We start from the raw sequence: 72089 nt of genomic DNA on the forward strand, positions 1-72089 counted from the left end.
TTGCAATGTTAAATCAGTATTCATTAGTCCTCAACTGTCAATATGTTTTTCAAGGGTTTTTGATTGTGATTTTCTCATTAATATTAATATAGGGGGTGTTCATGTGCTCACTTTAGTTCAGTTTTAAGCAAAAATCAGACGAAATTAAAATCACTTGGTTCACTCATGATTGAGACTTGATTGTTTTTTGAGAAATTGATTTAGTTTGGTTCAAGTTGGTTAAAATTTAAATTAAGTTTTAATTCATTTATTTAAATTTTTTTTTCTTATAACTTACGCTTAGTATGGGTGCGTCATTTTTTCTTATAGAATGCATTTTTACAGCCACTTGTTAGTTTACAGAATTTTTTTTATTTTTTTCTAAATATTTTAAACTCATAACAAAATAATCATATATATGCTTCTTTAGATCATTAATTATTAAAAATTAATAAAACTGTAAGCATCTTTTGAATTATATAATTTTAATTCACTTACACTCGATCAAACTATGTTTATAATGAATTTATCATGAAATTTGAGCGTTAGTTTTTGCAAAAAAAAAATGTTTCTTTAATTTGCAGAAAAATACCAATAGCAATAACTTTTCATTGTCAAATATATATAATACCATTTTTTCTAATTGTAAACAATATTTAACTAATTATAGACAGGTGCCCTTAAAAATATCATAAAAATTATAGATAATATTTAACTAATTAGAACATATTTTTAACCATCAATTTTTAGATAACTAAATTTAGAAAAAAATTAGATAAATTTATAAGAATATATAAAATAAATATAATAATACTTGATTTGGTTTAATTTAAAATCTAAGAAATAAAATTTAAATCAAATCAAATCAATCATTTTTTTTAAAAAATTAAACCTTATTTATAGTTAATTTGATCAGTTTATGTCGATCTAATTCGGTTTGATTAGGTGCTATCAGTTGGCATCGATTTTGAACACAGTAAATTGCACAATTTACTCTCAGGCTTCGTCCCGTGTTGGTGAGGGTAATTCTGTAATTTGGTCCAAAGGCAGACTGTCGGAGGGTACAATCAGAGATGGACACGTGTCCGCCCGCGGAATATGGATTCCTCGATTGGGTTTTTAATCTGTGAGAACGAAGGTGGACGCAAAGTCGGCCAGGTTCAGAGTCCATGGGATCCCCAAAATCCTCATGATCACCATTGCCTTCTCTCTCTCTCTCTCTCTATCTCTCTCTAAGCCTCACCCTGCATTCACCACTTGGACTTGGACTCCAATTCGTCGACTTTGCATCTTCTTCTTCTGCACAGCCCCTTCTCCAGTTTCAGGGAAATAGAGACGTGGGGCGGAGCGAATGGAAATGGAAGAAAGTGTGTGCGATACCAAGAGCACCGTCTCAAAAGGGAAGAAGGATCATCTTTACCACGTTCTCCATAAAGTCCCTTGCGGTGATAGCCCTTATGTCAGAGCCAAGCATGCTCAGGTTCTCTCCCTTTCCCGCACTTTCTTCCTCTGATCTTCCCCTCCTAATCTTCCTTCACTCCATTCCCTTCTCCTCCTCCTCCTCGTTGGCTGATTAATTCGGTTTGTCTGTTGCACTGTACATCCATGGATGAATCAGTGACCCGTGTTCTAAAATTTAAGTTCACCATATCACTAAGCCATAGTTAATCCTGCCACCATAAATCAACTTCTTCGTTTACGTGACAATTTTGTTGAATATTATTGACTTTTTTTTCTTTTCTTTCTTTTTTTTACCTTCGAAATTGCTGAAAATTTAGCTGAAACTGGTTCCCGTTTTCTTTTACTTCTGCTTTCCTTTTTTCGAAAGCAAACAGAAAATAAAAAATCAATAACGGTTAATCGATTCTTCCATCCGATCTTTTGCCCCCTCAACATATATATTTTATGAGTTAAAAAGAGCGAAAATTTAGTTGAACTTTGTTGCATTACTTTTACTATCTGCTTTGCTGTAATTAGGAAAACAAGAGGTAAATTATCGAGTGGTTCTTGAATTCTTCCATCGATCTATATATGCAGGTAGAGGCCTATCAATCAAATTAGGTAATTAATGTCGTTGAATGAGTTCACTAGATTTTGTTTCCGTGCATTAAGAACTTCCAGAGAGATATATTATTTAATTTGACAAATAGTAATAATTGGCATGAACAAAAACATGACGAGGGATGCGCAGTTAGTGGATAAGGACCCGGAAGGAGCAATAATATTGTTTTGGAAGGCAGTAAATGCGAGGGACAGGGTGGACAGCGCATTGAAGGACATGGCTGTGGTGATGAAGCAACTGAATAGAGCAGAAGAAGCCATCGAAGCCATCAAGTCTTTTAGAAGCCTTTGTTCCAAACAATCCCAAGAATCACTTGATAACGTACTCATCGATCTCTACAAGGTAAGATGCTACTACATTTTAAATTTCATTCTCTTCTCTCCTATTCTATCAATTTTTTCTTCCTAATTTCCAGTGACTACCAACAAGTTGAAGAAAAGTTCTTAAAACGCATTTGATGTCCAAAAACATTGGTTGATTCAATTAGTTATGAGTATAAATAACAGTGATTTTTTTTAAAAAAAATAATTCTTAAATAAAAAGCAGTCCATGCATAGTCGGTGGAGGTAATGGGTAGACGAAAACTCGTTAATATACATTAAATGCATCTGTGGACTTCACAATTTGAAGGCAGGAGGTTTGGAAGGAAATATGCAATCTAAATTTTCACCAACAAGGAGAATGTATTGATTGAATTACAATCGTTGCTTCCGAAGCATATACCGATAAGATTTTAAGAGGCTCCTTATTACGATCGAATAATTGATATATTACATGCACTTATAACTTATATTGGCTCCCTGAAAGGCTGGCGTCGTATAAAATTATATTTGGATGGCTCATATTTTAGCGAGGTAGAGTAATTGAGAATTTCTGCGGAAGTTCATGAAGTATATACACTTACACAGTTCACACACAAAAATATCTGATTGCAAAATTGTTGTTTAATGGTAGAAATGTGGAAAAGTTGACGAGCAAATAGAGCTACTGAAGAGGAAGCTGAAAATGATATACCAAGGCGAGGCCTTCAATGGTAAACCCACAAAGACAGCACGATCTCATGGCAAGAAGTTCCAAGTTTCCATCAAGCAAGAAACTTCTAGATTACTGGTATTCATTCTTCAATTCCTGCCTTATATTCTTCGTCATTTAAAGCATGATTCATTGCAATTTTTAGTTCCCTCGAGCACTTGACAATTTTATTTTTTAAAATGGTTATCAACTTTCCATATCCAATCAGGTTATCGCTGTTTAATAATCTGAGTCCGAACTCACAACAAATTATAGGTCATAGGCCTTAAACAGTGTGGTTTATTTTAAATTTGTGCAATCATAGGTTCATAGTCTAATTCATGATTAGAAACGTATTAATCATGATAAAGTCGTTCTTATAGAGGACCCGTTTCTTATGAGACTGAATGGCTCCTTTTTTGGTAATTTTGCAAAAATTGACCAAAGGATATGGTATTAAACAGGGAAATTTGGGTTGGGCCTACATGCAGAAAAGGAACTACATGATGGCCGAGGTTGTATACAGAAAAGCCCAGATGATTGATCCAGATTGCAACAAGGCTTGTAACTTGGGCCTATGTCTCATGCGGCAGGCTCGATACGGACAGGCTCAAATGATTCTGGACGAAGTAATTGCAGGCAAAGTTCCAGGGTCAGAAGATAGCAAGTCGAGGAAACGGGCCAAAGATCTGCTAGTAGAATTGAGGACCAATCTACCGGGCCCACAGTTGTCAGATATATTTGGGCTGGATGATGATTTTATCAAAGGACTGGAGAGGCTGATGAGTGAATGGGGCCTAATTAGATCCAAGAGGCTCCCAATTTTTGAGGAGATTTCTTCGTTTAGAGATCAGCTTGCGTGCTGATCCCCCCATACTGATACCCTGTGTATAATATATGTAGTATCGTAGGCGCTTTCTGATTATTTTTCCTTTAGATTTGTTCGGAACTATTTTCCTTTCCTTTCCCCATCTCAATGGGTCAAAGCAATGTGCAATAAACCTATTGTTGTAAAATTCAACAGATAAATTATATGAAACCGGCCATAAATAATGTTCTCTCAATGTAGTCAATCTAACTACTTTGTGACATGATTTATCTTTTCAATTAACTTCTGTATTTTTTATTTAAAAACTTCAACAAAGGTGACATGTACACTAGCCATGATTGGATAGGGTGTTTCAAATCTTAATCACCTGTACTACATAAAAAATATGTTGTTCTTAATCGGTACCAGCTAGTAAGAAACAAACATTAATGGATGGGATCCGTGATCAATTAAAATAATGTAGAATGTTTGCCCCTAGCACACTTTCCACTAGACACTAGGATTGCAGCGATTAGGGTTGTATAAAGGATTGACTTGACAAGACATCAACTTAATCCAAAATTTAATTTTTTTTATAAAAAGAATTGAATTAGACAACCTGTAGTCTAGTTTGGTCCTTTATAACTCAAAGCTGAACATGACTAAATTGGTATAGTAAGATTAGGAGATTGGTCTTAGTCATATCCAGTGTCTCACTTTAATTTTTTTTTTTCATTTTCATTTACGAGAGGCAACAATTTATTTCAACATGATAAAATTATTGATAGTCATATAAAATTTATCACAACAACAACAATTATAAATCCACAATAATTTCCAACAGCAACAACAAGTATTTCAATTACAACATAAAAGGATTCAAATTAAGCAACCTTACACAACATTAACATGTCTAAAGTCCATTACACCAAGTTAACAATAAATTTCACTAATAAAAGGAGAAGATCAGATTGGTCAATGCTGAAATTTTGCTCAATATTCAGACTTTACAAATATAAAATATAAAAAATTACTAATTATTATTATAAATTAACTTATTGTAATAATAATTAATAAATTAACTATAATTATATTAAATAAGTTTATAGGATTGGACTAGTCCAAATGCTCAGTCTCATGTCCAATCTAATTCAAAGAAAAAGTTTGGTCTTTTTGGTCTTGAAAGACCTGGTTTTATCCAGATCAAACTAGACTGGATTATCTCGAGTTGGATTGAACCAAATAAGGCCAAAGAATTTTTGCACAACCCTAGCAATGATTAATGTAACACGTAAGTTAGCTTGATGCTATCACAGCTTGAAGGATAGTCACAGTGCAAGATACTCCTTGCGTTTTAATTTATAAGAAAAACTATCACTTTTAGTTTGCTTTTTTAATATAAGCAAAATCACATTTTCTAATAGGCATTTGTTGAAAACTTTCTATATTACCCTGCATAATTTTATCATTCATAGTTATAAGAAACAATTAATGAAGGCTTGATCAACATAATTAATAAATGATATTCTAGTTTAATTCTTTTATTTTCAAACATAATATAGTTAATTGATTTTTTTAAATTGTGTGATATAGTTTTTTTCTTTTATAAATAAAAATGAAGTGAGTACAAGAAGATTAAACTGGTAACGGTTGGACATGTGACTTGCTCAAACAATAAGGATTAGTTGTGTAACTGATGAATTGATGGTGGATGGTGTGAAAATGGCATGAATTATTTAGAAAATTTATTATGCAAAAAAATTAAATATAAAAATTCATTTATTGATCGCTAAGTAAGGATGGAAATAGGCCAAGTTTTTAACAAAGGCCTACAGTCTGGCTTACTTCAAACCCAACATATCCTATTTACTAAATACAATCAGGTTAGGTTTAGTGTAATGCCCTCAATGACATTACCATACAATCATCCACACAATCTACTAAACAATTTAGAATTATTTATTTTGAAAATTTGGGATCCCAAGTAAAATTTTTAAAACCATTTCACAAATTACTCAAATTAGAAAACACTACACAGTGGAAACAATATGTAAAAGTACATCAAAGAATAAGAAAACATGTGCATTTTCAACCTAATTGAGTCAAAACAGGGGCCATGTGCCGTGGCTCATGCCATATACGCCGTAGCATGTGGCACGGAGATCTCAATGTTACTCTTTGTGCCATACGCCGCGGCATATTGCCCTTCATTGTCACATGCACTGTGGTGTACGTATTGGAATCCGCTGTCAAATTTTTAGATTCTGATACAAATTTTAGAAGTGCGTTGTTTTTGCATCTGATGTCAAATTGGGGTGATTCAAGTTTTCACATGAAGCTTGTTTTAAAATCTAACTAATGAAACTGATTTCATTTCAATTCGATATCTTATTTAAAAATTAAACATCTAAGTGCATTTTGACCATTTTAAGTCAAAATTTATCGCTTGAGCATTACCAATCAAAACCATAAGTCATTAGCTACTTTTTGAGCCTTAACTACGTCCAAATGGATAATATACACCTAATTGATTAATTATTATATATATATATATATATATATATAATATAACATATACACACAATTGGCCTGTAAACTACCCCCAACACACTTTTTAGGCAAAAATCACGTTTCTTTTATCTCGTTCATTCACATGGTCAATTCCACACACCTATCATCTATCTACTAGCCCATACTATTCTTCTATCATATACACATATATACATAGTTCAATGGGCTAGAATTTCAAAATCACACATACATTCACAATCACATATTTATGCAAAAGTATTATTTTGTATGGAAACTTATATACATAACTACTACTATTTACTCAAATTCACTACACCATCTTACAATGGGCTTAGTAGGATTCTTTATCCTTGGCCCAACTCCTTTCCCTTCGCACCACTAATATCAGAATTTGAAAAATGTAAATAATCACAAGTGATATTAAAATTTCAATAACTAGTATAATTCATTTAATGTTTATTAGCACAAATAACAATGCCAAAGTAGTTAAATCAAAGTGTAGCATATATATATTTATCATAACATGGCTTTACTCATAACCTTTTCTCATATAAATTATTTTCACGTACTAGTATGATCATCTATTCATCAAACCTCTAAACTTCCTAACATGAAACCATAGGCTCTACTAGATTAATCACTCATAACCCAACATACTTTTAGTAGTAGAAACACCCAACTAAAGGCAATCTTTCTCATCCACAGATTATGATTTCTGTCCTCTCACACACTTGTGATAGAGGTGTCGTTGACACCTAACAGCACTTTAATGGGAATTAGAGAGTTGCTAGACTACCTGAATGTCCCATGATAATAGTGTCAATATAACGTTGTATCAGATTACCCATGGTATCAGCCCATAATATGCTGCACCTGATGTCCCATAATGCTAGCCTGACTATATGGAATTTGTTCACTCACCTCTCCATACACACACATCCACACATACCTTGGGTGAACTCCCACCCCCTATGATCATGTTTTTCACACACATTTCAATGCTCTCTTTCCATAATTTCCATAACCATATAGATCAATCCAAACCAGAAGTCATTAAACTTTCATTTTACAAATCAACTTCATGCTAAAATTGTTTACAATATAAATTCATGCATAAAAACTCTCAGAACAATAATGCATTTATATGAGTTAACAAACATAACAAACTATATGGTTATCTCAATTCTTCTTTTCAATAGAAAGGATTACTCATGTTGCACAACCTTATTCGATTTTGCTTTTGTTACTTACGCGTCACATGCTAGAATCTACATAAAATTGGCAACTAAAGTTAATTTCATCATTGATAAAAAGTGCCAATTATTACAATTAAACATCTAATCACTACTATTCCCTTTATTCATGCCTTATTTCCATTCTTTGCTCCTAATTACCATTCAATTTAGGCACTAATACACCCATTATCAATTTTTTTCCCATTACTCTCCCTCTAAATTATGTCAAATTGTGCTTATATCTTCAAAATTTTATTGTTCTGACTCAAATCAGTCACAAAGTATTGGTTTAATTCCAAAGGACCTTTTGATTATTATAGGGTAAGAAATCATCTCCTTAAAACTTTTGAATTTAATTTTTTAATAGTTTAAACTAAGAAAATATGGTAGAATTAGAGATTAAGGCATTAAGAGACTTATTTGATAAGTAATATGTTAGAAGTTATCCTTTCCCTCAAAAATCATTACCCTAGTAGAGCCTCCGTCTCTTCTCCATGCCTGACCCTCTCCTCTTTACTTGTCCTTCTATTTTTACAAGCTGTACACGTTTTCACTTATCAAAGTTTTGCACCATGTGCCGTGGCGTATGGCATAATGAGAAAAATCTTCACTATACTCACACGCTCTACTTCGGGCTGCTGTTCTTCCTCTCACATCTACTCATATAACATCCCAACAAGTCAATTCAACACTTCACTATCCAAAATTCTAATTTCATATTAAATCGCTAATCCATTCTGTAATCAACCATTAATATAGGATTAAAAATTCAAAATGTTACATTTAGGCTCTTAATTAGATCTATGTAGTTAAATAGGATAGGCCTATTTATTCAAGAAACCTACGAGCCCAACAGGCTGACCTATTTACACACAAACAAATATTATGTAATATAACACAAACATCGGTTTCACCATTTGAGTTCTTTTTTTTTTTTTCATTTTTAGTTATGTTTTCAATCGTATTGGACTTCTCATATTGTTATATTACATTGTAATTTGTAAGTCTTTTCACTTATTATATATTATAATTGACAAATCAAGTTACATATTGTATACTATAATAGTCCTAAAATATACTTGAGGAGTTTAAAATAAAAATGTGAACCTAATTAAAATGACTTACTTTTAAGTAGGTTTTTAGGCTGTGCTAGGCTTTAGATAGGTTCAGGTTTGAATTGTGAAAAAAAACCTTATACAGACTTTAGGCTTCTAATTTACTATATAAGTTCAAGCTTATTTAATCAAAATCTAACTCAACTTAACCTATTTCCACCCATACCGCTAAGTAGTTGAATGGATTGATAGGGGTTATTTGAGTTTAGTGAATAATCTTAATTAAATTTTTGATAGAAGGTGTGCCCTTTGATAGCTATCTTCCGAATCAGTTTAGGTTAAAAATTAAGAATAATATTGAATCTCACGCAAAAAAAAAAAAAATAAAAAGAAAAATAAAAATAAAAAAGAAAGTCATTTATTGGGCCAGCATATTTCTACGTATGCTTCTACGTGGACCGTGGTGCCACCTTAACTATATGATGATTGGCATCAAAGCTTTCCCGTGTGGCGCGCATGGGAATTTGTATGTTGAATTGAGGAGATATTTTGGGGCCGGAATGGAGCGGATATAAATAAGAGTTTTGAAAAGAATACGACCCTGTCCTGATGGTCATTACTATTCCTCATCCCTTCCGAGTTTTGCACTTTTTTTTTTTTTAGAAGTACCGACATCCAGTATTAATAAGTAATTAAGTATGACATTTTTCTGTCTAAATTATTTTTCAGGCAAATAAAAATTTCCCTCCTTTAATAATGGTTTAAGACGAAAAATGTTCACCTAGTAGTAGAGGATGTTCAGTCCTATTAGAGGGGAAAAAACAAAATGTACAGTGCACGTGAATTTTGCAAGCTACAGCATCTTTGTGCAGAAAAGGAAAGAAACGTTTATGATCTCAGCTTCAGGCCTTCAACCCTGCATCATTTCCAATGGCGGCAAAGCAGCCATTGATAATATCCGATAAGAATCAGATGAGGAAATGGTCGAGCACGATGAAATCCCAAGGCAAAACAATAGGCTTGGTGCCCACCATGGGCTTCCTTCACGAAGGCCACATTTCTCTCGTCAGGGAAGTTCACCGTCACGCCGACGTGGTCGCCGTCTCAATCTACGTAAACCCAGGTCAGTTTTCCCCATCCGAAGACCTATCTACTTATCCATCTGATTTTGATGGCGATGTGCGAAAGCTGATGGCTGTTCCTGGTGGTGTTGATGTTGTATTCCACCCCCATAATCTCTACAACTATGGGGGAACTGACACCAACAAGAAATCTGCAAGTGTGATTAATAATGTTGCGGTTTTGTCTTGCATTGAGCAAAAGGGTATAGGGCACGAGACTTGGGTCAGGGTTGAGAATTTGGAAAAGGGTCTTTGTGGAAAGAGCAGGCCTATTTTTTTCAGAGGAGTTGCTACAGTCGTCACCAAGTTGTTTAATATAGTGGAGCCTGATGTTGCTGTGTTTGGAAAAAAAGATTATCAGCAGTGGCGAATAATTCAGAGAATGGTAAGAATGTTGGGAATCATTAGTGGCCTTTTTACTTTTTGGAAAGTGGAAGAAAATAAAGGATAACTTTTAACTCTTATCATGTCCTTACCCTGTAGCTTTATTTATGCCGTTTACCTACTATGCTTTGAATCTAGAACCTAAAGGTCGATGACATTATATTATTTTGTTTGGAATAAACACTTGAAATGAACTATTTCAGTATAAATCTTGCATTCAAAATTTCTACCTGGCACTGTAAGGTCTGTGCTTGCAGATGCTACGGTTGCATCCCTACCTGTGGAGCCTATGTGGTCTCATGCCAGCATTCAATCTCTGCCCCTTCTCTCCCGAAACAAATAGTGCTTACAACAATTGCTCCTTGTATTCTAATACAATTAGCCAATGGAAGTGACAAATAGGTACCAGATTTTCATTCGAGGGGCACTTGATAGTACTCTTTGACTCATTCACTTCCGTATCTCCCATGCTGTTCAAATGAGTGGGAAGACAGATTTTTATAGTTATACTTGTTTATGCATGTGAAGTTTTTATCTGGTTGGAGCTACTTCATTGTTTATTTGGAAATATGGAGTCATGGACTTGGCAAAGAAGCAAAGAACTGGGATCATGTCTGATAAGAGTGAAATTATCGCATTCTTTGGCAATTATCCTTTAGTGTTACAGTGGTCATTATGCTCGATTCATTTTCCTACTGAATTGGTTATATTATATTGGTTGCAAAGGCTTTTTATGCTGTTTTCTTGCTAAAGATGGATAGAGTGGATGATTTGCTGTAGGTTAGGGATCTTGATTTTTCCATAGAAGTGATAGGTTCTGCAATAATACGTGACAGTGATGGCCTGGCCATGAGTTCCCGCAATGTGCGTCTTTCACCTGAAGAGAGGGAGAAGGTATCTTTCATTAAATATATATTTTTTAATTTCTTGAGATAAATAACCTGATATTGCAAATTAAGCTTCTACCACAGGGGAAAAAATGATCAAAAACTTCTGGCTCATTATTCATTACTAATCTCTCCATATCTTGGAGTCAGCTGCAGTAATTTTTTTTTTTTTGTCCATCTATCTTCAATTCGCACTTAAAATTTGTGTCCCGTCCTTCAATCTTTCCCAGGCACTATCTATAAACAAATCATTACTAGGAGCTAAATCAGCTGCAGCAAATGGCCAAATGGATTGTAATAAGCTGAGAAACTTGGTCATCCAAGCCATAACTGAAGCTGGAGGAAGGATTGACTATGCCGAGGTAAGATGTTAAAGTCTGTTTAACCTTTCTCTATTTATTTTGGAATGGTCGAAATTATAAGTGCAGTTACTAATTTAAGCATTTATGTATTCCTCTGGAGCATATAGTTCTGTGGCAGGCTGGTAATTTATCTAGACTGTGTCCTTACTTCTTTCTCTCGAAATCTATTGAGATCTTACGATAGATGATTAAATATTATCAATTACGAAAATGGATGCCTTAATGGTAACTTCTATATTGATCTGGCTTACATGAGTTTCTCTCTCTCTCTCTTTTGGTGTGTTTTGGTGATGTCCACTACCCTTTGGGTGATTGTGTCATTAAACTTGTACATATATTTCCGTTGCACTGCAGGTGCTGCTAGATATTTTGTAAAATTATAATTTACTCAATCCTAAACTGTGATTTCCAAATTATTTTTAGAAACAAGAGGTCTGTGCAAACAATACCAGATGATGATTACTAAAGACCTGTTGCCTGTATAATTGGCGAGGAAACATTACTGTCCCTCTTACTGTTTTTAGATTTAAATACTGATGTGATAATCATAATAATCACCTACATGCATTTTATAAAAAAACTGAGGTTGGATGTTAGTACCATAGATCATTTTCTGCCACTAACCAATGGTCTCATCATAATTTAACAAGAACTGCAAGGATTTAGACTATTCAAAATGCCAGTGGTTTGTCACATTTTAACTATTCTGGTTGGACCGCAAAATATAATCTTCTGCCAAAGGTGCATTGACACACTTGGAATGCCAAATTGATATTGCCGGTGATGGAAGCGCTCCACAGGCATTGGTATATATGCAAATCGCCACTGCAAATGGAGCCAGAGCAATTTATAATTTGATCTGTGATCATTGAAAGCTTTTTACCTCAATGCCAATTATATGTTTCTGCGTGCAGATTGTAGATCAACAGAGTTTGGAGGCCGTGGAATCGATTGAGGCTCCTGTTGTCTTCTGCGTTGCTGCATGGTTTGGGAAAGTCAGGCTTATAGACAATATGGAAATCGACTTGTAATTCGCTTGTTCAAACCCCAGCGTTTTCTGCTTTTCGTCCGTCCTTGGATTTTAGAATTATGACATGCAGATGTACATTTTGTAAGGAGTCGATAATGTCATGAACTCATGGTGAATTATAAAAAACTAAAAAACATTCACATGTTTCGTGAACCCCTGAGAAATACTACTTGCCTCTCTTCTAGTTCCAGTTACATTTGCAGGTAACGCAGGTTGTGTGGTCACCTTTGGATGCATTATATATAAAAGACTTAAATCATTATTAATTTTTGGCTAAATTATATATTACTCCTTTGAACTTTAAACCATGTACACATAATCTTCTTAACCTTTAAAATTTTACAATGAAGCCCCTTTGATTTATATATTTATAGATATAATTCTATTTGATTAATTTTATGCATTAATTGTCTATACATAATTTAAAGTTTGGAAGGTTATCTGTAGATTAATTAAAGTTTAGAGGCTTAAATGCATACGAAATTAAAATTTAAAAGAATGATTAGGGGTTACTTGTAAAAACTTGGAAGCTCAAGAATATTTATTATTAAGTTTTAAAAGTTAAGAGAGTTATTTATATATGATTCAAAGTTTAGGAGAGTTGTGTGTAATTTAGCTTTAATTTTTTAATAAAGTCATTTTCTATAATTCATTTGAAAATATTGTTGTTGTCCTTGTTGCTATTTGTAAATCCTCACACACAATTTTCAAATCTTCATTAAATTTTTGAAACATTTGTTCGAGCTATTAATATTTAAAAAAATAATTTATAATTTTTTGTTGAATATTTATAAATAATAATATTTAAAATTAAATATTAAAATAATATTTAATAAATTTTATTTTAACAAAACCTTAAGGTGCTTGGTGTTCATATAAAAAGAGTTTACACACAAACTAACACTGAAGAATATTTCACATTAATAGAAAATGACAAAGTTAATGGATTATTAGTGAAGGGAGATTTTTGCCCAGAAAAATGATTTAGGAAAAAAGTATTTAACTTATTTGTAGAAGGTATTCCTCCATTTCTTTTTGTAGGAAAAACTGCCATTTTTTCTTATTTTTTTATATAATTAAAATTACCTATTTCAATAAGCATTTATTATATATTTTCTATATCATCCTTTATAATTTACATTAACAAAAAATAATTAATGTATACTTATGTTGATTAATAGAGCATTTTAATCTAATTTTTTTATTTTTAAATATAATTATTATGATTAACTAATTTTTTTAAATTGTGATATAATTTTTTTTATATATAAAAACAGGAGTATTCAGTATTCCTTTCGAAAGGATCAAAAGAAAATACTGGAAGAAAGATGCACTTTAACACTTATATTTACGAGTTCACGTGGATTGAGAAAAGTGTTGGACATTCTTTATTATTGAATTGAATAGAAGAACAACGATGGTTGTGGGATCGTAACCATAGATGTAACAATTTTTAAATTGCCATTTTGTTCATAGTAAGATGTTGTGGACCTTGTTAGTATATATCGGAAACAAGAATAACCCAGGCAATTGGTAATAGGTTAAGGACATATTGAAATGTTGTATACGTTAATTTTTAATAGATTTCAGCTTCAATTTATAAATAAAAAAGAAGAAGGGGGGGTGTTTTTGATTTGCAGTTTAGGAAGTTGAAAGTGTCATGCATTTTTTCTTGAATTAATACTCGATAACTTAGCTTTAACTCGTTCTTTCGTTCTTCTAGCTTTGCCTCCCAGAGGAGGGGGGGGGGGGGGGGGGGAAGGAATTCAAACCGCCTGCATTTAGTAGTTTGAAAATAAAAGCGCACTTATTTTTCCTCCAATGCGCCATTACGCCTACACTACATGAAGGCAAAGTCGGTGAAGCAAATAGGAAAAAGAGATCCTTAATAAAGAAGACGAAGGGAGAGAAGGGAGGATATTGCACACTATACAAGCAATGTCTTGCAAAGAGATCAACATATCATACGAGTTAAAGGAAAGTATTAAAAAAAATTAAAGTTAAAAATAAGGGGGGAAAACATTGATTATGTAGGGAAAAACCAATCTGCGAGTGACAACCTTATGAAAAAAAAATAAGACTCATTTACCACACTTGAAGCCACCGCATATAGAAAAAACGATAACGAGAATCAGTAGAACTATGATGGCAAGAACTATTAATTTTATCTTCATATTCTGGAACCACATCTTTCTCCTAATCTTGGTTCCCTGCTGCCTAAAATCTTGAGCCTGCAAAACAACAAATCAAGATCAAACCATGCGACAGCATGATTAATATGAATCGCACATAATTTCTTTTAAGGCCAAAAACAAAAAAACGCAACCAGACGAAGGCATCCACATCACTGAAGTATACTTCAAGACGAATATCACCAATTAGAAGCTGACTTTAGACAACTCTTAAATCCAAGCGTTAGACACCACCTTACCAAACTCAACACAATGAAAATATTAAATAAAGAGGCTAGGCTTATTAGTGATTTGCCATCACAGCCTAGGCCTCGTAAACACAGTCCATGTCGCGGACTCTTCGTGTTATCGTAAATATTGTATGCCCTCCAAAGTTGGTGTGGGTTGTGGCATTTTATACTGGACCATCCCAACTTGACCAACAAGCTCTTAAACGCATCCAAGTGTTACTCATCAGTTGCAAAGCAGCCCTACGCTACCGCGGACGCTACATTCTTTGAAACTCGGCCGGTCAGCCCTACTTCCACATATTGCCCATTCAGGGGGAGAGTACAAGAATGGGAATTTGACGCTGAAAATAATGACATATTAACCACTATCCCAGTCATTATACAATCACCAAGTTCTGAACCTGTTATTACAACTCCAGAAGAACTTGCCAGACCTGAAACTAATAATCAAGCCAAACCTAGAACTGAGGATAACGTGGATGATGTGAAAAAAGGGAACTTCAGATGGCAGACATATTCAAGGAGGAAGAATGTGCAAGAGGCAGCTCCCATGATGCATGCCTTCGATCCCAGTCCAAGTCCCAACATCAGTAAGACAAAAGTGATAGATGCCATCCCAACTTGATCAACAAGCTCTTAAACGCATCTAAGTGTTACTCATCAGTTGCAAAGCAGCCTTACACTACCATAGGCGCTACATTCTTTGAAACTCAGCTTCAGCCCCACTTCCCCATATTGCCCATTTGGGAGAGAGTACAAGAATGGGAATTTAACGCTGAAAATAATGACATCTCAACCACTATCCCAGTCATTATACAATCACCAAGTTCAGAACCTCTTATCACAGCTCCAGAAGAACTTGCCAGACCTGAAACTAATAATCAAACTAAAACTAAACATTAGGATAACGTGGATAATGTGAAAAAAGGGGACTTCAGATGGCAGACCTATTCAAGGAGGAAGAATGTGCAAGAGCCAGCTCCCATGATGCATGCCTTTGATCCTGGTCCAAGTGCCAACATCAATAAGGAGGGCACAATAGTGATAGGTGCTCTCATTACCTTAAGAAAAGGGGCAAGATCCTGCCACACTTCGCCCAATAGTAGCATGCCTACATTGTGGGATAAGACTTCTTGTTGTTGTATTGTCGACATACAAGTCCTTTGTTGCAAACCTTAGCAATGAGAAGATTCCCCAGAATATTGGTTGTCTATAGCCCAACCAGAATAGGGAATGACAATTCAGGATAAGCTAAATGCCCTAGACCATAACGGAATATGGGCGGTTTGTGATCTACTAGGATGAAAGAAACTTGAGGGCTGCAAGTGAGTTTTCACAATAAATTGGCAAAAAGCAAGGCTAGTCTCAGAAAAGGTTTAGACAAATCTAAAGAATTGACAATCAAAAGACTCCTTGCCCGTCACCAAGTTCAATACTATCAAGGTCTCGTTCTCCCTTGTTTCCAACATTGATTGGCTACTTCATCAGTTTGATTTGAAGAATGCATTTTTAAGTGGGGACTTAGAAGCATTGGCAAAGCCACATTACAGTGAGGGTTTGCATTGGGAAAAAATTACAAGTAGGGCATGTAAAATTTGCAACTTTACACCCCCTACTCTTTATATTTTGCACTCTTTGGGCTAAATAAAAAATATTTAATCTTAAAAGCTTATTAAATATGTAATATTTTAATGATTGAAATAAGATATGAACATATTTACATAAAAGATCATATCAACCAATTCAATATAATTTTCCAAAAAGAAAAATGATTATTAATCTACTCATGTTATTACAGTTTTAATCATAGTATGGTTATTATTTTTAGGAAGAACCGCATTCAGGACACCCAGATGAGAAAAAATGGTAGAGAGGGCCCATAACAATAAAAAGCTCAGCATGCACAACTGAATCGATGCACTTTGTCTTGTGCATCACTGAGCCTTCTATTGTTCTATGCCCTCACTACCATTTTTTCTCATATAGGGACCCTGAATGTGATTCTCCCTTATTTTTAATCATTAAATTATTATTTTAAAAATTATCAATTTTAAATTAAATTATCTTGCACCCTCTGGCTTAGGATCTTGGCTCCACCACTACTTAGAAGAGGCAAGTAACCATGCAGTTTAGAACCAATAAAGTGTGAAAGCTGAAGAAATCACTTTATGGTCTCAAGTGATTGCCTAGTGCATGGTTTGACAGAATTTTATAGGTCATTAGAGGGTATGGATATTTGTCACGATCAAGTTAGATCTCACCCCATTCACCAAGATCTCCACATCTAGGTCAAGAGCTATTCTAATTGTCTATGTTGATGACATAGTAATCAGTGGTAATGACAAAGAGAAAACTAAACAACTGAAGTCCTTACTCTTAAGAGAATTTGAAATTAATGTTCATGGTGAACTGTGGCCTTTTCTAAGAGGGGAGGTTGCAACGTTCAAAAAGGGAATTGTAGTTTCACAAAAAAAAAAAAAAGAAAAATTACACAATTGATTTATTGAAGTAGAGATGGATGCCAGGTTGCAATCTAACAGATCCTACCATGAAAACCAAATATAAAGGCAGTTTGGTGAAGAAGAGAATGTGTGTTGATTGTTGAAGAAACCCACTGAAGTTTGTATACAGAGTATTGAGATATATGAAGATCCCTGAAATGATATTTGTTATATTTTTTTCAAAAAGAGTGATGACAGTGATAAAACTGCACACACATATATGTAAGGTAATCTTGTCGACTGGATGAGCAAGATCCAATCTCTAGTAGCAAGAAATAGTGTTGAAGCAAAGTACAGAGCATTGTCCGTGGGGTTTTTTGAGGGATTGTGATTAAAAGGACTCCTCGACAAATTAAAGAAGCACAATTCTATGAAACTAAATTTGACAGCATGGCTACTATCAGCATTGTTAACAACCCAGTCCATCATATGACAGGACAAACCATGTGGAGCTGGATAGGAAATTCACAAACGAAAAACTTGAATTAGGGTTCACCAATTTCAGCTACATGTATACTCAGAGCCAAGTTACAGATATTTTAACTGAAGCCCTAATGTGGGTGAAGTTTGAAGGCTAATTAAGAAGCAAGATGGGAATGCTAAACATCCATTCACCAACTTTATGGTGAGTGTCACAGACTAGGCTTCATATTACATAATTCTGTTATTGTCTCAGATTATATTAGTTAATATTTTTCCTGGTTTAGTGGATTAGAATTATCAAATAAGACTTGCTATATAAGCCTATATATTCTGTAACCTAGATTTCTACTTGGAATAACATAACCAAGGGAAACTTCGATGCGCTGCTCACTGGTTTTCTGGATCATATACATCTTCAATTATATTAAAAATGTTGAGACAACCATCATTGAACTAATAAGCGTATAAGCACAATGAAAAATCTTGCACAATTTCATTGTTCTACAGTTCAACATATTTTGGTTTTATTTAATCTCATTATTAATATTTACAATAATTATAAATCTTTTACAATTGAGAACTAACAACACCAAATAGAAATTTAATAATAAATGTATATAAGAAATCCATTTCTTTTTAGATTATCCTCTAAGAATTTGACAAAATTGCTGAGTTACTCAATAAGTAATGATAACAAACCTGAGAACGAAGGTTTTCAGTTTTGTCTACCAAAAGTTCAATCTTCTCTCCACGGTCAAGAACCTGAACATACATAATTATAAATGTTACATCCAACCATAATTTTTTTATCTGGTAAAAAAAAAAAACCATAATTTTTTTGAGTAAAACATCCAACCATGAATTCAATTGAAGGGATTTTATTACATGACTTTCAGCTTGCTACCCATCCATCAAAAGACAAATGTAACTTTTGACCGTAGTTACCCTTGAAGTTGTAAAGACGATAGGCCCTTTTACCTTCTCAATATTTTCCATCATAACTCCCTTGACTTCAGAAACCTGAGCTTTCACTTTGGCAAGCTTGTTGATCTCCTCCGGATGATCAATGCAGTACTGCATCTGCTCCTTCAACTTGGATCTGAATCCATAAACAACAAATATTAATAACCAAGGATTTCATGAAAGAAATACGTGCGTGCATGCACACACACACACATCTTATGGGAATACCCGAACTCTTTGTTGAGGCTACGAGCAGCCACTGTTGCAGCTTTTCCTCCAGCATATTTCTTGGAGAATTCCTCCTTGATACGTTCAAGGAAAGCAAATGGAATCTGTCTACCAACAGATTCAATGGCAACCACACAGTAAGCTACATCATGCAGTGCTACAGATTGAATTAGTTCCCACTAATGATGAGTGTAATTTCAGAAGAAAAAGTAAATCAATACCTGAAGAACAAAAAGCACCACAATTTTAATATACATGAAATTATTAACAAGCAAAGCAGAATTGCTTGATTCAGATTTTCACTGAGATAATTGGATTGAGAGTATGTTGCAAAACCAAAAGCTAATAAAGGAAATTAAATTAGCTCTCAATCATTCTTTGATAATTAATAAAGTGAATTGACACAAGTGCACAACAATGTATAGCAGATTCCTCATATATGAAAAGCGAAATATATAATGTCGATCCAAAAGTCTCAGTGTTGTACACCTTAATTACAAATAAGACTTACTAGACATTTTATTTTCATTTGAGAATATTTGACAGGAAATCAAAGCCTGGTAGAAGCTAAGCATTCAACTCAAAAAATCTTCAACAGCCAAGTTTAGAGCTCAAATGCAGAAAAATCTTCAACAGCCAGAGGAAAACGTTTCCCAATTTCCTGTTTGATAATCAAGTTGCTTTATCCAAAACCTCCCAATTCAAAATGGAAGTTTCCCATAGAACAACTAGGAGTGGTATGATCACATAGAAGGCCGAGAAAGTTCACATCCATTGAAGATGACAAAAAGTTGAAGGCATATTAATTTTTCTGGCCAGCAATGTGAATCTTTTGGCACCCCACTGCACAGAACGTAGTCACATGGAACATTGTATCACAAAAGTTGGTCAGCTTTGTGAAATGAATTAAGCTGATAAAGAATTAAGAAAAAAAAAATCTACCAAGGAGGGAAAGCCCCCCATAAAATCAGGTTGCATTCTTCCAATTTGATTTTTAAAATTTTGGAAGATGATTATTAGTATTATATTGCATTGTTCTTTAATGTGCAGCTATGTGTTAAATGAGGAGTTTCTTTAAAATACTGCAACATGTGTATGCGTCCATAAATTTGGTTAGCATATCTGTGATTTGTATCACATCTTGTACGTCTCTTGATTTAGAGTAATGCCAAATGATCAGGTAAAATGGTTATATAAGGAAGAAATTGATGATTTAATCAAATTGTACTATGATACAGAAAATTATCAAATGGATCTCATTACCTTTATTTGGATAACAATAGAACCCTCTATTCTAATAAGCTTTAAACAAGCATAAACCAGAAAAAACAGCACAAATGGGGACTGAAAATTACTATTGCTGAATAACAAATTTGGATTACAAGCAAAATAAGGAATTGAAACTTACAAAGTGCAGACAGAAACAGCATAAAATACACACACCAAACAACAACACAAAATATAAGTCACTCACTCACGAACACACACTAAGTAGAAGATAAATGATGAAGAAAGATGATCTTCTCCACCCCCAATCTAACATTCGAGAGGCTAGAACTCTTCTCACTTGACCACAATTTTTGCAAAATACTCCACACCTCTCTCTAGGCAAATGGGAAGATTTAGAGATCCCAAAAGGTGACTCTAATGCAGCCCAAACCCCCTAGACTTTTAACACAACACTAGGCAGACTCTAACACATCACTAGGCCATCAATTGCTTTTCCTTATAACCAGGATCCAAAGGCCAAACATCTGAACCAACAACAATGTTATCTTCTAACCTAATTGCCTTCCTTGATTTCCTCTTATTTCACGAACTCTATCAGATCATGAATTGCAGTATCCTCAAAGTTGTTTGAACTCTTAGAAAAGTTATCAATATTAAGATATTCATGCAGAATATCTCACACATCTCTAGGGTAAAACATTTTAAACAATCAGAAGTAATGATTTAATGCCACATATAAATTATAATGATCAGAAGTATAATAATTCGCACACTAAGATTCAGTTATAAAATTATACCTAAGGAGCATCAACTTTTAACTTGGGCTCCACTTTTTAACAAAGCATCATATAAAATCTTACCTCTTCAATACAAGAGAAGATTGAAACAAACATGGAAACTGAAGTTAAGTAACATAAGCATATGATTATGCCAAACTAATAAAAACCTTAATGAATCCACTTTATACCTTTACACTTTCAGGCCACTGAGATTTTCACCTTGAGAAATTTGTGGTTGATGCGCATGTGCAAATATATAGGTTGAATTACCTCCTCGATTTCATTTCTAGTTCCTAAGCTAATTAACGAACCAACTACAGCAGATTCAATGGCAGAAAATTAAAGATAGAACCATAAAGAAAAATTGATTTAATTGTTTTTATAAAAAAAATATTAAGTTAATAACAATTCCATCCACCAAAAATAACGACTCAATGTTCAGTTGAATTTATTACCCCTGCTCCTTCTCCTTTTTCACATTCTAGCAGTAAAAACAACCAAGTGCATACAACTCCAGCCAACATCAACAATGGGAGACCGATGATCATTAAGAAACTCGATGACATCAAGTGGATCATCGAAATGTCTAAACCCAATTAAAATCAGCACCGGTATCACGCGTGGAACTAATTACATTTCCACCAAGAAATGAACAGAAGAACAAAGAACAACGAATTTTCATAAAGGCCTTAAAGGGAAAAGGACGGGAAATAAAGAAAAGCAAAAAAATAAAAAAAGAGTTGCAGATCAGCATAAGAAGAAAAGAAGACAACGTGAGAATTACTGAATCCATTGTCGACAAGGTAGTTGAATGTGTGCCCGTCGCAGTTGTAGGTGAATTTGTTGCTGGAGGAGGGGAGTTTCTGGAGACATTGAGATGCAATGCCGGTGAAGTTGCCGGAGAACTCAGTGTACTCGGCGAGGATCACGGTGCCGCGCGCCGCGAAGCTGTAGATCAACGATTGCTGTCCCATTGGAACACAATAGTAACCCAAACACTATGAGATTTCTTGAGGAAAGAAGGGAATGAATAAGAGGAATGCTTGCTTGTTTTAGAGAGAGAAAGTGAGAAGGAAGGACAGAACAAAGGGTGGGAAGAAGGTTGTTTTCGCCTTCACGTACAAAGAAAAGCGAGAATTTTGTTTGGTATGATGCCCTTTTAATTTAAGTCTATAAAATTAACGGAAAATTCAATGCCGTGCCGTACTGCTTGCCTTTATATTTAAAAAAAAAAATTAATTCCCTGACTTCATTATATTGATTTTTGGAAAGTCGCATTCAAGGACGAAAAAAATCTTCAAAGTGGTAACGGGGTATGAATCCTGACTCCTTGCTCATTAATTTAAAAACAAAAAAAATTTAAAGGGCTTCTAAGCCACACCAGACTCCTTGCTCATTATTTAAAAAAAAAAAAATACAGGGCTTCCAAGCCACACTTGCTTTTTAGTTATATGGTGGAAAATTTCATATATGTTATTAATTTAATTTTTAAATTGTTTACTTGTTAAATCTTTAATTGAACTTTTTATTTCCTTAATGTTTTCTCGTCAATTTATTAAAGTGAACTTATTTACAAAGTTTATAATGCAGGTGTCGTTATAATATGGTGTTTGCTTGTTAATTAAAAGCTTGAGTAAACTTATCATTTTAATAAAATTCACATGTCAATTTATCAAGGAAAATGTGAAGAAGGTTTAATAATTCAATGTGCACAAGTACAATTCACTAGCTAATATTTTGATATTAAATTATCAATGTTCACTTATTAGCAAGCCAATTGGTACAATGATTTACTTCTTTAAAAATATGATTAATAAAAACTTGTCAGTCACACACAAAAAGACTTTTGATTCTATTCATTCTAGCCATATTTGCTTTGTATGAGATGAATTGATTTATTAGAGCTGCAGTAAACTTTGACATGGGAGTAACTTGCTTTTCAACAAAGGTTAAACCCATTCTAGAACTCACAAAAATTTAGTAGCAATGTTTGCATAGTAACCCAGAAGGCCAGTAATTTTGTGAAACCCCTTAGCTAATTTCCTTGAGGGTGTTGAATGATACCTTTGTAAAGTAACAACAAAATAATAGATTTATTTGAATCTACAAGGTCTCCCATCTTGAATTGGGTGGTTCCACTTAGATTATATACTTCCTCAGCTTTTTAATATAAAATAAACTATCATGTTTTTCTTTGTTTTTATTTATAAACAAAACTACAAATTTTAAAGAACATTTATTACATTTTCTCCAAATTATCCCTCATAAAGTCAATATTTATTTGTACAATATAAATTTTTGTTTCATTAATTATAGGGATAATTTAGTCTAAATTTTTTAATTTGAGACACAATTATTATACTTAACTAATTTAAATTATGTGAATTAATTATTTTCTTTTATATTTAAAAACAAAAAAAATATCTCTCTTCCTGGTAATTAATATGTTCATGTGACCTTTTAAGTTGAAGTCATTTATTATGTTTTGAGCGCTTTTGAAAGCAATGTCATAATCACGTCCTTCTTAATCCATGTACAAGCTTCTACACCCATCTTTTCATATGTTCTAGCAAAGTCAAACAAGTAGTCTTTGCCAAAGAGTTGCTTCTTGATTTTGAGCTCCTTGTTTTATTCTTTACATTCCATAAAATCCAACTCTACAAGAAGAGCAAATAAAATATTAATCCAAACCCGTTTTTCTTTATGGCAATTCCTAAGAATATGGATTGAGGTATGAAAGGAAATTGCAATTGGAGGGGGCAAAATCTGTGACAAATGGCGGCACCGTCAACTTTAGTGAATTTAGTAAGGTGCTTGCGACTTCCCCCAAAAAAATATTTAATCTTTTTAAATGTTGGGCATTTGATTTTCAGATTTTTTTTAATCATATTTCAAAATTAACATCTCTCTTATAATCTTCAATGACTTTGTGAGCAAATTTGGTTGAAAATTTGCCATCAATTGATCTAATGCCTCCATCAAAGCATATCTTCATCACCATTAGGGTCAAGACACTTAACCTGAGAAGTTTGGCATCTTGATGCATCTTATAGAATTCTAGAATAAGATGCTGTTCCTTCTCACTCGGCCAAGCAGCCAACACATGGGTGAAACTTATGTCAATAGAACAAGCTGTTAAAATGTTTTGCATGGGATAATCTTTCCTCTCACGAATTCTGGAGGCATCATGTATTGGGACTTTTAGTCGTACATGGGTTTCATCTATTGCTCCACCACAATATTGTTAAAAATCATTTTCTTAAATCAAGAATTAATTTACTAATTTTATTTGAAATGAAAATAAAATTCACCTTAAAATATGGGAAAATGTTATTTTTATTAAGTATTTCAAGAGCAACTTCTTCACTAGTAGGTTGTCTCAAATGTTCATTATTTATTTCAATCATAGCTCCTAAGACATTATGAAAATGACAATTAATAGTTTTACCAAATCTTCAAAAGATTAAGTTAATTGCACGATTTTTCACCCTCTATAGCCAATCAAATATAAAAACTTGACAACTTCAATATCTTTATTCATTTGTTGTTGAGCCAAGCCGGTCTTCCTCCATGACTCCTCGCACAATTCACTATGGCTTCGTTTGGTATGATGGAAGAGTTTTTAATGGAATTGGAATCAGAATTGAAATCAAAATCAGAATCGAAATAAAATTGAGTTTTAAACATGTGTTTGGTATGAAGATGGAATTCTAATATAATATTAATTTGTATATGTACTTAAAATAAGAAAAGACCAAATTACCTTTTTTTCAAAATTAAAAAGACCTACCTTGTTGTAAATGGACAAAAAAGATGAGGATAGTGGGGTTCACAAATTGAATTCAAGGGAATTGAAGCAATTCCATGATCAATATAATGGAATTAGATTCTAACATTTTTTGTAGAATTAGAATTTTTAAGAATTATAATTCTTGCATATCAATCATGCTTAAATTAGAATTCCATCTTTGATTTCATTTCCACCTTGCCAATTCAATGCTACCAAACATGACCTATGAGATTAATAATCCTAGCTCAAACAAATGGTGATAGCTCGCTTTTGACTCTGCCATTTCATTGATTAACTTTTCCTCCTTCCCTCCTTTTTCAAATTCAAAAGCACTCTTTTTTATTCCCTCAATTTCACTTCAGTTGCTTCCCTCCTTTTTTTGAATTTAAAAGCACTCCTTATAATACTCTTGGATCCCTATTCAATTACTCATTCACAAATCAAAATGGTCCTTGGTTGCTTCTGCAACTCATTCTCCTTTTGTTGTAATGTGAATAATTAGAGTTACACTTTTGCAGTTGGTTCAGTTTGTCACTCCTTACTACACACTTCTGTTCCTATTAAATATTTCATTTTGTTACTTTCAAGTTCATTCACTATCTTTTTTCTAGGTCATGGATCACTTTCTATCTATCAAAATATGGTTGCACAACTCTATCCCACACTTTGTATTGATTTCCTTTCTTTATAGTTTGTTGCTGTGTTATATCTCTACCCCATAAATATATACTCCTTGTGTTTTTGTCTAATGATGGTGGGTATTTTAGTTTCGTCATTTACCAACTTTTGAACTCCAACTTTTTAGTTCACTTTCTTTTGTCTATCGCATTGATTTCTTCTCGACTCTCTTTAATGGCTATCCTAAATACCAAGCTCAAGGCATATGAGTAACTATTATTTTGATTGCATCAAAATTATGATCTTCAAGCAATCAACCTAATGCACATGCACTCTTCTTAAAAGAAATTATAGTAAGAACTAGGTTTTCACATATCAAACATCTTCACAAGAAATTATGAACTCTAATAAGCTTGGTTATCATCTATTTACACCATTACGTTTAGCTTGACCCCACCTTTCTCAGGTGACCTCCATCTCCATTATCTGAGGAGCTAAGATCACAGTAGAAAAAGGTGGATAAAGACAATGTCTCATGGAGAACTTTAGCAGAAGATACTAGTACATCTTCAACTTAAGCAACAACCATGGCAAGGCACGAGCCTCTTTCTATCTCAAAAAAAAAAAAACACACACACACACACAGAGGAAGGGAGGGAGGATATGGTGAAAAGGTGAGGGAAAAAAAGGAAGTTATTACAATCAAATCTAATGTTTTTAAAGATAGAAGATTGTAAAATATGAACAAATCTTTTTGCTTCTACATTCAATAACTACTTGCTGTTAGAGATAGAAGTTAATACGCTTTAGGTTCCACTCTATATTTCTTTGCAACCAATTCACATTTACTATCCTCTAACACTTTTAACTGACAAGATCAAGTTTAAACCTATACTCATGTAACCCTCTAAATTTTTAAATCAATTTTTTTGACAATTATAAAATTTCACAACTTACTTGCCCATTACATATATATCATGGTAGAAAAAAAAAATCTACCATAGTAATGAAAAGTAAACCTTGCTTTTCAGAACACTATCATGGTAGAAAAAGATCTACCATGGTAAAAGATTTAGATCACATTTGCTTACTAGAATAGAATGGAGTGAATAGAAAAAATAAAGATACAAATAAAATAATCAAAGGGAATATATGAGTACATTCATAAGGAAGAAAGGGGATTCAGTTCATAGGGTTAGGAATTATAATTCATCAAATTTTTAGAGGATGTGATAATTCTCACATTTATAGTATATATTAATAAGTTTTATCATGTTTACCATGGGAGAAGAGTAATTTAGTTCATTTTTTGTTTTTATTTTTCAATCAATTCCATTTCATTGCATTCTAGTAAGCAAACATGATGTTAGACTTGCTAAAACAAAGAATTACTATGGTAATTTAGAGGAAAACTAAGTATAATAAGATAAATTAAGTATCTAAAAACTTAAAACATGTGTACCTAATGGGATCCTATTGAAAAAAGTGATAAATTAGCAATAGAACATTTTAAAAATGAATCATAAGTAAAGTATGATTCCCAAGAGGTTAATTTCTTCAAAACTAAGTTATAAAAGGGTCAAACGAGGCCATTTTGAAAATTAATTTTTTGAAATAGAGATTTCTAAAAAAATTAGGCTATGCACTATGGCATGCATGTCATGCACTACGGAACATGACACAGTTGATGCATTCCCTTCTCTATTATATTTGTCGTGGCTCATAAGGAATGTGCTGTGGCCTGTACTAGCACATTGCAGAGATTGCAAAAAAATTAAAAATTCCAATGCCTATAACTTTTAGCACACAACTCTAATTCAAATAATTCAAGAGTCTACATAAAACTTGCTTAAAAATCTAACTAATGGCTTTGGTTTTGTACAAAAATTCCTCTAAATGAGGATTTTATCTACTAAATCCCATTTTGGGCAAAAATATTCCAAACAGCCAAATACTTTATTAATCAAATAATTAAAGCCATAACCACCATGTTGGACCCTTGACCATCTTAAATATACTTCAAACAACAATTTTACAATTACAACTTGACACATGCATATGAAATTCTCAATTGGGTTACAACTACCCAACATAGTTACATACATGAAATGTGTAATACCATACCAAGTTGTAATACCAAGTTGTAACATCTCACTACACTAAACACATTTAACAAATAAAGCTCAGTGTAATCAAGGGATTGTCTTTGAAGAGTGATTACCAAGTTTCTAATTCAAAAATAAGGGATCCCAAGTTTTTTAAATAGAAACAAGTTAACATCAATAAAATCTTTCATATCAAAGTAAAAATAAGTTTCAAAAGTATGGGATACCTCAGAGAAGTGAAAGAAGTCAAAAATAGTTAAAAATAAATTATATGCTAAAATACAGAGCAATGCGCCGTGGCGGGTACACTCTGCACCGTGACGTGTTGCTCTCTATGCCACGCACCATGACTCAGGTGCCATGCACCGCGGCATGTTGCACGAAAATCCACTGGTTCTGTTATCAATTTAACAGCAGAATCAGGGAACTTTCGGGCTGCCTCGACTCTCCGTCTAATGTCTGAATGACGTGATCTAAGTATCTACAAAAAGCTCTTTTCTTGTACTAACTAATGGCATGGGTTTTACTTTCAAAACAAGTCACACTAAAAAGTTGGACACCCAAATAAATTTTAACTACTTTTTAATACTTTTGCACAAAGTGGGTGTCCAAAATCGTTAACAAGTGGCAAAAGCCCCTTCTAACACTTGGACCATGTCCAATGGACCTAGGACTATCAGTGCAACACATCACCAACATCAAAATATCATTATAACAAAAATTTACTCCGCAACTCCAATTTAACAAAAACAAAGGGGGAGGTAAATTACCATTGCATTGCACTCAACCATTCAAAACATGTTCAAATCTTATTTTCTATACTTGCACTAGTATTTTGGCCCTATAAACACATATATTTTCACATAAACATAAGCTAAGGGCTCAAAATATAATTTTTTAATATTTCTAAACCAAAATAATGCAAGTATGGGAATAAGCATCCTAGAATTAGCAATTTATATGCTATTACACAAATGCATCAAAATTAGAGGCATACAAGAAGGAATGTACTAATTTCCTGCCTCTTTAGTCTTCTCCCTTTCAACACTAGAGCTAGAGCCTGAAAAGTATTAAATAAGAGGGGTGAGTCTAGCCACTCAGTAACCAAAGTTAAACCTACCCTATGCAATTATATATCAATTATAAAACCAATACATGCACCATAAGATCAAAATTATAAAATATTTTCCCACATATCACATTTTATCATTGATCTCTCTATAGCTTCTTTACTTACATAACTGGGTACATTGTCGCCATATTCTCAGATATGTGACAAGACCCATACTTTGGTGGCCTGCCACCACTTAGCACGTGTAGCATGTTATATAATTACTTAGGCAATAATCAACCAACCTTATATCCTCCTTATTTTCTCAGACTGAAACCGTGGGCTATAATATAGATTAGAGCTCTGTTCGTGTGACTAGACTATCCAAGCTCACCAATTGTGAGGTGTGACCTGGCCAAAGATCATAGAACTCACTCTCGGACTACAGCTTCCCCCATTCTCGAATCCCTGGAATGTCTTATACCCTAGGATATTTTTCTCATTAAATCGGTAGAGATAGCTAGGTTCTAGTCCCTTGACAAACTATGGGACAGTCCCTCAATAAATAGTAGACAAGGCTATAGCCCCTGTGCATCGGAGGACAACCTAATTACCATATGAATTTTCTCTACTCCCAATCCCTAGGTGAACTCCCGCCACTGATCATGCCATAAACCATACTCGTTCTCACTTTTCACTTTCATAAACTCATTAATACAACAATCACATTAGGCTCACGACCTTGTGCTACTCAAGTGTATATTCTCATCTTTTCTCAAAATTCATTTCTCATTAACAAATATTCGTTTTTCATAAACAATAGCATGTTCATAGTCAAAATTCCCTCGACTTTGCATTTGCATTTTCAAGCCTAAAAATAGCTTTTTCATGCACTCAATAAAGCTAATATATAGTTCTTATTTTAACAATCAATTTCATGCATGTAACATTCATAATATCACACTCAACAACCAATTAGCCATAAATTAACATACAACTACTCAAAGTAAAGTTTTCTTCTAGTTACCTCAAACCTTTAAGAGGTTAAAGGTTTACCCCTCAATTAACTAGCCTCCAAGCTTGAATTTCCACTCCAAAAAGGTGATCAAGAGCCAAAGCTACAAACAATCAATTTGAATTCCATCAACAACCCAAACTCAAATAGTTAAACCCTCAATCTCTACTTCTAATTTGCCCAACCTTTACTTTACAAGAGATGGAGCTTAACCATTAGGTTTAATAGTTACCTTTAACTCTCAATAGCATTAATGAGCAATTAAATTCCTATTAATGGCATCACAAACTTCCAACCACCCATAATAAATAGGATTTTCGGGTATTTATGGTGCCCAACAACATAAAACATCAAAACTCATCATACCTAGGCTTTAATACTCTAATCTACCCCCATTAACTCCATTTGAGTTAATAAATTCAGACCCATAACCTATATGGATCGAAATTTCACTTTAATTATCAAACCCTAACTGTAAACTCATAAATGTGGAAGAAAAGGGGAGATCAATGAGTATGATACTTATATTAGGTGTTTGTAGCCTTTAAAATACTCTCAAAGTGATCCTTAAGTAAATCCTAGCGGAGCTTAAATGTGCCTCTTATTTCTCTCTTTTCTCTTCTTTCTTTTTCTATCTCAATTCACGTCTAATAAAGTACAAAAAATGGCCATGCGTTGTGGCAGATGCACAACACGCTATGGCGTATGGCACAAAAAGGTCCTCCCTCGCTCAGAGATAGCTATGCACTGTGATGGATGATCTACACACCGTGGTATGTGGCACAACAATTTCAACTCTTCTTTTTCTTCTCCTTTCGATGCTCGGGTAGCCCGCTTCGATATCACACCCACAACTAAGGTTGAAATAGCATCAAACAAGATTATTAGACCATTTTGGCCACACACCACTTCAATTTACTTAATTACCCTAATTAAATTTAATTAATCAGGGGATTAAAACTTGGGATGTTACAAAATGCAACAACATTAGCAATTCAAGATATCTTCCATTCTAAAACTTAATATTTATTGTTCTCAAATAAAAGCCATGAATATCACCAACAATCAACCTCATGGTAATTAGTTATACATTAAATATCATTTGAGAGTTACATGCTCATGATTACATAAAATGCCCTAAAGATGGCAAATATATATACACTAAACCAAAAAGAGGCCGACCTAGCCTATTGGTTTCAACTCAAACCAGCTATGCTTTTGATGCTTTCCTGGCTAACTATTCCTTGTAAAAACATTAACTATAAGGAGTGAGACTTAAAAGCCTCAGTAACCAAAATTAATATACAACTATGCATGCAATGCAACCTATCATACGATTGCTAAGAGGTATACAAAATAATTCCCAATAATGGATATTAGAACAAAAGTCAAATAATTTATATTTTTAGCATGACAACACCTTATATCCCTCCTAACTCCATGCTTAAAACCAAAACACCTAGCCAAAGGGGGGTTGGTCTTACCACATGGTAGAATAACAATTCCAAAAAAAAAATAACTTGACAATACATTTTCCAAAACAATCCTGACATGTCATGCTTGTCAACAAGAGGACAAAAATACAATCGAGCAATTTAATCCACACACAATTCCAAACCATATTTATATCCAAACAAAAACATGCATTCATTTATATAAAATAATCATTCCACTTGACAATTATTTCCAATCACAAAACATACTTTCTCTATATTGATTTCTAAACAAAAACAAACATACACACAACAAGTCACAATATACACACAATCACACATTAATAGTGGTTACCTTATTTTCTTGCAATTAAAGCTCCCTACATAAGAACACCTTCACCTTTTTTGGTGTTTCTACCATGATCTACATGTATTAAAATGCTAACTGTAGTTAATAAAGTACTAATTAGAATGTTTTGAGTGCTTGCAAAAGCAACGTCATGCTAATAAAATATTTCTTTATAGTAGAATTGCACGTTTTCAGCAACTTAAAGAAAGTAATGGCCATATGCATTTAATGCTCTGAAAAAATTAATATTGAGATGAATACCGAAAGAGCGAATGCTATTCGAGTATAAAGAAAATTCAAGGATTGAATAAGAGTTTAATCTGACCCAAAAATATGTTTAGAAAGCTTCTAAATACATGAATATGAGAGCACATATGAAAGAGATGAATAACAAGTGAGCTTTAAATTATGCAAAACTAACATCAAAAAACAAAGCACAAATCTCCTTAGTTGTACTTGTATAAGCTACTTGTGTTAGTATAAGTTAAAACTCATATGTGAAGAAGTGCTAAGTTACTATACAGGTATAAAAGATTTGTAAGTATTGATAAGTGTTTAATTCAACTCGAAGTTGTGTTAAAAAAGATTCTAGGAAGATTATAAGGTTAACACAACTTATAGAAAATGAAAGGAATTGATATTGAATGAGTTTTGAAGATTATGAAATCAAAATACAAAGAACAGAGCGCATTTCTTCCTATTTATACTAAATAAGAATTACTATGCTAGTATAAGGAAGTTTTGTTTAGGTATAAGGAAGCTTTGTACTGGAATAAGCATTCTAGACAATATGGGTCAATTTCTAACATGTATAACTCTTTCATTTAAAATTCAAATCAGGAAAATGGCATGTATTTGGAAATCTCTAAATGTCTAGTTTCAAACGCAATACAACTAGGTGAATATTTGAAGTATTTTGAGAGATATAATCAAAATGATGAGCAAAGGTCAATAACATTTTTCTTCAGGTTTGGAAGTTTCAATAGCTAACTTTGAAAAATCATATTTATTTTATATAAAATTTATTTAGAATGAAATTAAGTTCTTTGAAAATCTATACAAGTCTATTTTCAAATGAAAAAGGTTTCGCACCAATTGGATTTGTATATCAAGAGATATAGAGAAAATACTAATTAAAGATTAAAACTAAATATCTTCAAAATTCTTAATTTAAAATATAAACGTTAATAACATAATCAAACTCAAGCTAAAAATCTTTTCAAAACCTAAGATAGATTTGAGAAAAGATTTGAGATAAATCAAATACTCCTAATAATAAATTTAAGCTTCGGGTAAGATGACAAAAAAGAATAGGAAGTCAAAGATTAAGCATATAGACCAATTACCCTTAATTACTATTAAACACAAATTAAAATCTCTACAAAATTAAATTTTTTTTAATCATCAAAACCAAGGTTCAATAGTTGCTAGCAGGGGTTCTAATACATTTGGGCTAAGTAGAAGCTCCTTGATTGTTGTTGAAGGTTTGGTTGGAACTTTGATGTAGTTAATGGTTTACCCAACAACATGGTTAAGGGTGTAGTTCAAGTTGATGATTACAAAAACTGCAAGGTTTTTGGTTCCATTGATGCTTTTACAAACATTCTAGCTTTAGAATCTATATAAAAGGTTTGTACAAGAGCTTTGGTCCTACAATAGCTCGAAGTGTTCTAGCAAATGCAACTTGCATCTTGGCTTATGATATGAATAGATCAACCTAGGGTTGATTTATCTTTGTTAATGACACATTACTTCAAGCAATCATTTTTCATCAGTGATTATTATATTATTGTTGGTCCTTGAAAAGATAAGAAGAATAATCTATATATTTTATGTGGATGCTTTTGAAAATGTTTGAGGACTGCCTATAGTTTCATATAATAAATATTTATGATGAGTTTAATGCAATGACAATACCTAGTCCCATTTACTTATTTTTAAATTAATTATAAATGGCTCAAGGCATATAATAAAGGTTAAATCTTCACTTTTCACGGTAAAAAAAATCTCCATTTTCATCTTTATAAGTATGAGATATTTGTTTTATCTCTCATTATTTTCTTTTTAATTGAACTTCTTAGCACTACCATAAAAACAAATATTCTTAAATTGGTCCCTTATAAAATCACCTTTTCAATCATCAACTAATATATAATATATAAAATTAAGTACATTAATAGCTAATTTCGTTCATGATAAATTGAAAAATATATTAGCAAGAAATTTTTTAAGGTCAAATTTAGGGGACAAAATTTACACAATAGAACAATTTGATGATGCCTAAAGTGTTTTTATTGTGTCTTCAAAGCTAAGCATGATAATTTTTATGGGATTTTTCGGTTCTAACTCGATCCCTAAGGAGATAGAATAAGATGTAAGATGAAAATTCAATCCTAATACTTTTTCCACGATGGGACATGGAATAGTGTTGTCCTTGTATTGTTTTGTGAACACTTCTATCATTCACATCATTACTTATATGAAGTAGATATTATAACTAACCTTGGCCTTTAATTTAAAAAAAAAGCCATGGTAGATAAGTTTTATTAATGTATTTATATATGGTATTATAAATATATTACATAATGGTAATTGAAAAATTTTAATATCCCATTTATACAATATATTTGTACAAATTACTATTTAATAATTACACATATATTAAAATATTATACAGTATATTAATATCTATTTAATATTAATTTATATTAAAATTAAGAACATCCCATGCATTGCAAGGGTGTATAAATTGTAACACACCAAATTTTTTTTAAATAATTTAACTCAACCATAATTGAGTTACAGCCACCCAACACATTTTTATATCAATAATTTTGATATAAAATATTTTATAATTGGCTTCAACTCACACACTATAACATTTCAGATAAATTTTTACCTCCCACATGCCATTAGGCTAAATTACATTTGTCCATCCTTATACTCCCAACAAGTAAACTAAATCACATTTGTCCATCCTTATACTCCCAACACGTAAAATAAGCAATTTAGTCAATTTTTAACACAAGCCAGTTATTTGGTCTTATAATCATGCCATTTTAACCAATCCAAAGTAAACCAAATATTAAAATTACAGTCATCTAAATTGTACCAAAAATAGAAATAGTTTGAAAAGCATGATTACATTTATATATTCATATAATTGACAATAAACAAAAAGCCCTAATTTTGGCAATATAACACATTATAAATCATAAATTAAATACCCAAAAGAGACAGTGGATCTATACCACTAAGCCTCTGGGACTCCTCCACGTGTCACTCGTGGCTCTTCTCCTGAAAATTGTTAACCACATAATGAGACTCAAAAGTCCCAGTAACCAAAGCCAATTTATGATAGTGTATACAAACAGTTAAGTGTGTGCTTACTAAGTGAGAATTAAAAATAATATAATTCCAACAAATATAAGAAATATTATAATAAACACAAACAACCATCCTTATATCCTTCCATTAACCTCGAGCCGTAGCCCTCACTCGGTGCTAAATTACCCGGCCAAAGGTAGATTAGCCCGAGCCCTTACAAGCCACCTATTGAGCTCCAATAGGGGCGTACCACGTGGCACATAAATACAACAATAATAGCAAGTCTCCCAACACCTCCCACAATAATCAAACAAATTCATAATAATATTGCACAATTATACAATATTACAAAATTCATAATTTTCTCAATAATCACCCAATTAACATGAAGTAACACTAATCACAAATTAAAAGCATAGTTACCTTGTAGCTTTTTCAATAAATTATTCCTTAAAATTTCTCTCTCACCACAATCTTCACCAGTAATACAATCTACAAATAACATATTATTTATAAATATTAGTTTCAATTTTTGAAACTAATAAAATAATTCTAATAATAGAATTAAAAATATAACATAATTCCTAATCTCAATCTTAATACAAATCTATAGTTAATACTATTAAGTAAAATTTTTAACTCCTCTTTTAATTATCAATAAACATTAATAATCTAAAAATCAAATTTTAAACTAATTTCTATTATCAAATTTTTTTTATTTTATAAATTCATACCTAAAATATCCAAAAATTAAAAATTAAGTCTCTAGCTTAGAATCATAATCCTATAACCATAATAATTCATTTCTCATCCCAAATAATCATCTAAACCTCAATAAATCAACATATATTTTCAGATCTAGTTTAGAATTTGATCCATAAGCCATTCAAAGATCATCAATAAATTTATACTTAGAACATTTATTATACTACTGACAACCTCAAAAATCATATTTATTCAACATAAATTCATCCCTCTTCCAGATCTTAAATTTTCTACCACTACAAACTCAGAAACTAAAGAAGAAGGATGACTAAGAAAAAATTTTAGAACATTTACTTAGTCTTAAAAAGCTTAAGTCACATCCTAAGTATCCTATTAAAAACTCTTACCTTAAAAACTCAGATCTCCCGCACCGGTGAAACTAGAGGCTCTTTCAGTCTCAGCTCACGCACACGAAGAATGAAGAAACGAAAGGAAACGGGTGAGTTTTTATAAAAATTCAGTGGGTCCACACATTTTTTTATTCTTTTCTCTCTCTTCTTTCTTCTTCTTTTCTTTTTTTATTATTTTATTTTACTATTGTTACTATTGAGGCGGCGGACGAAAGCATTCACGTTTTCTTCTTTTTTTTTTTTACAAACCTTTTCCTTTTTTTTATTATAATAATAATTTAATATTTTTTTATTTTTTTATTATTTTTTTTAAAATTTTTTTTAATTTAATTTTTTTAGAATTATATCCTAAGTTAGATTTAATAATCATCTCTTACTAATTTTCTTACCTCTAAATATTATTTTTTTATTTCTATTAACCCAAATTAACTATTAAAATTTAAATTAGGATGTTACATAAATTGCTGAAATATTATGTTTACACATAAGATTCATGAATATCTCAAGTTAAGCCATGTGACTAAATAAATTGCCTATTTATACATTTATTAGAATTTCTCAATTTTGTCTCTCTTATTTCCAAAAGGCAAAAACAATGATTTGACTCTTCTTTAATCGATACCAATAACTATTAATTATAATTAATAATGGCAAAGGGAAATTTTTTTAGATTCAAAAATCATATCTAATTGAAAGATGACATTTCAAATCAAAATTCAAATAAATTAATTATAGCATCTATTATAATAATAAACAAATCCATTGTATCAGTATATATTTTTTATATTATAAACTTTGTGAAAATAATGAGTACATATATTAAACATCATTTGATGAAGGTAATAAGTACATATTAAATGGAAATGGAATATTTTAACTCCATCTTAATTATGATTAAAAGATAAAACTTTATTATAAGTAAGTCATCAGCTTAGTGTCATGTTAAGCCAGACATACAAGTACAGTGGTATGATTGGCAAGTAAAAAATTTGACACCTTGTAAAGGGGGTCAACCAAAAAAGTTGAATTGATTAATGCCCTGTTTGGATAGGAGTAAAACATAAGAAGAAAGGAAATATGGGAAGAAAATAAGTTTTTTCAGTTTGGAATGAGGAGAGAACAGTGAGGAAAGAAATATATAGAAGAAAATGAGATGTATCACCTATCATATTTTCTCTCTATAAATAAAGAGATTTTGAGAGTAAAATGTTTATTCCATCCTTTGTCCCTCTTTTCTCCCTTATTATCCATCACTTTCACCTCTGTGCTCGAGACTCATCATCTTCAACCTAAGCAGTGGCATCATATTCCATCTAGGTGTGTTCTTTCTCAACCTAGGTAGCTTCAATGACATCATCATGCACTCTTCTTCTTCAACTTCAGTTCTTTTTCAATTTCATGATAACAATCGAGTAGAGCAACGTCAAAGCTAAATTGGTGTGCAATATTTATTTTGTTTTCCTTTTCTAGATCCTTTTGCTGTTGAATTCCAAATCGATGAAATAGTTTATAATTCTTTTGTTTTAACTGGTAAATAAATTATTTTAATGTCAATGCCAAATAATTTTTAAAATAAAAAAATAATATATTTTTAGTAAATTATTGGTTTTTAAATATGATAACATGAAAATATATCTTTTTATAAATAATATGATTTTAAATTAGTTTGATGGAATTATTTCATATAATTATTTATTTGTGTCAAGAATTATATGAAATATAAAATATTTTGATATAAGGACATTATAGTTATTATAATATTTTTTTTATTTTCTTTCCTTTCTACTTTCTTTTATTCATCCAAACATAATGAAAGATAATTTTTTTATTTTTTTTATTTTCTTTTCTCTGTACTTTCCTTCCCATTCAAGTGGAGGGTAAGACAAAATGAAGGTTTGCTTCAAATAATTAATTACAAGAAAATGGAGGTGTTTGGATTTTTTTAAAACCAAAACCATGATTTAGATCTAAACACTTGATTCTAAATCAGTATCCAAACATGCACAAAAGCTATTGGAAATCAATTGTATCAATAGTATCACACAAAATTATGTAATTGCAAACATATTATTTTTCCTTTTTAAATTTAAATTCTAATTTTGAATTTAAATACATTCATTATGTAGCTAATCCAAATTTGCAAAAAATTTACGTAGTCAATCAATAATGAATGTATTATTTGATTTTAAATTACGTCGAAGTGATTGGAAATAAATTCCCTTAAATTGGATTTAAATAATTATTGGTACATGAATATATTATTTTTCGGATTTAAATAATTATTGGTACATGAATATATTATTTTTCCCTGTTCTGTATTTTTAAATTTTTTAAAAATTTTCATTAAAGTTTTAAACTCATTTTCAATTATGTCAATTTTTGAAATAAATTTTAATAAGATTATAACTAAATTTAAATTTTAATTCATTTAAATTTAATGAGTAAATTGAAAAATATCTATTAAAAATTGTTATATTAATTGTATTTTGTCAATAAATTGCAATATTCTGGTAAATTTTTATTAAAATTCATATTAAAACAAATTTTATCTAACTTACCGCTCACTCTAATAAATCCGAAAATTGACTAAAAAAATTATTTTTTAATTATAATTTATGTGGAAACAAATTTTATTTACTAATTTACCCCACTCTAATATATCTCTGAATTATATTTTATTTTTATAATTACATGAATTTCATTTAGTAAAGAAAAAGAAAAGAATTTAAAAGTTTTTATCATATTTGTTTAAGCTTTTGAAAATTACCAGAATTTGAAAAAAATGCCATTTAAAATGCAGGATATACAAAGATATCATAACATTTTAAAATAAGTAAATAATAAATTATTTTTATAAAATAAAAATTAATGAAGATATTATAAAATTTTAAAAATTACTAATTAATAATCACTTTTTTATAATATTAACCAAACATAAAATGATCCGCTTTTTAAAATACCTAAAAAATTAATCTTTTTTTAATAAAATCTCTGAACTATTTAAAAATTATTTGTTTTTAAAATCTTATACAAACAAGTGCATAATTTGACTCTCAACTTTCATCTATCCTTCGCAGATGACAATTTCATGTTTTATTGTCTATTACTATAACCATAAATAAAAGCCAAAGTCAAAGCATACTTAGTGTTATGCTATACTTATTAATATTTATTTTTACACATGGCTAACTATATGTTATTGTATCATGTGTGTGAAGTAGGAAATGGTTGAAGATGTTAATTATTGATATAGATGGTAAATCCATAAAATTTACCAACGTTACTTCCAACGTAAAAAGTTTAGTGTTAGAGATTCAAATTCAACTTGTACACCTTCCTCGTGATGAGAACATAGCAGCACATCATTTGGCTCAACAAGCTTTAGACATGGAACCTAGATATGTCACTATCGGATACCCCTCTAACAGTCTTTTATGCTTATTAAATAAGGATCTGCCTCATGCCAATGACCTCTAGTTTGGGTCTTGGTTGTATCAAAAAGAAAACTGAGGCAGTTACTTAAGAGTTTAGTTAGTAGCATGTTTTAGCTTATAAATACACTTGAGATGTAATCAGAAGATTATACAATCAGAATTGTACTTCAAATCATATATATTCTTCTCTCTTATTCTTACTCTAAACTTCATATGGTATCAGAGTTACCACTTTGGTGACCTCATCGCTTGTTTGAAGTGATCTCATTTAGCTTCCTAGTGGCAAAAATACCTTATGTCCAAGGGGGGTTATGGCCACCACCCAACAACTTCTACCATCTCTTCCAAGTCTGCTCACTCAACTTCCTACACCCTTTCACATATGTATGTACTCTAGGGTGAGAATATGATAGGGGCCTACGTCTTGGCCTACTACAAGTTTAGCCAAGCTTATTTATTAAATAAGCTCAAGCCAAGTTCAGAGATTTAATTAAGCTTATTTAATTAAATATGCCAAGCCTATTTTTTTTAAGACCTAGCTTATGAACCCAACAGACCAGCCTATTTACACACACATATTATGTAATATATCACGCACACATTAGTTTCACCATTTAATTTTTTAATCAATATATTATTTTGTATTTCTAGTTATGCTTTCAATTATATTGGACTTAGATATTTATTTTAATGTTATTACTTTATTATTGTACTAGATTATTGTTGATAAATCATTTTAATTATTATATATTTTAATTGATAAATCAGGTTATATATTTATACTAATAGTCCTAAAGTATATTTGAGATATTTAAAACTAAAATGAAAATTTATTTAAAAAATTTACTTTTAAGTAGGTTTTTAAATAGACTTTTAGATTAAGTCGGGCTTTAAATAGTTTTAGATTTGAGTTGTGAGAAAAGCTTTATATAAACTTCAGACTAGGCTCAAGTCTTTGACGTATCGTATAAGCTTAAGTTTATTTAATTAAAGCCTCTTTTGACCTAACTTATTTTCACCTTTTATGTCCCCCCGGGTTGGAATGTTATAAACCCACACATGAACTCTCTCTCTCTCTCTCTCCATCTCTCACAATTAGATTATGTATTTATTTATTTTTTTTGTTCATTTGCATTTTGCTTCTAATCTTATGTGTACAAGTCACTTTTAATTATTTCATCAGAATGAAAAAGAAATAGTTAAATTATTGATATTTTTTTTAAATAAGCTTTTCAGTTTATCCTAATCAAATGCATCATTTTAAAAATATTATATCTCTTATATGTAGCCTTTTACTCTAGAAAATCATAAAAGAGTAAAATTAGGGAGGAAAAAAGGTAATTAATGGTATATCAGTACCTTATAAAAATTATCAATTTATTCTAGAAGGTAATATATATAGAGGATTAGAGGGAATATTTATTTATTTATTTCATCATCATCATCATTATTATTATTATTATTCATTCATTCATTCATTCATTCATTCATTCATTCACTCACTCCCTCCTAAAACAGAAGGACATTTAATTTTACAATCTCAATTCCATTTCAAATCAAATATTTAGAAGAACATATACAATTAATTTTTAGATAAATTTGCCCATTAGTCAAAAAAAAAATCTTGTGCCCTAAAAATAAGGATCAAATTTTTAAAAATTTAAAAATATAATCAGTTTACATTGATATATAAAAAATTTATCATTAAAATTTAAAAATTTATATAAGATTTATCATTCATATACAACTGTATATCACCAGCAAATATAATGAATTGACCATAATATGAAATATAATAAATATTAAATTATTTATTTAATTTGATTCTATGTCATGGACTATTTTGCAAAAGTCCTTTAATTTTTATGAAATTTGAGACTATTTTTTTTTAAAAAAAGTGACATTTTCATAAATCACTTATATAATAAAAAATATATAAAGATTTGATTTTTCAATACATTATGTGTATGACTATAGAAAATCAATATATACAAGATGTGAAAGTTTAAAAATTTTATATTTAATATAATTTATTCTCAAATAATTTTTAAGTTACAACAATGTTTTGAAAAACTAATCATGAACATTGGAAAAACCCTACAATATGTGTGGATGATTACCTAAAAAACAAATCAATATATGTATATTAAAAAAATATGGGCCCTTCTTTTCCTGGTTCTTAGTTCTGCCCCTGCAGCTTCCGTTCTACTTTGTTATGGCTCACGTTCTTGTTCTTGCTACAATTCCTCTAATGGCAAAAACTACATCTTCCAAGTCTTTTCTCAAACAAGAAAATCAACGTTGTTCTTGATGACAACAACTTTCTCAACTGGAAACAGTAGGTGGTTTTAATGGTCAAGCAACATCACCTACACTTTATTCTCGAAGGTATGGCTCCGATCCCTGTGCATTTCATCCGAAATGATGATGGTCAAGAAGTTTTGAATCTAGCTTTTGAAGTCTATAAGCAAAACAATACTGCCTTAGCATTATGGTTAATCTCTACCGTCAGTCGATCCATCCATCCCGATTTAGTTGGGTTCAACACAGCATCTCAGATCTGTCATCGATTGTGTGATCTTTACTCAACTAAATAAAAATCAAAGGTGCTTCACTGTCAAAATCTTCTTAGTACTCAGAAGAAAGGTGATATGTCTATAAAGGAATACTTAATCAACATCAAATCGATTTGTGACATTCTGGCTGTGTTAGGACAGAGAGTTTTTGTTTCTTCTCAAATTTCCTACATCCTAAATGGCTTAACTCTAGAGTATGAACCTGTTATTGCAATCATCAATGCTGTAAAGTGTCAATTTGACATTAGCACTGTGACAACTATGCTTCTAGATTTAGAAGCCATATAGAAAAAACTATCTTCAACAAACTATTATTGTTAATTTTGCCACACCAGTTCCTTGTCCTTTGGTATCAAATACAACGATGTTATCTACTCAGACTAATCCTTCTCCTCGAATGATGTAACATCTTTCTCTAATGCCATTTAGTCCAAATGGTGGTGGTAAAACTCCAAAGCCTCAATTTGTACCAGGTCGTGGAGATGGTTGTTTTATGCCCCCTCGCACCCCTGTTTATCGAATTTGTTTCGAAATTAGACATACAAGGAGATGTTATTACAAGTTTGACTACAACTATGTTCCTCACGTTGCTTCTTTAAATAATGTTTCTTAGGCTCATTTAATAACTTCCGATGCTGATGAATCTAATTTTGTTGGAATTTCTATTGCTGAGGGTTAGTATTCTTCTTATTATCCAGAGGCAGTTTCCTATGTTGATTCTTATGTTACTCCTGAGAGTTCACCTGTCAGTGCTTTTGCTCTAACACAACATCCATCTACATCACAATCTCAGGTTTTAATAGCAACTCCAACTACTGTCAATGACAAAGCTTACCTGGATTTAGGTGCTACTCAACATATAGCAAAAGATGCATCTAAGATTCAAGAAATTGACTCATCACAGACTGCTGGTCCCATTGATGTTGGTAATGGTAATCTCTTGCATGTATCAGCAGTTTGTAACTCTTATGTACCTACTTCTCAATCTGTTTTGAAGATGAATAAAGTCTTATATGTTCCTGCTATCATAAAAAATTTAATGTCTATTTCACAAGCCTATAAAGAAAATGGTGTTTTTGTGAAGTTTTAGCCTCATAGTTGTTTTGTCAGGGAGATGTAGACCAGAAAATTGCCGATCTATGGTCATGAGACAGCTAGCATGTACTAGCTTCATGAATCAATTAGAAAAGATATAGCTCATCAAGATGGTTAGATGAAGTCACATTTTGAAAAATGTTTTCGTGTTTTACTTCATGATAATGTAGCCATGATCTGGCACTGCAGACTAGGACACCCATCTAGATTTGTAACTCAACAAGTGTTGAATATGAATAAAATTCCAGTTTCTTCAAAGTTTCCTTTTGACGTTTGTCAGGTTTGTTAGTTTGGAAAGAGTCACAACCTCCCTTTTTTTAACTCTCACTCAATATGATTGTCCTCCGGAACTCATTGTAACTAATTTACAGGGTCATGCACCTCAGATTTCTTGTGGCTTTTGCTATTATATTTCTTTTGTTCGATGCCTATAATCATTTTTTGTGGTTATATCCACTGCAAAAGAAATTTGATGCATTAACAGTTTTTAAACCTTTGAGGCAAAAGTTAAAAATTGTTTTAACACAAAAATTAAGATGCTTCAAACTGATTTTGGTGGGGAGTTTTTAGCATTCCAGTCCTTATACATTTGAACAAAATGCTTTGATTGAAAGAAGACATAGGCAAATAGTTGAAGTTGGTCTTGTTTTACTTGTATAGTCTTCCCTGTCCCAATACTACTGGTCTGATGCATTTACTACTGCAGATTTTCTTATTAAGAGGTTGCCTACAACTGCTCTTCAAGGTGATACTCCATATTACAGGCTGCATAAATAGCAACCAGATTATTCTCTAATACGGTTTTTTGGGTGTGAATGTTTCCCATGCCTTAGACAAATAAATACTCACAAGCTTGATTTTCGATACAGTACACAGCACAAAGGCTACAAGTGTTTGAATCCACTAGTATCTCAAGTTCCTCTAAATCCATAAGTGTGAGAATAATTACAGGAATTAGAGGGATATGTCCCATAAAAATAGAGATTTGATAGGATTGGGTTCGTTAGGAGTAATATTTGATTTTATTACCTTTTTTGTTTTTTCCTTTTATAGAAGGTTATGGTACATGTATATATTCTGACCATATTACTGAATAAGATTCATTCGGTTCCTTCCTCTGGCTTGTCTTCGACCACATGGTATCAGAGCTGGCAGACGCTGAACACCATCACTCAGACGAAGACGACAGAGCCGACCGAGAGTCAGACTCGCGCACTCGACCCTCTGCGTTCATGGGTTCCGGCGCTGAGGCTGACTTGAAAATCACTCCAAATGGCGGAACTCCTCTCGGGTTGAGTTCTGCCGAGGGGGCGTCCCTTGTCCTGGTTTCTGAAAAGTTCAATGGAACCAATTATCGTGAGTGGGCCCAGAGTGTTTGACTGGCTGTTGGAGGCCGCGGGAAGCTGGGTCTTATCTCAGGTACATCCAAACCACCAGACGCGTCAGACTCGGCTGCCTTGGTGAAGTGGGAGACCGACAATTCCCTGGTGGCTTCTTGGTTGGTTAACTCTATGACCCCTCAAATCAGACGGTCCTTTATGTTTCTCCCGACAGCACGGGATATCTGGGACGCAGTCAAGGAGTCTTACTCGGATGGGGAAGATGGTGCTCGAATCTATGATCTCAAAACTCAAAGTTGGCAGGTCAAACAAGGTGAGCGTGATCTTACGGAATTCTGGTTGAAGTTAGTTTCAGTGTGGCAAGAGATTGATCTCAACATAGAAACCGAGTGGTCTTGTCCAAGTGATGCAGCACGGTATAAGAGGCTTATTGAAGATGAGCGAGTATTCCAATTTTTGGCTGGTCTTCATCAATCATTAGATGATGTTCGTAGTCGCATACTGGCTCGCTCTCCTCTACCATCTACTCGGGATGCATTTGCTGAGGTTCGTCGTGAGGCGTCTCGACGCAAGGTGATGTTACCTGGAATTTCATCAACCCTTCCTTCATCTGAGGTGTCTGCTTTAGTGAGCCGACAATCGGATCAAGGCCAAAAGGAATCAAGAGGAAAGGTTGTTTGTGGGCATTGCAGAAAGACAGGCCATTCAAAAGATAAATGTTGGGACCTCCATGGAAAACCACCTGATTGGAAACCACGTAAAGGTAAATCTCGTGGCTATCAAACTACTTCTGATTCTACTTCAGACAAATCTGGTTCTGCTCCAGACAAATCGGGTACCTTGCCTATCATCGACAAGGATCAGTTAAATAAGCTTCTAGAGATGCTCCATAGTTTACAATCCAACCAGTCGCCTCCATCTCATAATGCTTCCGTTGCTAAGCAAGGTAATTCGCATTTTGCATTTAATGTATGTTCCACTAAATCAAAGTGGATTGTTGACTCCGGAGCCTCAGATCACATGACTGCAGACTCTACCTTGTTTACCTCATACTTTCCCTGTAGTAGCCATGAAAAGATTGACACAGCAAACGGTACATCCTCTCCCATTGCAAGAAAGGGTAGTATCATTGTTTCTAAATTTCTACACCTTGAGTCTGTCCTTCATGTTCCCTATCTTGTGCGGAATTTACTATCCATTAACAAGTTAACTAAACAAGCCAAATGTAGTGCTCACTTCTTCTCTACTCACTGTATTTTCCAGGATCTCTCATCGGGGAGGATGATTGGCAGTGCTGAGGAGTGTGATGGGCTCTACTACCTTGATGAATCAACCGTGAGTAATCTATGGTCCCGAATCTACTGCAACCTTGTGACTACTTCTGAACAAGCTGATCTTTTGTTATGGCATAAAAGAATGAGTCATCCCAATGTCCAATATTTGAGTCATTTGTTTCCAAATTTTTCATCTAATAAAATTTCTAATTTTCATTGCGATATTTGTGAATTAGCCAAACACCATCGCTCTTCTTTTCCATGGTCTAAATATAAGCCTTCTAAGCCTTTCTCTCTTATCCATAGTGATGTTTGGGGTCCATCTCGTGTCTCTAATCGAACTAGAGCCAAGTGGTTCGTTACCTTTATTGATGACCATACCCGTGTATGTTGGGTATATTTAATGAAAAATAAATCTGAGGTACCTTCTATTTTTATCAAATTCTATACCATGGTTCTTAATCAGTTTAACACGTCCATCAAAATTCTCCAAACAGATAATGGCACTGAATATGTCAACAAGTCCCTAAGTGACTTCCTTAAGGCTCGGGGCATTATCCATAAGACCTCCTGTACAAATACACCCCAACAAAATGGGGTAGCCGAACGCAAAAATAGACACCTGTTGGATGTTGCCCGTGCCCTTATGTTTACCACAAATGTGCCAACATATTTCTGGGGAGATGCCATTCTTACCGCCACCTATCTCATTAACCGCATGCCCACAAAAACTCTATCCTACACCACACCCCTCGAGTGTCTCCGGCAGACCCACTCTCTCACCCATCTTGAAACCGTTCTTCCATTAAAGTTATTTGGGTGTTCTGCGTTTGTGCATCTCCATTCCTCTTCCAAGCTTGACCCACAAGCTGTCAAGTGTGTGTTTCTTGGTTACTCCTCACACCAAAAGGGATATAAATGCTTTGATCCATCCTCTAAACGCCTACTCATCAGTCATGATGTTACTTTTTCTGAATCTGAACCTTTCTATTCATCACCTTCAATTCAGGGGGAGAGTTGGAGTGAATTTCAGGAATATTCTCCCATTGAACCTATTGATTCTCTTGACCCTCTTGACCATCCCACTTTACTTGAGCCTGTCTCTTTTATTCCAGAATCAAAAGAAAATGCAAGTTCAGGGGGAGATAAGAACACAGGTGCAGAAGGTAAAGAGATCAAAGTTTACACGCGGAAGAAGAAGCATGGTACAAAAGCTCTCATACCTGAAGCAGTACCGGAATCAGAACCAATGACAGATCCTATGGGAGATAGTCCTACAGAAGATGAGAATGATAATCCTGATGAGGAAGAAGGTTCAAAAAGTTCAGAAGATGACTTGGAGGTGCCTATTGCTCTCAGGAAGAAGCCAAGATCATGTACACAACATCCTATTCAGACGTTCCTATCTTATAAAGCCTTATCCCCAGGATATCGGGTTTTTATTGCAAATGTGGATGGTGTTTGTATCCCTAAGGACATTCATGAGGCCCTGAAAACGTCTGAATGGAGAGAAACTGTCTTGGAAGAAATGAAAGCCTTGGAAGAAAATGAGACTTGGGAGGTTGTGCAGAAACCAAGAAACAAGAAGCTGGTTAGTTGCAAGTGGGTATTTACCCCTAAATATAAGGCTGATGGAAATCTTGATAAATTGAAGGCTAGACTGGTGGCAAGAGGGTTTACACAGACCTATGGCATTGACTACCAGGAAACATTCGCACCAGTGGCAAAATTGAACACCATCAGAGTATTGTTATCCGTAGCAGCCAATCTTGAATGGCCGTTACACCAACTAGACGTAAAAAATGCCTTCCTAAATGGAGAATTGAAAGAAGTTTATATGACTCTACCTCCTGGCTTTGATAAAGGAAGGGAGAATCAGGTATGTAAATTGAAGAAATCATTATATGGGTTGAAACAGTCTCCAAGAGCATGGTTTGATAGATTCTCAAAAGTTCTAAAGCTACAAGGCTACAATCAAGCACTATCGGATCATACTATGTTCGTTAAAGTAGAAGGGGGCAAGAGGTGTGTCCTTATTGTATACGTTGATGATATAATCATCACTGGTGATCATAATGAGGAAGCGGCAAGAATAAAGGCTGTTCTTGGAAAAGAATTCAAGGTCAAGGACTTGGGTTGTCTGAAATACTTCTTGGGAATGGAGGTTGCAAGATCAAAGCAAGGTATTTATGTGTCTCAAAGGAAGTATGTACTTGATCTCTTAAAGGAGACGGGTATGCTAGGGTGTAAACCTGTTGAAACCCCTATTGTTGTTCCAAAGAAGAGGCAAGAATCCAAGAAAGAAGAGGACAATTTAGATGAAGAGGGTAAAGAAGAAGATAAAGAGAAAGAGAGGCCAACGGATAAAGAGAGATACCAAAGGCTTGTTGGGAAACTTATTTATCTATCTCACACACGACCTGACATAGCATTTGCTGTGAGTGTTGCTAGTCAGTATATGTGTGAACCGAAGGAAAAACATATGGAAGCTGCATACAGAATCCTAAGATACCTAAAGGGAAATCCTGGGCGAGGTTTACTGTTTCAAAAACATGAACAAAGGAACATAGAGGTGTATACAGATGCAGATTGGGGTGGACATCACCAAGAAGAGGAGATCTACTTCTGGGTATTGCTCATTTGTATGGGGAAATCTGGTTTCTTGGAAGAGTCAAAAGCAGAGAGTTGTATCCAAAAGCAGTGCTGAATCTGAGTTGAGAGCTCTTGCTCAAGGCATAATGGAAGAGTTGTGGCTAAAAAGGGTTCTGAAAGAAATACACGTCCAACTTGATCTGCCTCTCAAACTATATTGTGATAATAAGGCTGCCATAAGTATGGCATTGAATCCTATCCAACATGAGAGGTCCAAGCATGTGGAGATAGACAGGCACTTTATTAGAGAAAAGGTGGAAGATGGAATTGTATGCCTAGCCTTCCTACCGACAAATCTCCAAGCAGCAGATGTGTTGACAAAGGGGTTACACAAACCCGCTTTTGATAATTGTATAAGCAAGTTGGACATGATTAGCATCTATGATCCAACTTGAGGGGGAGTGTGAGAATAATCACAGGAATTAGAGGGATATGTCCCATAAAAATAGAGATTTGATAGGATTGGGTTCATTAGGAGTAATATTTGATTTTATTTCCTTTTTTGTTTTTTCCTTTTATAGAAGGTTATGGTACGTGTATATATTCTGACCATATTACTGAATAAGATTCATTCGGTTCCTTCCTCTGGCTTGTCTTCGACCACAATAAGTTTCCAGAGTATCAACACCTACTATAGAATATACATCTACAACTACATCTTCATCTAAGTCAAATAATGAATTGTTTTCTTCTTCTTCTATTTCTACTAATACAATCAATTATATGTCTTCTATAGCTTCTGATACATCTTTGCCTCCTCAAGTACCTTCTACAGTTCAGTATCCCATGATCACATAAGCTAAGGCTGGTAGTTTTAAGCCTCATGTATTTTTAGCTACTGTACTTGAAGATTCTTATCCCAGAAATATCAATGAAGCTTTGAAAAATCCTTCGTGGAAAACTGTTGTGCAGAAAGAATATGATGCATTGATTAACTTTAATACTTGGTAGCTTGTTCCCCTTTCAAGTGACAGGAACCTTGTATGGCTTTTAAAAATAAAAACTTATGCAAATGGCTTATATTGCGGTATATGTGGATGATTTAAAGTTACTGGGAGTGATGAGATTGAAATTCAGAATTTAATTTCTAAAATGAGTGAGTTGTTTTCACTCAAGGATTTAGGTGACTGGTCATTTTTCCTTGGAATTGAGTTTTTATTGTTGTTGACACAAAAAATATATCCTTCAGCTACTTGAGAAGACTTCTATGTTATATGCAAATTTAGTGCCTACTCCTATGGTTGTAGGAACTCTCATCTTTCTGATAGTCCATTCTCAGATAAAGAACTGATGATGATGCTAAGTGTAAGATCAAGGAATAGAATAAGCCATTTCATGATCCTAAGTTGTTTCGTAGTGTGGTAGGATCTTTACAGTATGTTTGCTATACTAGACCTGAAATATCTTTTGTAGTCAACAAACTAAGTTTATGCAAGAACCACTCATCAAGCACCGAGAGTGTGTTAAAAGACTCCTTAGACATCTTTGTTGCTCGTCTAATCATGGTTTGCTAATCAGACTAGCTCCTCAGTTCTCTATCCAAGCTTTTGCAGATGCTGATTGGGAAGGTGACCAAGGTGATAGATGTTCTACAGGTGGATTCTGTACATTTCTGGGCTCTGATCCTGTTACTTGGTATTCTAGAAAATAAGCTTTGATTTCCTGAGGTTCTACAGAGGTAGGATATAGAAGCCTTGCTGATGCAATTTTTGATGTCATGTGGCTAAAGTCTTTGTTGAATGAAATGCTAATTCCTATTGTTGGGACACCTGTTCTCTAGGTAGACAATTCTTGAACTGTCTCTTTGGCAAGAAATCCAGTTCTTCATGCAAAGTCAAAGCACATTGAATTGGATCTTCACTTTATAAGGGAAAAAGTGATTGATGGAATTGTTAATGTCAATTATGTCCCTTCATTTGAAGAGGTTGCTGATGTGTTTACAAAAGCTCTACCTGTTGTGCGTTTTTCTTATTTGGACTTAAAGATTATGCATCTCTTCCTCATATTGAAGATTGAGTCCAAGTGTCGGACACAGTAATGGGTTGCATTTTTTTTTTCTTCCCCTTGTAAATGGGTAGATATTAAAACGTATACTCTAGGTCTATTGTATTCAAGCCCATGTGTTTTGGTCAAGAATGTTGTATTTTGTTATAATTGAGTTACTTGCTTAAGTGTTTAGTTAATACTTTGTTTTAACTTATAAATACACTTGAGATGTAATTAAAACATTATACAATTAGAATTGTACTTCAGATCATATCCTTATTCTCTTCTTCTCACTCTAAACTTTCATAGTGTTGAGGGGTAAGGGGAATAAAAATAACTGATAGAGCTGAAGAATTAGAACAGATTTATATATCATTTCTCAGGGCCGATAACATGGTCTATACGAAGGGACATGGTGTAGGAAAGAGACTAAAGAATTATCTTTCAGTGGATAAGAGAATTACCCAAAGATTCCTGGCCATTGGGGGGCAAAGTGATGTATGAATAGGGACTAGGTTCAGCCAGGATTATGTTCAACCTTTTGTAACTTTTTGGGTCTTTAAATCTCTTCTTTCATCCAGAGGGAGGGGGGAATATTTTGAAAATTGGGAGTGGTGAGGAGAGCTCTGACCTCTCGAATGCCACATTAGGATGGAGGAAGATATCTTTCTTCATCATTTGTTCACGTGTAACTTATGTTTTTTTTTGTCGTACTGGGTTGTATTTTGTGTTGTTTCATGTACTCTGTACTTTTAATTCCTTATTTAGCTGGTAATACAACTCTATTATTTTGTTTAGTCCCATTGTATTTTTCTATATTTTTGCTTGTTTTAAGTTTATTAGCGTAGAGGGTTCCATCAATAACTAATGGAATATTTTTAATAGGATAATTTTGTAGATAAAATAATTGCATTATATCACTTCATATTTGACCTCCAACTCACGAAAACAAAAGAAATTGAATTGCACACGGCAAAGAATACCTTGAAAGGCCTTTTATTGCCACTCCATCCTTCTTTACAAAAAAGTCTCAAACAATGATTCAAGCTTTTTAATCATCCCATTCTATTCTATTTTCTTTTACAAAAATATCCAAATGCACTTTAAAATTATTTTCCCAAGTGCTCCTCCCTTCTGAAAAATATAAAATATTTTTAACTAAATTTTACCTCCTAAATAAATTAATTAATTGTCATGGACACCATCTTTTTATATTTATTTTTATTTAATAGAATACTTCTTTTGTTTCTATTTGTTAAAAAAAAAACTATATCATACAATTTAAAAAATCAATTAATTATATTAATTGTGTCAGAAAATAAAAAAATTAAACTAAAATATCCTTTATTAATTGTGTTAATTAAACCTTTATTAATTGTGTCTTATGATTATAAATGATAAAATTATGAGAGATAATTTAAAAAATTTACAATAAATACCTACTAAGAAATGTGATTTTACTTATATAAAAATTAAATTAAAAATGATAATTTTTCTTACAAATAAAAATAAAAGAAGTATTTCACTTAAAAATAAATATAAAGTTATTTATATTAAAGGTATTTTAGAAGGGGGAAAAAAACGTTAATTATATTTTACATTTTCATTCCATCAGCCTCAGTGAGGGTTCCTCCTTTTATTTTCTCTCCTTTTCCCTCCCCTTCCCAATCCCCACCATTCATAAGGAGAGAAAAGAAAGGGAGGAACCCTCTTCCCACAGATAAATATGTCAATTCAACCGAGATATCCGATGTCAGAGGAACTTAAATTTAGATGTTCTCAGAAGTGAAAAAGCATAATATAAATTTTGGAACAAATTAACCATTCAATATGTATAGAATTCTACAAATGAAACAATCAGTCTCAAAAATGTAAAGCGTAAAACGATGCACGAAACTTCTACAAATTCATTTCCCATATAGGCATTTTCTCTACACAAGGCTTTAGAATATTAAATGAACAAATCTATAATGTTCATATTAAGCAGATACCTAGAATTACAAAAGCCCCACAATGATAATCCTGAGTGAGAAGACTCATTTACCACAATTGAAACCATGACACACCGAAAGAACAATTATGAGAATCAAGGCAATTATAATACCCAAAACTATGAGCTTTATCTTCATGTTCTGCAACCACATCTTTCTCCTCATCTGGGTTCCCTGCGTCCTGAAATCCTGTGCCTGCAGATCCATAACGGTTAAGATGTCAAATGGTCAATTACGATCCATACACATTTTCAAACCAAACACGTTTTTACACAGGATAGAAGGCGGTGCAGGTTTATTGTTCCATGTGTTCGTAGAACAGAAATATATGCACATTCCAATTGAGTACTGTCGATGAGAAAGGAAAATTGGCCCAATATTCAAGTTAGAACTGCTCTAGTTTGAGATCGAGTTTCCAAAGTAACTCTTTTCATGACTGAGAAAATATTTTGGACATCCAATTGAGAACAACTTGCGCAGTGCCCAGAAAATATAAAATGAAAAAATTGACTTCGTAGATAAAAAAATACCTCTTCTATCCTTAATTTAAAAATAATAAAAAATAATAGTTATTGTTGAATAATAGCAGTTCTTAATCTTATATCCTTAAATTAATATCTCTTGTATAGTGCATACGTTGATTTTTAAATAAGGAAAAGGGGTTCCATTCCTTGCATGTTAGCCAATTGGGATCCACTCACCTTTTATTTATTTGTTTGTTTGTTTGTAATTTCTCACCTTTTAAAATCTATTTTTGCACATGTAGGTGAAAACAAGCCTTTACATGAACATTTCATATTCACACGTTTGTAATTACTTCCATGTTTTTCACAGTACATGGCATAAAATCAACCAGGAAACATTAAAATGGATAACATTCCTTTATATTGTCTGAGCTCGATTTACCATAATTTTTCTTTTTATGTATGAACCATAATAGGATCTTGTTTGTTACCTGAGAGCGAAGATTCTCAGTTTTATCCACCAAAACCTCAATTTTTTCTCCACGATCGAGAACCTGCATATGAGATAATCTTATGAATGCTCCACCAGATGGGGAGTGAAAATACTCTATCTACTACTCTGAATGTTATATCTGACCAAATAAAACCTGAGGAAATCTCAAATATGATAATTTTAAAGAGATAAAGAGGAGATAGTCGAATAGTCCATCCATCCTAAAAGAATACATATTGGCAGCATATAAATGATATACCTTCTCAATATTTTCCATCATAACTTCTTTAACTTCAGAAACCTGAGCTTTCACTTTTGCAAGTTTGCTAACCTCCTCCGGATGATCTACACAATACTGCATATGCTCCCTCAACTTGGGTCTACACCATGAACAACATATAGTGTTCACATTAATTCCATTGACAACAGAAAGGAAGGTTGTTTTACATATATTGAAGTAAACATCAAGTACCCAAATTCTCTGTTAAGGCTTTTAGCAGCAGCTGTTGCAGCTTTTCCTCCACCATATCTCTTGGAAAAATCCTCCTTAATGCGTTCTAGGAAGGCTAATGGAATCTGACGACCAACAGACTCCACTGCCACTACACAATAAGCTACAAAGTAATAGATCTAGTTAGTCTGACTAATAACAGGCTATGTTTAGAAAAAAGAAAACAGCATACATGCAATACGAAATATAGAACACCAATCAGCATCTTTAAAAGCCACAGGGCATAATATATAGTCCTCAAATCAGAAAAGTTATTCTTATGCTTTATATTACTGCTAAATTTTCTTGAAAACGCGTATGAATAGTACTTTTCATTTCCCTATCATCTTTGAGCTTACCAGTAAATGAAATTAAGGCAACAAAATGGTGGGGTAAAAGCGGGAAACAATGTAATGTTACTATCAAAATTCTTCCGTGAAACCTGATAACCATCAACATTTCTCCTGATAGCTTATTACGAAGTCAGGCTAGGCGCACTAGTCTTTTGAATCTCAATCTCGTTTTTCTCATTATTATGAGATCAAGATTCCATAATCAAAATCTCTAATGACCCAATCAAGTTGTTGAAATCAATCCTCTGTTTGATCATCCCAATTATAGCAGAAGATAACTGGATTTAATGGAAATACCATTATTTTATTGCATATCGTATTTTAAAATATGTATGATTATTCATCTATGAACTTAAATCCATTGGACCCATCAGACTAAAGCTAAATGATTTCAAACGCAATGTTTTATTCCTCGTATTTTCACCATTAAAAATACGACCGCACTGAATGTTTACAGCAGATCCATTACACTCAAGCACATTTCTATTTCTTTCTCAAAAACTCTAGCCCCGAGACTGAACCCTGGCAGACCACTTCCATTATAATAGTACAATTTATTTAAACAAATGAGACAGCAAGCCAACTTCTTCATGAAGCCCAACGTAGGGGGGAAAAAAGGCCCAACTACCTAAATCAAGCAACGAGTAGTAATCAGAAAACACCAGCAAGACGCAGATCAGGGAGAGGAAGCAAACAAAAAGATCAAGATCAGAGGGAGGACGAAATAGAAATTACTGAATCCATTATCGGCCAGGTAGTTGAAGGTGTGTCCGTCGCAGTTGTAGGTGAATTTGTTGTTGGAGGCAGGGAGTTTCTGGAGGCACTGCAAGGCTATGTTGGTGAAGTTACCGGAGAAGTCGGTGTACTCAGCAAGGATCACCGTGCCTCGCGCCACGAAGCTGTAGATCAACGATTGCTGACCCATAAGAACACAAATTCCACCGCAGATTCAGGGACAAATCGAAGGGTTTCGTAACTTTCGTTGCAGGGAGAAGATTTCAAAACGAAGACACACAGAGATCAAGGTTTTGATTAAAAGAAGTTTGTCAACTACGGAGAATAAAAGAAGCGTGTGTTTTGATTCCGGGAAGATTTTAATGCCCTCGGTGGGGGTGCATTATAACGAAAATGCCACGTTGCTGCGTATTTTTTTACAAATTTGAAAATTTTGGAACGTACCAGGTCAGACCGTCAGAAGACCAGTCTCCATTCTAGAACTGCGAAACAGTAATCCGCTCACCGCAAACTGAACGAGGAGTGAGAACAAAGGAGAATTTCAAAACTTATTCCTTAAGCAACAGTCATTCTAACACGAGGGAGTAAATTTTCACAGGGCACATTGAAAAATAGAAAAATAATAATAAATTTTTTAAAATTACGTTAATAATATTTTAATCTTTTAAAATATCATAATTTTATTAAAATTTTTAAAAATTTTATATCATTAAGAAATTAATATAAATGAACAAATTATTCTTAATTTAAATTTCAATTGCCTTTCACATGTTTTTATTCTAAAATTCACAATTTTTGTTCTTAAAATTATAAAAATTAAACAGCAATTCATAAATTTAAATTAAGAATAATTTAATAATTTATATTAATTTATTAATGATAAAAAAAGTCTCTATAAACTTCATAAAAGTTATGACATTTTAAAGAATCAAAGTATCATTTATATAATTCAAAATGATTTTATTGTTATTTTCCCGTGAAAAATTTATATAGTTAAGAGACTCGTTTCTAGTTAAATTAAGACATATGTTTCTTTTATAAATTATTTATTCTCTAATAAATTCTTATTATTAATATTATCAACATTTTAAAAGCTAATTATTTTGATTTAATTGGATACAAGTACATTAAACATATAAGGTTAAGTAATTAAATCTTATCCAAATTGAAAACTACATAAAAATAGGGGTTAGTTAAGACTTGTTTGGTTTTTTTTCATTTTTTTTTTTTTTTGTAAGAAAATGAAATGCAGAAACATACATTTGTCGACTCCAATGATAATACCTTAGATAGCAACGTCTGGCCTTGTTTTTGTCTCTCAGTAACGAAATCACGATGACAAATTCAAGTGTTTAACATACAGTGAATGCAATAGAACTTTTTTGAGAGAGAAGGAGAGAAACTAACCAGAGAACACTCTAGTTCCCTTCTACAAGAGTTAGCTTTTGGATACGGATGAACAAACATATGATGGAGCAAGTAGTGGGCACTTTCAAAACTAAAAAACTGCTCCAACATTTGCTCCCATAACCACCCACTAAACCACATAATTATTTTAATAAGTAATTATTTAATTGAACATAAATAGAGTTGGGCCTTAGCTCACTTGGATCCATCAAAGTTGTAAATCCTCGTCCCAATAGTTTTTAAAAATTGTTTTATAATATAATTTTAAAATTATTTTTCAAAAAAACAAAATAAAAATATATTTGGTTATGTTAATTTAAAAATAGTTCTGAAATTAAAAAGTAGGTGAATAGTGATAAGGCTAAACATGCTGTTTGATAGCTCGAGAAACTTGTTTGTCATGAATAAAAAAAATACAAAGCATGCCAAAGACGTTAAGTCTCAAATGATAATAAAGAGCCTTTAGACTCCTTCATTATAGTTTATCCAAATATAAAAGATATAAAGGAATTAAAATAACAAGTATTTGATTAATAAAATATGCAAACTACAAAGTTGTAAATATTACAATACTAAAGATGACGCTAAAATTATTTGAAAAGAAAAGTTAAAAGCGTAATGGACTTTTATAATTAATTGTTGTTTCTTTTTCTCTTTATGACTTTCTCTTCTTTTTATAATTGTTTAGCTGAAATGATTGCCCTCGTAAAATCTAGAACTTGTTTGTAAAGCATCGAGGATTTAGGAGGCACGACTAGCAAGATTCATAGCATGATCTTCTTATTTGCCATGTGCACATGCTATCGTTGGCTACTAGCCCATGTCCTCGAAATATCCATTGATAATGGCCATGTCATTGCGAGGTTTGGGGCTTATTGAGATTACAGTCTAGTGTGAGGCAACAATGTAGATAAGGATCCTAAGTCTTAAGAGATTTATATACTCGAATTAACTCAATTGAATCATTCCATTATGATCTAAACCAACCTTGTTGTTGGATTGCTTACTAGGCTTGATTTTTTAGTTACTTAGCTCATTTTCTACTATAATTATGATAAATTTTGTTTCAATTTTAGCCCAAATAAAACCTAACCTCACTTGAAGGATTTTTGCTTAGCTCAAAAGAGAGAGAAAGTTGCCTAAAATTTTTTGGGCAAAGTATGGCTAGCCCAAAGCTTGAGTTAGGTAAGGTTTAGGGCTAGCCATTCCAACCATATAGCCATGGGTCCTAACAAAGGCAAACTTAGGTTCATCTTAAGGGGGCCGTGGTCCCCCCAACTTGCCTAGCCCCTTAGTATATATTAGTAATATAGCCAAATGATAGCAAATGGAGAATTTTGGGCTCCCAATCCCAATTTATTTGAAATCCTTCAAAACCCACTCTCACACATATTAATATTGATACACTATTGCTCTATGTACCTATATGTATGTATCTATATATGCACATACCTATCTAATTCTATTTATAGGACATAGAGAAATTTAATTTTAGTCCTATTTGTATGTCATTTTACTATTTTTTATGTTCATATTTACTTTCCTAGCCTTATTAAATACTGAAAAAAATATTACAAATAATTCCTTTGTCTTTGTTAGGGTTAAAAGAGGTGGTTAAGGTTTTCTTTTTTTTTTTTAGTAAAATATACTAAAAGTGATTTATAAATATAACGGGAAAAAACCAACAAGAGTGAGGTCTTACAGAAGGGATTGGTCTTTTACAATATAACGAATCAAGGTTCAAATTTCATTAAAAGATGTGTTTACATTCAGTACTTGAATGCCTCAAATAAGCTTGCTTCAAAAAAAAAAAAAACCTATGAGCAATAGAAAAAACAACTGAATAGAGGATATATGATTGCTTTAATTTTTTTATTTAAAAATATTGTATAATTATAAGGTATTATTATCTTATAAAATAAATTATTCTAAATATTAAAAAAATGAAAACTGTATATAAATTAATTTTTTTAATAAATTTGGCCCCCACTTTATATGCACACTGGTTCCGCCCCTTGGCCTTAAGGGGTTAATTTTTTTTAAAAAAAAGTAAAATAATGACATTTTTAGCTATTGGAGAGAGGAGTAAGTGTGTTTTTAGTTTTTTAGTTTATTAAATATTTACACAGTGAAAGTTCATTTGATAAAAATTAGTTTAGTAAAAAACCAGTTATTATAATGAAATTTATGTTTGGATATATTTTTTTTAAAATCAGATTGATATACTGAAAATTGTTTAACTTATGATAGTAAAATGTACTTTTAAATGTATAATTATAAAAAAAAATATTAATTTATGATGATTTATAATTTTTATTATACAAATATAATATATTTAAAATATTTAAAAATACCATAAAAATTTTAAATAATATAAAATTTGATCTATAATGTTAAAAACTTGATCTCTAATTATTTATACTTTTTTAATTTATAATTTTTATTACACAATAACACTAAAAATAAACATAATTAATTATTTAATTTATAATTTTAAAAACTTGATATCTAATTATTATTATTAAAATAATAATTATATTTTTAATAAATTAAATATTTTTTAAATAAAAAAGAAATTAAACTTTGGATTATATATTCAAATAATATTTTACTTTTTAAATTTATTTTTCAAAATTTTTATAATTATATTTTTAAAGTTTACTTTGTTAGATTAGAAAGTACTTTCAGAATGTGTTTTTATTTTTATTTTATCCAACTAATTTTTAATATCTAAAAGTAAAATTTCACTTTGTAAAGCTGAGAGCAATGCATTTAAAATAAAATCAGTTATTACTTATATATTTAATATGTATATGCAAAATAAAATTTTAAATAAAATAAGTTGTTGTTTAGACTTAATTTAAATAAATAAAAAATTCTAAGTAGAGTAAAATAAATTATTATTTTTAATTTTTAATTTTTAAAATTTTATCTTCTAAATATTGAATTATCACTGTGCATTGCATGGGAAATAAATCTAGTTTTGTTCTATAAATTGTCTTGTAATTGTTGTGTTATTTTTATGTTTTCTTTTTTTGTTTTTAAAAATAAGAGATGATAACAATTTTGAAAACAATTAAAGTTTAAACACTTATTCAAACAATTTTTTTTTATTTTTTTAAAAGAATAGTTTTTGAAAGTAGAAACCAAGCAAGCCTTAATTTAGAGATTTTTCAAAAGCCAAAAGCAAAACTAAGTGTATCTTTAAGCAAGCTGACTTTCAAATGTTTGACAAAAACATTTTTAAAATCATATTGTACAAACCAAACAACAAGACTAAAAGTTGGTTTTCTCAAATGGACTTTTGGATTAAGGAAGTCTAAACCAAGCACATCCTGATATTTCTAAAACAAACTTAAAATAACCAAACCCCAAAAGTGGTTTTCAAACATTTTACACTAACTAGATTTTATATCTATGAGGAGATGTACAAACATACGTCTAATCTAAATGCTGTGTTTGTTAATATGTTCTGGAAGAAGATCTAGAAATGGAAAGGGCCTCGTAAGATTCAAGTCTTCCTTTTGATTGCTAATCATGATAGATTGTTGACTTCTTGCAAGAGAGCTAGGATGATGGGGGGCTCTTCTTTATGCTGTAGATGTGGTCAAGAGGATGAAACTCTCTTACATGCTGTTCGGCACTGTACAATTGCAAAGAATATTTGGCTTGCATTGAATTGTCCTAAGGTAGACACTATTTTTTTTTTTCACTTGAGTGCCAAAGATTGGTTTAGAAGAAATCTAGATACTGTTTGTGAATGGAGCATTATTTTTGTTGTTACATGTTGGTGGCAGTGGAGTTGGAGAAATAAAATCTTATTTGAGGAAGGGATTGTGTTACCCAATAATTCAGAATGTGTTATTAAACATTATGTCTGGGAATTGTTTAACTTGAAAAGCTGCAATGATGTTTTAAACCAGAGTAGAATGATGGTTGAAGTTAGTTGGGTAAAGCCTTTAGTGGGTTGGTGGAAATTGAATTTTGATGGCACTGATTGGTTGTGGGGGATTGTTAAGGAATGAACATGGGGTGTGGATTCATGACTTTGTTAAGAGATTAGGAACATATTCAGCTTTGGATGCAGAATTATGGGGTGCATTGTGGGGCATCAAAATGGCAAAGGAGATGGGAGCGAGTAAACTGATTATTGAAGGGGATTCTTCTTCATTTATCAGTATGTTGAAGGAAGTGTGGGAAGGTGGTGTTTTTTGTAAAACACTGCTGCTAATGATACAAAAGGAATTGATGTGATTAGCACATTCAATTTCTTCATGTCTATAGGGAAGGGAATTAAGTCGCTGATTGGCTTGCTAACTATAGTTTTCTTTAACTTTAATTTTGAGGTTGTTTATTTTGAAGAGCCTCCTTGTGATTTACAAAATTTACTGTACAATGACAATATGGGTGTTAGTTACCCAAGGAAAGTTTGATGATTGAATAATAGGGGCAATTGCCCAATTTTCACCCAAAAAAGGTGGAATAGAAAGGAGAAAAGATTTTAAGAAGTTCAATTTTTGAAATAAGTAGAAGATTAAAATTTTTCAAAGACATAATGCAAAGGAGGTAAGTAAATAAAATTACTTACAATTACAATTTTTAAACTGCACATATGTATATAATAATTTGTTATATTTTATAATTTGTTATCATATATGTACGTATTAAAAAATGAAACAACATATTATAATTTAAAATTTTTTATTCCATGAGCCTTGTGTATTGATAGAGTTAAAAATATAAACCAAGCATGTCATGTTACCCGTTTATGCTTGCTATCATAGCTCGGGAATAATATTTCTTAGTATTAGTTCTATATTCACCACTTATTTTTCACTATGGATCCCATATCCAACTTTTTTTTATTATAGGGTCCTTGTAATCTTTTATTTTTATTTATTATATAATAATTTAAAAAATACTAAAAAATCTTAGACAAAGAAGTCGGACGGTACTACAAAACGCTAAATACAGTAAAGGGGAGATTACTAATACTTTGTGTGCATATGTACAAATCATGATAAAATCTATTCGAGGATTACAAATATTTTTCTAGGGGTGAATAAGCAAATTAGTTTTTAAACTATAAATTTAAAAATATCTGGAATTTTAACTTATTTTTTGTGTATTATTTTTTTTTCAACTATTAAAAACGGTGTAATCTGACCTTTGCTATTAACATAAATTAACTTTGATTGTTTGTTAATTGAAAAATGACAAAAAAAGATTTCAAAATTATTAAAAAATGACCAAAAAATTTTCTTGATCATTTTCTGCTGCAATTTTTTGAGTCATTGCTGTAATTTTTTTATCCTTTACTATAATTTTTGAGCTCTTTTTGTGTTATATATATATATATTGATTGATGATTTAATTTACATGCAATGCATAAGATAAATCTTTTTAACGTCATTCATCCAATCATTTCGTCACTTTTAATTCTAATTCTATGGACAAAAATATTAAATAATAAGAAGTTTTTCAATATTAAATTATGTACAATAAAATTGATTAAACAAAATTTCACATGTACATTTTCTTATAGTAATCTAGAACAAGTCCATACATATAGAAATGAAATAGAACCTGCTATGAAATTTCCAAATTAGTCTTATTAGAAATTCGAAGGATGTCAAACCTTGCAAACAAAAGATATTATTTCTTTTGTCCAACCATGAAGTTCTGTATGTAAATGTATGTTTTATCTACTCTAAATTAGTGGGGGTTTTTTCCCCCACAATGGCATTTTAAGTACGAAATTCCATTTCAAAATGATCTGGATCCCGGAATGGTGATATAGTCAAGTCAAGATGCAATATTGAATGTTCACGTGATTTATTATTAAAATAAAATTCACATTAATAACTCGGATGGTTAAAAGCTGGAGTAGGAATAGAATTGTTTTGGTTTTCTCTACTTTCCTGCACCAGGTTTGGCTAGAAATTAAAGCTGTTAAATCTCATGGAGCCTATTAGATCATATTCATATTGAATGTTCTGCATATAAGAATGAAAATTCTATTCTGTTTGGGAGGATTGTTGTTTGGTGTGGTTGTGCTGATCTAGTGAAGCATCTTGGGCTAAGACTTAAGGATGATATGAGATGGCTGCCTCCTGCTACAGAACTACAGGAAGTTCCAGGTCTTCAGATCCTTTCTCAAAGCCTCGTTGGCATGGCTGCTTAACAGTGGTCGATACAACTTTGTATGGGATCAGCTGGAAGCAGACCTGAAGGACTAGCTTTCCCTTGTTTAGGTCTCTTGGTGAAGTTTGATGTTGAGCTTTTACCTTGTTTAGGTCAAGACACCTTTGTGTGTTTGTGTTTTTATTATTATTATTGTTGTTATTGTTGTTGTTGTTGTTGTTTTTATGGGAAGACAACTTTGTTTTCACCAGTTAGCTAAGAGTAAAATAGCTCAAAGTTGTTTAAAGGGATTATGCCTTGTTAAGTCGGGTTATGCAACCCCCAATCCCTATAGCTTTAATGTTTTTTGGGTTAAAGATAAAAATGTTTTGGAAGTTTTTTTCAAAGGAGCACATACACTTATTTTTGAAGAGGAATAATGTTATTTTGGAAGTGTTAAAAGTAAAACAATGTTACTCTTTTTAAACATTTGAAGAACGTTAACTAAGTGTGATGGCCAGGTGGCAAGTATGCTTCACTTCTAGTGTTCGTCGTCCAGAAGACCAATGAATAACGACTACAGAATGAAGAGATATAGGCGAGCACAATGGACGAGGAGGAAAATGAACAGAAGAAACCAGCAGCCTCAACAAACAATTTAAGAATCTGGCAAAGGACAAGCACTCAACACCAAAAAATTCTCATTCCCAAATCAAAAATCCACATAATTCATTTTAGGATAGTCAACAATTAGTTGAACAACAAATCAAAAGATAAAAGACGACAAGACCAAAAACCATCGCCGTTGACTCCCTCCGATTTACTCTCTATTGTCCAATCTCAAAGATTTGGCCGAATCTAATCTTGTAGAGTTTCCCTTGAAGCAAACCATATTTGTAATTGGGGATTTGATTGCATATCGTTGGCATATTGGATTATCATCAGAAGTGAAATTGGGGGAGAAATATTGGATTATCATAGAAAGAAACGAGTAGATGAGAAAGCATACCGATGGCTTGGCCATGGAAAGAGCAAGCAATGGGGGAATTGTTTTGACCAAAGTAAAGAGTATTGCATCGCAATCATCTTTTCTTAGTCTAAATCTAAGAGCACATCCAGGTGTGAGGGGCCGAGAGCACGATGACAACCTTCGACTTCGCTCCTCTGTCCGCGACCCAAAAACCAAAACCCAGTCCCACGACATTGTCATCTCTCGAGGAATCGAGGGACACCTCCGTCTCAGCCAGGCTTTTCGCTCCCAAAATCATCAATTCCAACCACAAGCTTCCTCTCCTCTTCTACTTCCATGATGGAGGCTTCGTCATCGAAACCTCCTTCAACTCAATGTACGACAATTACCTCAACTTTGTCGTGTCCGTGGCCAAGGTCTTCACCGTCTCTATTGATAACATAAGAGTCCCAGAACACCCCGTTCTTGCTACCTCTGAAGACTCTTGAGCATTGCTCCAATGAGTCGCTTCCCACTCTCTCTCTCTCTCTCTCTCGATTTGTTTTGATTTTCCTTGCAATTTTCTGGGCATTGTTTGCTGTCACGTGGCTTGCCACATGAGAGTTTTAAGCCCTCTTTTGATCAAATGTTGGTTAGAGATTAAAAAAGGATAACGTTACTCCACTTTTAACACTTTTAAAATAACATTATTTTTTTTAAAATGTAAGAGTATTGAATGTCCTTTTAAAAAAAATTTCTGGATCATTTTTATCCCATAACCCATGTTTTTGTTTTTGTTTTTTTTTTAAATTACAGTCCTTGAATCTATTGTCTTGTCATTATCGTTATCGTTCTTAGGATGACTACGGTTACTGGAATTTTTTTCAACAAAATAAAGTAAAACATGAATGCTTCACAGTTCACACCGTCTATAGAAAGAATTGCGGATTACGTTACTGAAATATATACCACATTCATTTAGATCAATTTTCTTCCAAATAATCAAAGAGGCCTAAGATTTTCGCTTTGCTTGATTGTCACATTGTTTATTTTTTTAACCATCTCTTCCTCTTGGGCACCTTGACAAGACGGTTCTTCCACTTTAACTTTGCTTTGTCTGCAAGGCACTTAATCACGTTTAGTTTAGTTTGATTATATAAAATTAATTCAACCAGTACCAACCAGTCCATGTCTTACATGGACCAATGCATCCTTGGGGAGAATTGTCCAAACATCTCCAAAACATTGTAGAAAAAACTACCTTAAAAAAATATAGGGTGTATTTTTTAAAAACTCTGAAGTTAAAATGAATTGATATTTGCAAATTGAAGTTAAGATAGAAATATATGACTTTTATATTATTTATATTTAGATACCTTTTTTTAGAAGTTAGTTAGATAAATTAAAATTTATTTAGATAATTTAATAGAAAATGGCATGAATTTTATAATATATACTTTTATGAATAATTTGATACTCCTTCCTCCTTATATATAAAGTGTTTTTAACTAAATTTCACATATCAATATCAATTTATTATTTAGTAGAAATCACATTAAATCACCATAATTTTTTATTTTTGCCTTTAATAATATCAATTAATATCATAATAGTCATGGGTAAAGCACACAATTAATGTATCTTTCCTTTTTTCAAGACAATGATCAAATTATCTAATTATTTAAAAATATTACGATATCCTTTATATTTAAAGATAAAATAAAATTTTATAAAACATTTTATATATAAAGATGAATGGATTATTTTAGAGAAAAACATTAATCTTTAAATTACAGTATTTAAAAAATTTTATAGATAATTAAGTATTAAATATAAATTAAAAAAACTAAGATAAAGTTTTTTTTTATCAAAAGGTCAAAGTATAATATTTACATAAAAAGAACAGAAAAATAAGAGTAATTAAAAACATATATAGTTCCTACTTCTTAAGATTAGATTGCCAAAATTAAAAGTCATTTAATGCCCAATCCACCCACCCAGCTAACGTGAGAAGGATAAAAAATCAAATTCAAATCCAACGCCATGTTTGGTCCTGAGGCTATTTTGGAAAATTTTCTACCCAAACATGGTTTGTTTGTTCCCAACTTGCTTTTAATGTCTCAACTGAGATTTGAGCCACCCAAATCTCATTTGGAATGTTACCCAAACAAACCATAAGTATAAGCAATTGTGAAGAAAGATTTGGCGCTGACCTTATTTTTTACTGTGAAGAACAAATGAACAATTACATCTTACTACTTAATCTTTCAAGCATATATTTTTTTAAAACTAGTAGAACTTAACGATAATTTTTTTAATTTTTTCATAGATTATGTATAAATACAACACGTTTATTTCTATCAAAAGCATTTAATCTCACCAAATAAAACCCTAGCCTTTGTTTGGTTGCATAGTTTTAGAAGGGAAGTGAGGAGCAACTCTCTTGACTCCTCCCATTGTTTGGATATGAAAAAATGGAAGGAAAGAGAGGGTAACACCCTTACCCTCCCATCTTCCCCCTTCCTTTCAAATTGGGGGGAGTTTTGGAATTGGAGAGGGTATACTTAACTATCTCCTCTCTCAACATCCCTTCATTAATCAAACAAAAAATCATTACAATCTCCTCATTCCTTCTCCTCTCAAAATAAACAAGAGATTATTAAAATACCTTCCCTCCATTGAATCAAACAGGGGTAGAAGATCCAACTCCGTCACACGTATCCATGCACACCAATAACGATGGAGACTCATAGTTGTAAATTGTGAAGCAATAAAAACCTGAACATAAACTTTTAAACTATATGAACATAATTTAAAATTCTTGGAACCACAAGGATTAACTAATTAACTAAAGAAATAACACGTAGAACTTGTCAACTTGATAATTTAATAAGACTGCAGAGGCATAGCCTCTGCATAGCAGGGATTCAGTATCTCATACATTCATCAATGAAAAGTCAGTCATTAGTTGAAGAACTTAAAGCAGGTGGCTCCTCTTTCTCAGGATCATTAGTTGTTTCATACGGAGTGGTAGGCTGGACAGAATCAACTGTTTCCGTTGCGAAGTATGAAGGTCTGGAAGCAGCGTAGTCTGCGACTTCTGTGTTGGCGGAAGACTTGGAAATCAGCCGGTGCGACTCCATGGCTTCTCGTGCTGCCTTTTCTTTTGCTTTTTTGGCTCTTTCCAGCACTTCATCCTGCACATGCATTTCTTTTCCCGAATTTAAATCTTGAAGGCCAAATGCATGAAAGTACAAGGATGAATTCAAAATGATAAACTTTACAAAAAAACTCCTTATGTTGATCACCAACACGATAATATAATTGTTTGAAGTTTCAACCTCAGAATTTCTGATCATCAAATCATTGTATAATATGTGAGAACTTCTGGAATGACCAAATTTGAACAAAATCATACTCCCACCAATCTTATATATAAGTCATTTACCTTACCAGAAACAAGGAAAAGTAGTCAAACACTTGATATTTTTTAAAAAAGACAAATTTTCTTATTTACCCTCATTAAATGCATCATCTTTAGAAATAATTTCTCTCTCATGCAATCTCATACCCTACTCATAGTAAATTGTGAAAGGGTAAAATTGGATTGGAAAAAAGTAGTTAATTGTCTATCTTTTTATGCAAAGTGACAGATGAAAAAAAACTCACTTTACCCTTATTAAATGCATCATCTTTAGAAACAATTTCTCTCTCTCATGCAATCTCATATCCTACTCCTAGTAAATTGTGAAAGGGTAAAATTGGATGGAAGAAAGTAATTAATAGTCTTTCTTTTTATGCAAAGTGACTGATGAAAAAGACTGCCAATTTCATCTGGAAGGTGGTTCATTTATAGAACTGGAGGAAGTACTTTCAAACGAGAGGATCAAAATTGGATTTTTGTCTAAAATTCTGACGCGATTTTTTTGGAAATCAGACTTGATGATGTGATGATTATACAACTGATTGAAAGAATTTTCAATGAAGAGATAGCCTGTGTTCTGTTCATTCCATACAGGGCACTGGCGTACGCTTGCAGAACACCGTGCTAGCTCCCCACAAATTTAAACTCCAAACCCAAATAGTTAGAGGCCTATTTCTATGAAATCGAACCAACATAAGAATTTCTCAAGAAAATAGGTACCATAAAATAGTAAAAATTTAGCATTTCCTAGTTGTTCTAAATTACATCATTCTCTCACATCTCCATTGAGATATTGAATCCCAGTGATGTAAAACAGGAAGGAATTTGTGAGAGCACAGATTGCCCCTTTGAGTGTAATAGTGAGGAAACAGTTATTCATATTTTGTGTGATTGCAAAGTTGCCAAATCAGTTTGGTTTTATTTTATTAACCCCATATCTATATCATTTTTTTCTCCTGTGACTTACAGCACAGGTGTTGTTGAGAATGAAAGCTAATAATGCCTTGGGTATCCTTGAGTAAGCAGCTGGGAATTGTCCAATGTGTTCAATATCACTTGCTGGGTACTTTGGAAGAACAGATGTAAAGGTGCATTTGAGGGACAAAGAATCAGCAAAGGATATTTTCTACAGTGTGCTGTATCTAGTCAAGGAACACGTGGAGAATGGACAGCTTAGCAATCAACTCTTTCATAGGCTCCAAGACCCAAGTGGAAAATGGATTCCCCACCTGAAGACTATCTCAGATTGGATGTTGATAGATTAGTGTGAGAATAATTAAATAAATATGTACATATATTAGAGTAACTTGGAAGTGAAGTTGGGTGATTAGACCATACCTCAAGTGAAAAAGTTTAAACATTTAGAAGCGATTATTCAACAAAATGGGAAAATTGATGGAGATATTGCACATAGGATATAAGCGGGGTGATTTAATTAGAGAAAGGCTAAAGGAATTATCTACAATTGTAAGGCACCTGATAAGCTTAAAGGAAAGTTTTATCAAACTGTTATAAGACCAGCAATTTTATAGGATAGTGAATGTTGGACTTCGACAGGACAGCAAGCGCATAAAGTTAAATAGCAGAAATGAGAATGTTGAGATGGATGTATAAATATACACGTAAAGACAAAATTCGAAATGAAAGTATGGGAAAAAGTGGACGTGGCACCTATTGAAGGAAAAATGGTAGAAAATCGTTTGAGGTGATTCGGACATGTACAAAGATGACTACGGGAGGCACCTGTGAAAATAGTGGAATAGATAACTTTGAACCCTATCAAGAAGGATAGAGGAAGACCAAATAAAACACTTTTGGAGGTTGTTGAGCGAGACCTTTTAATTAACAATATTTCTAAAAGCTTAATAAATGATAGAGCACAATGACGTCATATAATCCATGCAGCCAACTCCACTTAGTGGAATAAGGCTTCTTGTTGTTGTTGCATACATATATTAGAGGGATTTACTCCATAAATATTGAGATTTGATAAGACAGGGTTAATAGCGTTAATATTTGATTTTATTTCCTTTTATAAATGATTCTTGTAACCTGTATATATGCTGCTCATCTTTGTGAATAAATCATCGAGGTTTTCTAACTTAAAAACACCATATGGTATCAAACCTCTTGGACATTGACCTCGATGACTTAGATGAAGATGACAGAAACCAGCAAGAGTCCAACTTGTGCGCCTGACACTCCTCATTCATGGGTTCTAGCACCGAGATAGACTCCAAAACAAACCCACATGGCAGAACTCCTCATCCTGATGTGGAAAAAGATTCAAAAAATTTAGAAGATGACCTAGAGTTGACCAATGCTGTCAAGAAGAAACGATTGTGTACACAACATCCCATTCAGACGTATCTATCTTATGAAGCCTTAACCCTGGGTCTCGACCTTTTATTGCAAATGTTGATGATGTTGGTATTCCTAAAGAGATCCATGAGGCCTTGAAAACATTTGGATGGAGAGAGGTTGTGTTGGAAGAAATGAAAGCTTTGGAAGAAAATGAAATTTGGGAGATTGTGCAAAAACCAAAGAACAAAAAGCTGGTTAGTTGCAAATGAGTCTTTACCCCCAAATATAAGGCTGATGGAAATCTCAACAAGTTGAAGGCTTGATTGGTGGCAAGAGGATTTACACAAACCTATGGCCTTGACTACCAGAAAACATTTGCACCAGTGGCAAAACTGAATACCACTAGGGTATTGTTATCTGTAGCAGCCAATCTTCAATGGCCATTACACCAACTGGACATCCAAAATGCCTTCTTAAATGGAAAGTTGAAAGAAGAAGCCAATATGATTCTACCTCCTAGCTTTGATAAAGGAAGGGAGAGTCAAGATTGCAAATTAAAGAAATCCTTATATGGGTAGAAATAGTCTCCAAAGCGTGGTTCAATAGATTTTCAAAAGTCCTAAAGTTACAAGGCTACAACCAAAGACTATCAAATCATACTATGTTCGTTAAAGTAGAGGGAAGTAAGAAGTCTGTCTTTATTGTATTTGTTGATGATATAATCATCATTGGTGATCACAGTGAGGAAGGAGCTAGAGTAAAGGCTATTTTGAGGAGAGAATTCAAGGTCAAGGACCTTGGCTATCTAAAGTATTTCTTCATAATGGAAGTTGCAAGATCAAAGCAAGGCATTGATGTGTATCAAAGAAAGTATGTATTTGATCTCTTGTACGAGATAGGTATGTTGGGGTGTAAACTTGTTGAAACCCATATTGTTGTTCCAAAGAAAAGGCAAAAATTCAAAAAAGAAGAGGGCAGCTCAGTGGAAGAAGGCGGCCATGTTGAGGAAGAGGAGAACAAAGAGAAAGAGAAGCCAACGGATAAAGACAGATACCAGAGGCTTGTTGGGAAAATTACCTATCTATATCTATCATGCACAAGACCTGATATAGTATTTGCTATGAGTATAGCTAATCAGTATATGTGTGAACCAAAGGAAAAACACATAGAAGTAGCATACATAATCCTAAGGTACCTAAAGGGCAATCCTAGACGAGGTTTACTATTTCAAAAGCATGAACAGTGGACTATAGAGGTAAGAGGTGTATACATATGCAAATAGGGGTGAACATCAACTAGACAGGAAATTTACTTCCAAGTATTGCTCATTTGTATGGGGAAATCTGGTTACTTGGAAGAGTCAGAAGCAAAGGATTGTCTCCAAAAGTAGCATTGAATCTGAGTTGAGAGCACTTGCTCAAGGCATAATTGAAGAATTATGGTTAAAGAGGCTATTGGAAGAAATCCATGTTCAACTTGACCTACCTCTAAAACTATATTGTGATAATAAAGTTGTCATAAGTATGGCATTGAATTCTATCCAACATGAGAGGTCCAAGCATGTGGAGATAGGTAGACACTTCATTAGAGAGAAGGTGGAAGATGGAATCATATGCCTAACTTTCCCACTAACAAATCTCCAAGCAACATATGTGTTGACTAAGGGATTACACAAACCTGCTTTTGAAAGTTGTATAAGCAAGCTGGATATAATTAGTATCTATGATTTAATTTGAGGGGGAGTGTGAGAATAATTAAATAAATATATACATATATTAGAGGGATTTACTTCATAAATATTGAGATTTGATAAGATAGGATCAATAAGGCTAATATTTGATTTTATTTCCTTTTATAAATGATTCCTGCAACCTATTTAAATGCTGCTCATCTTCGTGAATAAATCAAAACATGTTTTGTGACTCAAAAACACTACAATTAGTAAACCAGTTCGGGCATGTCACAAGTGGAGGTGTTCTTAGAGATGCCAATTGTAACTGGGTTGTAGGTTTCCAAGGTCGATTTAGATATCTTGCTCCATCTGCTGCAAAATTAATGGCTTTATGAATGGGATTGAAGTTATGCAAACAACTTCATGTTGCATAGATCAAATGCCACTTGGACTCACTTGATAGTATTCATTTACTCAAGACAAGAGGTGGGTTTAATCATCCTCTTAAATCTGATATTACAGAAGTGAGAGACCTGATTTTCTCAGCTTGGGACGTATAAATTCTGTACTTGCATCACGAAGTTAATAGAGTAGCTGATTGGCTGGCTAAGGATGCTCAAAGTAGGGAAGATGATTTCACAGTTTGGTATGAACCTATAATAGGCTGTATTGACCTGTATTGGTCAGACAAGTTGGTGCAATTTTTCTTTTCTCGTTTCATGCTTGGTCCTGTCCTTTGTATGCCAAAAGAAAGGGGGATGCAACAAAAATGAAAAATAACTAAATTCTCAAAATTCAAAGTCAAAATGACAGATCAATGATCAAAGGGCCATCTCTCTCAGTGATTAGATGCCCATTTTTAGGCCACCAAACCAAAATAAGAATTTCTAGTGAGAATAGGTATCTTAATGTCATAAAGATATCAAATATCCTTTCCTACTGCATATCTCGTTAATCTAAAACACATCATTCTCCTACTCATCTTCTCCTCCTTTAGGTGCTATATCTCTTAACTGTTCAGGAACACATGACTTTCAAATTTGGTCAGTTGGAATTCATTTCATGATAAAATGTTTATGGTAACTAAAATACTGAATGCTTACAAACTGCAGTTATTAGAACCAGCTACTTTACAGCCAAGTTCAATGATAGATAGGGACACACTTTTGCAATGAAGTTGGCAACTCAAGGTGTACTTTCCGGACATCCAAACAGTCGCATTGCAAAAATGTCAAAAATTAAATCTTTGAACATGGTGACTTCCATTATTTTGTTAATTTTCACTAGCAATTTTATTAAAAAGGGAGTCATCTAGGTGTTTTAACTGATTAATTGAGTGCATATTTACAAGAGATGAAGGAAATTTGGTGATAAGTGGGTCATGTTTAATATAGAGGAGTATTAGGCCAATTTTCTACAGTAATTCATGTGTATTTTGCTTCAAAAATAGCCCAAGATGCAAGTCCAAGTCCAAAAAGGTAATGCTGAAAAGGAACTCTGCACAAGTCAAGT

At 32.7% G+C, this 72089-nt stretch overlaps 5 protein-coding genes and 1 long non-coding RNA gene across 14 annotated transcripts in view; 2 read left to right on the forward strand and 4 right to left on the reverse strand.

Annotated features, from left to right (window-relative positions):
• The first annotated feature begins 1140 nt into the window (after positions 1 to 1140).
• LOC129291225 (protein SULFUR DEFICIENCY-INDUCED 1-like) lies at positions 1141 to 4116 on the forward strand. Of its 2 annotated transcripts, none has more exons than XM_054928485.1 (4): positions 1141 to 1459; positions 2171 to 2383; positions 2996 to 3151; positions 3544 to 4116. In XM_054928485.1, the coding sequence occupies exons 1-4, from the start codon at positions 1331 to 1333 to the stop codon at positions 3916 to 3918; spliced, it is 873 nt and encodes a 290-aa protein (XP_054784460.1). In that variant the 5' UTR covers positions 1141 to 1330; the 3' UTR covers positions 3919 to 4116. The 2 variants fall into 2 exon arrangements, with proteins under 2 accessions (XP_054784460.1, XP_054784459.1); XM_054928484.1 differs by having other exon boundaries at positions 1144 to 1459; positions 3517 to 4116.
• Positions 4117 to 9327: 5211 nt separating this feature from the next.
• LOC129291310 (pantoate--beta-alanine ligase) lies at positions 9328 to 12630 on the forward strand. Its single transcript, XM_054928599.1, has 4 exons — positions 9328 to 10188; positions 10968 to 11081; positions 11305 to 11436; positions 12351 to 12630. Exons 1-4 carry the CDS (start codon positions 9613 to 9615, stop codon positions 12465 to 12467), a joined length of 939 nt encoding a protein of 312 aa, XP_054784574.1. The 5' UTR covers positions 9328 to 9612; the 3' UTR covers positions 12468 to 12630.
• A 1751-nt stretch (positions 12631 to 14381) lies between these two features.
• LOC129290741 (vesicle-associated membrane protein 722-like) lies at positions 14382 to 22135 on the reverse strand. Of its 8 annotated transcripts, XM_054927662.1 has the most exons (7): positions 21797 to 21938; positions 21201 to 21326; positions 19515 to 19846; positions 19004 to 19145; positions 18791 to 18911; positions 18512 to 18574; positions 14382 to 14697 (listed from the first exon to the last, which is right to left on the reverse strand). In XM_054927662.1, the coding sequence occupies exons 3-7, from the start codon at positions 19576 to 19578 to the stop codon at positions 14548 to 14550; spliced, it is 540 nt and encodes a 179-aa protein (XP_054783637.1). In that variant the 5' UTR covers positions 19579 to 19846; positions 21201 to 21326; positions 21797 to 21938; the 3' UTR covers positions 14382 to 14547. The 8 variants fall into 8 exon arrangements, with proteins under 8 accessions (XP_054783637.1, XP_054783635.1, XP_054783639.1 ...); XM_054927660.1 differs by having other exon boundaries at positions 19515 to 21326; XM_054927664.1 differs by lacking the exon at positions 21201 to 21326 and having other exon boundaries at positions 21797 to 21935.
• LOC129290743 (uncharacterized) lies at positions 14836 to 18496 on the reverse strand. The gene is made up of 2 exons (XR_008588524.1): positions 15836 to 18496; positions 14836 to 15762 (listed from the first exon to the last, which is right to left on the reverse strand). It is a non-coding gene; the product is annotated as an uncharacterized LOC129290743 (long non-coding RNA).
• A 29838-nt stretch (positions 22136 to 51973) lies between the features above and the next one.
• LOC129291835 (vesicle-associated membrane protein 722) lies at positions 51974 to 55044 on the reverse strand. The gene is made up of 5 exons (XM_054929381.1): positions 54699 to 55044; positions 53593 to 53734; positions 53380 to 53500; positions 53119 to 53181; positions 51974 to 52358 (listed from the first exon to the last, which is right to left on the reverse strand). Exons 1-5 carry the CDS (start codon positions 54886 to 54888, stop codon positions 52209 to 52211), a joined length of 666 nt encoding a protein of 221 aa, XP_054785356.1. The 5' UTR covers positions 54889 to 55044; the 3' UTR covers positions 51974 to 52208.
• Positions 55045 to 65956: 10912 nt separating this feature from the next.
• Positions 65957 to 72089, reverse strand: part of LOC129291058 (uncharacterized protein At4g13200, chloroplastic) — an 8980-nt gene continuing 2847 nt past the window's right edge. The window contains exon 3 of the mRNA XM_054928176.1: positions 65957 to 66374. Within this exon, the coding sequence (XP_054784151.1) occupies positions 66135 to 66374 (240 nt within the window). The 3' untranslated portion in view covers positions 65957 to 66134. The remainder of the gene's footprint in view (positions 66375 to 72089) is intronic.

The sequence above is a fragment of the Prosopis cineraria genome, unplaced genomic scaffold (assembly GCF_029017545.1).
Source record: "Prosopis cineraria cultivar Desert tree isolate PC_DT_omini unplaced genomic scaffold, ASM2901754v1 PC13, whole genome shotgun sequence".
Taxonomy (NCBI): domain Eukaryota; kingdom Viridiplantae; phylum Streptophyta; class Magnoliopsida; order Fabales; family Fabaceae; genus Prosopis; species Prosopis cineraria.

What these genes read in the sequence shown, in the direction of transcription:
- LOC129291225 (XM_054928484.1), top strand. Translation starts at nt 1,331, where the DNA reads ATGGAAATGGAAGAAAGTGTGTGCGATACCAAGAGCACCGTCTCAAAA. An exon ending in TCAGAGCCAAGCATGCTCAG is followed by an intron (nt 1,460 to 2,170) that starts GTTCTCTCCCTT and finishes AGGGATGCGCAG; the next exon opens with TTAGTGGATAAGGACCCGGA. An exon ending in TACTCATCGATCTCTACAAG is followed by an intron (nt 2,384 to 2,995) that starts GTAAGATGCTAC and finishes GTTTAATGGTAG; the next exon opens with AAATGTGGAAAAGTTGACGA.
- LOC129291310 (XM_054928599.1), top strand. Translation starts at nt 9,613, where the DNA reads ATGGCGGCAAAGCAGCCATTGATAATATCCGATAAGAATCAGATGAGG. An exon ending in GGCGAATAATTCAGAGAATG is followed by an intron (nt 10,189 to 10,967) that starts GTAAGAATGTTG and finishes GATTTGCTGTAG; the next exon opens with GTTAGGGATCTTGATTTTTC. An exon ending in GAAGGATTGACTATGCCGAG is followed by an intron (nt 11,437 to 12,350) that starts GTAAGATGTTAA and finishes TTCTGCGTGCAG; the next exon opens with ATTGTAGATCAACAGAGTTT.
- LOC129290741 (XM_054927657.1), bottom strand. Translation starts at nt 21,986, where the DNA reads ATGGGACAGCAATCGTTGATCTACAGCTTCGCGGCGCGCGGCACCGTG. An exon ending in CCTTGTCGACAATGGATTCA is followed by an intron (nt 19,146 to 21,796) that starts GTAATTCTCACG and finishes TGCATGATGTAG; the next exon opens with CTTACTGTGTGGTTGCCATT. An exon ending in AGCCTCAACAAAGAGTTCGG is followed by an intron (nt 18,912 to 19,003) that starts GTATTCCCATAA and finishes TTATGGATTCAG; the next exon opens with ATCCAAGTTGAAGGAGCAGA.
- LOC129291835 (XM_054929381.1), bottom strand. Translation starts at nt 54,888, where the DNA reads ATGGGTCAGCAATCGTTGATCTACAGCTTCGTGGCGCGAGGCACGGTG. An exon ending in AGCCTTAACAGAGAATTTGG is followed by an intron (nt 53,501 to 53,592) that starts GTACTTGATGTT and finishes TTCATGGTGTAG; the next exon opens with ACCCAAGTTGAGGGAGCATA. An exon ending in TGATGGAAAATATTGAGAAG is followed by an intron (nt 53,182 to 53,379) that starts GTATATCATTTA and finishes TCTCATATGCAG; the next exon opens with GTTCTCGATCGTGGAGAAAA.